This window comes from Salmo salar, chromosome 04, assembly GCF_965601325.2.
Source record: "Salmo salar chromosome 04, fSalSal1, whole genome shotgun sequence".
In the NCBI taxonomy this organism is placed as follows: domain Eukaryota; kingdom Metazoa; phylum Chordata; class Actinopteri; order Salmoniformes; family Salmonidae; genus Salmo; species Salmo salar.
Window position 1 is genome coordinate 31,419,053 of NC_138294.1, and position 71,724 is coordinate 31,490,776.

At 42.7% G+C, this 71,724-nt stretch overlaps 4 protein-coding genes and 2 non-coding genes across 6 annotated transcripts in view; 3 read left to right on the top strand and 3 right to left on the bottom strand.

The window, feature by feature from the left end:
- Positions 1-5,010: 5,010 nt before the first annotated feature.
- LOC106602772 (uncharacterized) lies at positions 5,011-9,311 on the bottom strand. Its single transcript, XM_045716767.2, has 6 exons — positions 9,117-9,311; positions 6,851-6,958; positions 6,437-6,748; positions 6,188-6,327; positions 5,976-6,082; positions 5,011-5,883 (listed from the first exon to the last, which is right to left on the bottom strand). Exons 1-6 carry the CDS (start codon positions 9,226-9,228, stop codon positions 5,715-5,717), a joined length of 948 nt encoding a protein of 315 aa, XP_045572723.2. The 5' UTR covers positions 9,229-9,311; the 3' UTR covers positions 5,011-5,714.
- A 266-nt stretch (positions 9,312-9,577) lies between these two features.
- Positions 9,578-12,091, bottom strand: LOC106602770 (uncharacterized). The gene is made up of 3 exons (XM_014195615.3): positions 12,023-12,091; positions 10,617-11,210; positions 9,578-10,291 (listed from the first exon to the last, which is right to left on the bottom strand). Exons 2-3 carry the CDS (start codon positions 11,202-11,204, stop codon positions 10,055-10,057), a joined length of 825 nt encoding a protein of 274 aa, XP_014051090.1. The 5' UTR covers positions 11,205-11,210; positions 12,023-12,091; the 3' UTR covers positions 9,578-10,054.
- Positions 12,092-12,440: 349 nt separating this feature from the next.
- LOC106602767 (protein PAT1 homolog 1) lies at positions 12,441-35,042 on the top strand. Its single transcript, XM_014195611.3, has 18 exons — positions 12,441-12,548; positions 13,770-13,872; positions 18,208-18,707; positions 20,605-20,685; positions 20,931-21,143; positions 21,741-21,848; positions 22,198-22,284; positions 24,914-25,116; positions 25,332-25,476; positions 26,375-26,492; positions 26,788-26,885; positions 29,882-29,941; positions 30,429-30,574; positions 33,078-33,237; positions 33,405-33,530; positions 33,733-33,824; positions 34,187-34,336; positions 34,735-35,042. The coding sequence occupies exons 1-18, from the start codon at positions 12,534-12,536 to the stop codon at positions 34,754-34,756; spliced, it is 2,427 nt and encodes an 808-aa protein (XP_014051086.3). The 5' UTR covers positions 12,441-12,533; the 3' UTR covers positions 34,757-35,042.
- Positions 35,043-36,216: 1,174 nt separating this feature from the next.
- On the bottom strand, positions 36,217-36,289 carry trnak-uuu (transfer RNA lysine (anticodon UUU)). The gene has a single exon. It is a non-coding gene; the product is annotated as a tRNA-Lys (tRNA).
- A 518-nt stretch (positions 36,290-36,807) lies between these two features.
- trnar-ucu (transfer RNA arginine (anticodon UCU)) lies at positions 36,808-36,899 on the top strand. Its single transcript is given in 2 exon segments — positions 36,808-36,844; positions 36,864-36,899. It is a non-coding gene; the product is annotated as a tRNA-Arg (tRNA).
- A 5,879-nt stretch (positions 36,900-42,778) lies between these two features.
- Positions 42,779-71,724, top strand: part of LOC106602769 (programmed cell death protein 4) — a 36,930-nt gene continuing 7,984 nt past the window's right edge. The window contains exons 1-8 of the mRNA XM_014195613.3: positions 42,779-43,042; positions 43,162-43,261; positions 62,423-62,716; positions 63,040-63,137; positions 67,844-67,957; positions 68,145-68,366; positions 68,614-68,711; positions 69,596-69,710. Coding sequence (XP_014051088.2) covers positions 43,216-43,261; positions 62,423-62,716; positions 63,040-63,137; positions 67,844-67,957; positions 68,145-68,366; positions 68,614-68,711; positions 69,596-69,710 — 987 coding nt within the window. The 5' untranslated portion in view covers positions 42,779-43,042; positions 43,162-43,215. The remainder of the gene's footprint in view (positions 43,043-43,161; positions 43,262-62,422; positions 62,717-63,039; positions 63,138-67,843; positions 67,958-68,144; positions 68,367-68,613; positions 68,712-69,595; positions 69,711-71,724) is intronic.

Here is a 71,724-nt window from a genome sequence, read left to right on the forward strand (position 1 = left end):
TTATAAAAACTCTGGATCAAATACAATCAGTGTCTACTCGTTGTTAATCTTTATGTGTATGCTATTTACTGTTATTAATCTAGAATTTTAGAATTATTATTCGCATGCTTCCTGACATATTATTTATATCTCACACGTATACGACTATAAGTTATACTTATTTTTCTGTCGTTCCCTGCGACTCTTGACTTTATCAATATATCTTTCGCACACGTAACTAATTATCTTTTTCCGTTATTAACCTAGAATTTGGCGTATAATTATCATGACACATTGATTCTATCTCACGCGTAGAAGAACTACTCAGTCTTTCTCGCGACTCTCGACTTTATCAATATATCCTCTATTGTAACCCCCTGGCCATAGAGAGGGGTTTTTTGTTCTTTATTTTGGTTAGGCCAGGGTGTTACATTGGGTGGGCGTTCTATGTTCCTTTTTCTATGTTTTTGTATTTCTTTGTTTTGGGCCGTGTGTGGCTCCCAATCAGGCACAGCTGAAGCTCGTTGTTGCTGATTGGGAGTCACACATAAGGAGCATGTTTTTCCTTTGGGTTTTGTGGGTAATTGTTTCTGTTAGTGTTTGCACCTGACAGGACTGTTGGCTGTCGGTTTTCTCTTTTCTTGTTTTTGTATAGTGTTCACGTTGTTCAATTAAATATTAAATGATGAACACTAACTCCGCTGTGTTTTGGTCCACTCTCTCTTCAGACAGCCCTTACATCTATGTGTATTTATCCTGACACACTGATTCTATCTCACGCGTAGAAGAACTACTCAGTCCTTCTCTCGACTTTATCAATATATCCTCTATGTGTAACAACACCCATTAATTTCCTTAATTATCAATATAGAGTTGTTTTGCTACAATGATTGATCCCCCACACCGATCTTGACATGCAATCACTCATCCCAGCATAATCACTCTATCTCTCTCAAAACTTTATCTATAGAGGGGACTCTTGATCGGACATTAGGTCGCATACATATGCAACTATAAACTATTTTCCAGGGGTCGTAAAGCCCTAGTTAACAGCCTATTTATCTGTTGCTTCATGTAACTCTTGACAATATCTGTTTCTCACTCCGCCATATTAGGTTTCTCTTCTCCCATGGATATCAGACCTAAATAAACTCTATCTTTAGGTACCGACTATCCCCCTATGGACTCTTGACCCTTTTACTACGTTATCAGGTCTCACCATAAGCCTTATTTTAGTCTTATGCAGTGGCCACAGTTGCCCAGGGTCGTTTCGAACCCTGCATCTCTTTCGAATTCGTATCCTTTTGAATTTACAACTGATTCCTGCCTTCCGTTCGCGCAGAATACTTGATTCCCTTTAAAACCGTTTTCTCCACGCGAATTTCTGAAGCCAGGTCACCAGCTATAACATTCACCAATTTCAGCATCTAACACCCAGAGTACATTAAAATCCTCTACTTGCTCTCCTGCCTTTCACTCTCACATCAATCGCTTTTGCCTTTCACTCGCATCAATCGCTTTTTCCTTTCACTCACATCAATCGCTTTTGCCTTTCACTCACATCAATGTTTCCTCATTTAATGCCAAAACCCAATTGTGTCCCTTATTCCATCATGCAATGCAGACATACAGGTGTATTCCTCATTTCATCATGTAATGCCGACTTACAGGTGCTTCACTCCTTTCATCATGCAATGCAGACACACAGGTGTATCACTCACTCCTTATTTAATGTAATCATACAGGTGCTATTCCCCAAAAGTATGAATAAAGCTTACTAACCTTGTTATTTGCAGCTGAGTTTTTCAATGTTCGTTGAATCTCGTCACCACCTCTGTCGCGTACCAGTTTGCCACCGGCCTGTAAAGAACCCACAGAAAGGGCCAGGTCTTTGATTTACGGATATTTCATCCGCCCGTGCACGGTTTCGGTGTCTCTTTGGAACGACAGCGGCAGTTTTTGAGATCCGGCTCGAAGGACCAATTGTTAAAGGAATTTTATATCTTCATGATAATAATCAATAATCAATTCGCCTTGACTAATGCCCAAGGTTTGTAAGACAATGGGTTAAATAATTAGGCAAGGACTCAGCTTTCTGCAAAAGGTTTCTGTAGCTTTATTCATGAGAACGTTCTGAGGTCAGGATAACAAAACAGTCATTTTATAGTTCTTGCTTACTTACGCACATGCATTTACACACAAACTGTTGGTGACCTGCATCCCCCATTGACTTCTCACGCTGTTTATCACATTCTAGCTCAGCCTGTTCCTTTCCCTCAAGGTTAGGAACCCTTTGAAGTTTTACTCCCTTTACCATCTGTCCCCTGCTCTCTATACTAATTGCATACACACATTTCTTTCCCTCTCCAGTGGTTCCTGGACTTTCTGGAACTAATCAGATCAATCGATCACTACATTTATTATTATATTGATTATTCATTAACCTCTCTAGGCTAGGCGGGATGAATTCGTCCCACCTACGTAACAGCCACGGCTATCCTGTGGCGCGATTTTCAAAACCTTAAAAATCCTATTACTTCAATTTCTCAAACATATGACTATTTTACAGCCATTTAAAGACAAGACTCTCGTTAATCTAACCACACTGTCCGATTTCAAAAAGGCTTTACAACGAAAGCAAAACATTAGATTATGTCAGCAGAGTACCAAGCCAGAAATAATCAGACACCCATTTTTCAAGCCAGCATATAATGTCACCAAAACCCAGAAGACAGCTAAATGCAGCACTCACCTTTGATGATCTTCATCAGATGACAACCCTAGGACATTATGTTATAGAATACATGCATGTTTTGTTCAATCAAGTTCATATTTATATCAAAAACCAGCTTTTTACATTAGCATGTGACGTTCAGAACTAGCATACCCCCCGCAAACTTCCGGGGAATTCGCTAACATTTTACTAAATTACTCACGATAAACGTTCACAAAAAGCATAACAATTATTTTAAGAATTATAGATACAGACCTCCTCTATGCACTCGATATGTCCGATTTTAAAATAGCTTTTTGGTGAAAGCACATTTTGCAATATTCTAAGTACATAGCCCAGGCATCACGGGCTCGCTATTTAGACACCCGGCAAGTTTAGCACTCACCATAATCATATTTACTATTATAAAAATGTCATTACCTTTTGTTGTCTTCGTCAGAATACACACCCAGGACAGCTACTTCAATAACAAATGTTGGTTTGGTCCAAAATAATCCATCGTTATATCCGAATAGCGGCGTTTTGTTCGTGCGTTCCAGACACTATCCGAAATAGTAAAGAAGTGTCACGTGCTTGGCGCAATTCCTGACAATAAAATTCAAAGTATTCCATTACCGTACGTCGAAGCATGTCAACCGCTGTTTAAAATCAATTTTTACGTCATTTTTCTCGTAGAAAAGCGATAATATTCCGACAGGGAATCTCCTTTTCGGCAAACAGAGGAAAAAATCCCAAAGGCGGGGGCGGTCGGGGTCACGCGCATAAGCTAGTGTCTCTTGATGGGCCACTTGAGAAAGGCGATAATGTGTTTCAGCCTGGGGCTGGAATGACGACATTCTGTTTTTTCCCGGGCTCTGAGAGCCTATGGAAGACGTGGGAAGTGTCACGTTAGAGCAGAGATCCTTAGTAAATGATAGAGATGGAAAAGAAGTTCAACAAATGGTCAGACAGGCCACTTCCTGTAAAGGAATCTCTCAGGTTTTGACCTGCCATTTGAGTTCTGTTATACTCACAGACACCATTCAAACAGTTTTAGAAAATTTAGGGTGTTTTCTATCCATATGTAATAAGTATATGCATATTCTAGTTACTGAGTAGGAGTGGTAACCAGATTAAATCGGGTATGTTTTTTATCCAGCCGTGTCAATGCTGCCCCCTAGCCCTAACAGGTTAACCATGCTGTATGACTAATAATTCATCATGGTTTATTGATTCATTTACCTTTATTAGATAATTCTCTTATCAACAACACACAGCAGGCCCAGAGAAACTGCAGCCATCCTCCAAGGCTGAGATTTCTGATTCACACGCTTCAGTCCTGCAGATGTAGAGAAACAAGTTGTTACATACACTTCCCAAACCAATGCTGTTATACCAAGAGGAACTGAGTCTTGTGGACTTCCAACAGAAATCAAATGTATTTCTGTCCTCCTCTACTATCACTTCCATCCAAATTATATATAAACATTTAAAAAATGATGCTTGAAACATTAGAAGTCCATCTAAAAATTAGGAACCTTTCCACTAATTGCCTCACTGTTTCTCATTAATGATGATAATAAACCTCTTTATATTGATGTTGTAGCCAGAGAACTTCTTTAAAGCTGCTTTGCCCCTTGGGCCCACTGAACACATCTGCTATCCCCTCAGGTCTATGACCGATGTGGGACGATTAAGCACCGTTTATACGGCAATTTGATTTCGGGGGACTCTGGAGGGTGTTTTAGTTGATCCCCAGCTGAATGGAGATGACCTTGTTGCATAACACGGGGCACCATTTATCATACTGATTTAAATGACTAGTTGGCCCATGTGGAGAATATTCTGAGGTGTCGGGATCTGGGACTTTCATCCTTATCCGGATGTATTTAAATACCTTTAGTTTGCAGTGTACTCTTATCAAAATGTACTTCTCAGTCATTATTGTCTTCAAAAACACTTACTTGTTCCAGCCTGTGGACTCTGGTGTAAAGTCTCATAACCAGCAGCCAGATCATCACAGTCTTTCACACTGACCTCCTCTACATTGACATAGATGTCCTCTTCTATCTCCATATATCAATGATGATGACAACTGGTACTGTGTGTATAGTCTCTGTTGCTCTGTCTCTGTCTTTGTACGCTGTCTGTTTCACCGATGCTCTGAATGTCCTTACAGTCCAAATTGCAATGAGGTGAAATAAATGTGTATGCACTATGTGTGTGTGTGTGTGTGTGTGTGTGTGTGTGTGTGTGTGTGTGTGTGTGTGTGTGTGTGTGTGTGTGTGTGTGTGTGTGTGTGTGTGTGTGTGTGTGTGTGTGTGTGTGTGTGTGTGTGTGTGTGTGTGTGTGTGTGTGTGTGTGTGTGTGTGTGTGTGTGTGTGTGTGTGTGTGTGTGTGTGAGAGAGAGAGGTGGGGGTGTGGGCTCTGTTCCCCAACATCCATATAAAGAAACACAACGATATTCAATGTGGAATAAAATACCATAACAGTTGTATTTTCACTTTGGTTTAAAATAATTTATAATATGTATCACATGGACAGAGAAATTATGCCTGCAATGTACAATACAATTCAAACATTTCAGTTCTGTTAGCTTTCAAAATATGTATTTAATATCATCCACTAGGAGCTCAAATGAATTAGTAAGTAGCCTATAATTATCATCCCATCTGACAAAGAAATAAACACAAATTGAAGCATGGCACTTGCCTTGTTCACAGTTCACTGTTAGATGATTAGATTAGATTTGACCCTGCATGTCAATTCACTACATTAGCTTTCAGGTTAGAGTTTCACATTCATAATACTATGGTTCTTAAAAAGCAATTCTATATTATATAAATTAAATAATTACAAACCATAACAACAATCATTACAAATCATAAGAACAATCATTACTAATCATAACTAATGATGTAATAGATTTAAATTACACTTCAACAATAATCTGTGATAATACAATTGCTAACTCAAAAGGGAATTCAGATATTATTCTCCTGTTGAGGATGGATTTGTTATGTTAGGACACTTTAGGTCTGCTCTCACATACCCATTGAGTACTCACTGAGCAAGGCTGGTCATTCCATGACTGAATAATTGCCCAGTGCCAAGACAGATCAGTAAACCTGTTGAAGACCACACAATCCTCCTCCCCGTCGGTATATTTTGGCTGTCCTCTTCTCCAGAACCTAAGAACCAGTTCAGCAGAAAATGATATCAACATGATATTAGTTCAAGAAACAATACGCTTCAAAAATAATCTACAACAAGTAAATATTACGTTGTTGTTGGTGTTGTTCCATCCACCCATTTCCAGATGCCTTCCATCTCTGAGTCAGTCAGACCAATCCAGAAATGTACATCTTTTCCCAGTTTGTTTAGAAACACCTGAAAAGAGCATAGTTGGTGTGTTTAGTCTGTGTGTCTCTCTCTCTCTGTTTCTCTCTCTCATTCGCTATTTCCCCCTTTGTTTCTGCTCCTCCGCTCTCTCACCTGTTCCTCTCTGCTGTTTATGATCACCAGGTCTGCTCCTCCTCTTATACAGTCTGCTCTGCTCTCAGTCCAAGTTTTACTCTCTGTTGAAAGGTAATAACAGCTCGATCTGAATTTCCTCCAACCGTCAGGACAGCATCCTGCAGAGAGAAAGTACAGTGATGAATATAGTCATACATACAGAAAATCATTTTCAACATGTCACAATCAACTCAAATCCACAGTTATTATCATGGAATTGATACTCACCCAGTTCTTCTGATATCTTTTTCTCCTGCTCTGAAATTTTCCTTTGTAACTGGTCTCTCTCTCTAATCATTGAGTTGTGATGCATTTGTAACTGGTCTCTCTCTCCAGTTATGGTGATATAATGAGTTTGTGATTGGTCTCTTTCTTCAGTCAAGCTTTTATAACTGATCTGTAACTGGTCTCTCTCCCTCTCCAACTGTTCTTTCTCTTTAGTCAGGTTTTCATAACTAGTCTGAAGCTCTTTCTTCTCTGTGGTGTGGTTGGCTGTTAGGAGATAATGAGTTTTGGACAGTTGATTGTAGTCATCGTCATCTGTGACGGAAGAGAGAGCTGTTATCCTTCTGTTGTTAACTTTCTTACACACGCATAACTGCACTCAACCTAAAGTCCAACATGTGAGAATGGAATACTCACAGAGCACAGAGAGACCTATGACTGTGGTTAGCAGGAGAACACACAGCAGTCCCAGAGAAACTGTAGCCAGCTTGTAAGGCTGACAGTTCTGATTCTCATGCTTCGGTCCTGCAGGTGTAGAGAAACAAGTGGTTACATACACCTGACCTCATCCTATCTATTCTATTCTACCTCACAAACCAAGGCTCCTCTGATACAATGAGGAATTGATGCTATGGTCAACAATAATTCTGTCTTCTTCATCTCAGTCCCACTTCCATATGACTGAAAATAAATTCAAACCAGAGGTACCATGCCCCCTCAGATTTGTCATGTAAAAAAAAAATATATGATTTAGATTGTACATTTGTTGTTGTTGTTTCTCTATAATACTGCTAGCCACCTAGCAATTTTATGAAGTCGGCTTTAGCTAGCCGAGATTGCTTCCCAATCTCCAAACCTCATAACTAGCTACCAAGAAGCCATTTCAGTTAGAGTAGCTAGCTTGTCTAACTAAGCTGGCATGCATGCTGGCAAGGTTGGTATACTTTAAAAAAGCAAGCAATTACCAAATGTACTGAATAAGACTCACATTCCTTTCAATCTTTTACCCAGATTTTAGCAGAGAAGCAGAAAAGCATATTTAGTTGATGAATATTTTTAAAGAGTCAGGAGAGGAGGATACAGACAGCTCAAGCGGTACACTTAGATATGCAGTGATGGGTTCGGATTGCTAAACTTTAAATATTATTAATCATTAGTTAAAATAGAGACGAGGGGTGCCATAGTCTAGGGTCTACACCAGAAGTTAATGGTAGGAGGAAGAGTTATGGTGGGTGCAATGAAGCTTAGAATGTACTGAGGTCAGGGAGAACGATCGCATGTGGCAGGCATTGATAAGGGGGAGTGCCACACCCTGATCTGTTTCACCTGTCCTTGTGATTGTCTCCACCCCCTCCAGGTGTCGATTACTATCCCTGGTGTATTTATCCCTGTGTTTCCTGTCTCTCTGTGCCTGTTCGTCTTGTTTGCCAAGTCAACCAGCGGTTTCCTTGATCCTATTCTTTCCCAGTCTCATATGGTTCTAGTCCTCCTGGTTTCGACCCTTGCCAGTCCTGAATCCGAACCTGCCTGCCTGACCACTCTGCCTCTTCTGACTTCAAGCCTACCTATCCCCTTGTACTGTTTGGACTCAGATCTGGTTACTGAACCCCTGCCTGGCCTGACCTCGAGACTGCCCTTCGTCTGGTACTGTTTTGAACTCTGACCCGGTTTATGAACTCTCGCCTGTCTCCGACCTACCTTTTGCCTACCCCTTGGATTATAATAAATATCGGAGCTCAACCATCTGCTTCCTGTGTCTGTATTTGGGTCTCGCCTTGTGTCCTTAAAGGGAGAGAGCCGTGGATAAGGGGGCCGAGGTCAGGTCAGGTCCCGTTAAGGGAAGAGAAACCGTTTATTGCCCGTATCACTTACTTTCCTGCCTAGCAATAAAGATACAATGTTTAGCGAGAAGGAGGAGACTCTACACAAAGTGGGGTATGTATACCACCACTGGTGGAACCATGTTTTTGTCGGTACAGCTGTTCGATCCTCTGGGATGAATAAACTTGGTTAAGCTTTCATATTCTCCGTCAAGTTCTTACTCTGATAATTAGAACCTAACACCAGAAAAATAAACATATTTTTTTACATAGAATTAAGCACATTGATTATGGCTCTAGATTACAGGAAAAAGCTGTTTCAGGTGTTTGAACAATGCAAAATTCTCCAGACAGCCCTGATTCAGACTATCAAATCGTTTTGATTTTCACATTGTTGTTTGTTTTGCTTCAAATGTGTAAATCAAGTAAATGTGTCCCTCCTAAAGGTTATTCATATTTTCACTGTAGTCACTTCACAAGATAGTTTCACCATTTCTACACCACATTCCACAGCATCCAGATTCCATCCACCATTCCCTCAGATCTGTCACCTACGTGTTAATCTGTCATGTCTTTGGACTCTTTAGAGCAGCTCTTACTGTAGGTCTGCTTTACACATTCTTATTTATGATCAAAAGAGTGTGTGTGTGTGTGTGTGTGTGTGTGTGTGTGTGTGTGTGTGTGTGTGTGTGTGTGTGTGTGTGTGTGTGTGTGTGTGTGTGTGTGTGTGTGTGTGTGTGTGTGTGTGTGTGTGTGTGTGTGTGTGTGTGTGTGTGTGTGTGTGTGTGTGTGTGTGTGTGTGTGTGTGTGTGTGTGAGTCAAGTCATGGTAACTCTCAGTAAGAAGCCGTAAAACACACTTACTTGTTCCAGTCTGTGGACTCTGGTGTAAAGTCTCATAACCAGCAGCCAGATCATCACAGTCTTTCACACTGATCTCCTCTACATTGACATAGATGTCCTCTTCTATCTCCATATATCAATGATGATGATGATGATAACTGGTACTGTGTGTATAGTCTGTCGATGCTGTCTGTCTCAGTGATGCTCTGACTTCAGTCCAAATGACAATGAGGTGACAAAGGTCAAGTGTTTATGTAGGTGTGTGTGTGTGTGTGTGTGTGTGTGTGTGTGTGTGTGTGTGGGTGTGTGTGTGTGTGTGTGTGTGTGTGTGTGTGTTAGTTGTACAAGACTGTGTGTGTGTGTGTGTGTGTGTGTGTGTGTGTGTGTGTGTGTGTGTGTGCGTGTGTTAGAGAGGTTCCTGTTCCCTATTTTTATAAAGAACAGAAATATATCACATGTGAAATAAAGACAATTTATACAACTTGCCTTCTTTGTATTTTATTCTAAACCATTATCTTATTGATTACAAAAAGATTAAAAAAAATATCATTACATGTCATATTTTAGTAAGTTAGCAGACACTCTTTACCAAAGCAACTCACAGTCAGTGCATTCAACTAAGGAATGTAACGACGACCACATATCACAGTCTTTGGAAGGAAAATACGTGAAAAATCAGTGCCAGTGAGAAGAGACAAGAGCAGAAAGACATACAAGAGTAATGTGTTATAAGTATTGAGTTAACATAATCATAAAACATAATAATACAACTATTTCATTTCTGATCTACGGACCTCAGGGTTAGGGTCAATTAGATTTCAATTCAGTCATTTCCCAAAGCTTTTCTATTCGGAAAATGTTTAATTTCAGTTTACTTTCTGAATTGACTTAGTTGACATGGAATTGACCCCAACCTTGATGGACCAACAGCAGCACAACGGCTACAATGACTGCTATCTCTACAACTTCCCTAAGATGACCAAAACAATCAAAGTGATGACCAGGAGAACCATTAGGATGACTACAAAGGCACTAAAGACTTTGCAAGATCTGGTGCATCGTTTTCTTAGTGATCGTCCCGTCTGGGAAGTGGTCTGGTCCTGCTCCAGATCCCAAGTGTTATGGTCCGGACCTGATTGTTCTGAGGGTTGGGAAGGTTCGGAGTCATACTCCCACGAGATGACATCCGAGTTTTTCTATAATGAAACGATAACAGAGATTACATTTTTTGCTATAATGAAACAACGAGAAGATACGTATTTCTTCTTCTTTTCTTCTTTGATTTTTACCAAAAAAATTCATAGACAGAAAGTTTCCATTCGTTTTTAAACAATCTGTTGAAAATGATAACATATTATTTGTAGCATAACAATTTGACTATTTATATAATAACATAACTATTGTATTTACTATATGACCTAACCTATAAACGCACAATGGCTAATATCAGACGTGTCTCTCTAAAGACGTGCTCAAAATAACAGAAGCGATCACCAAGAAGACACAAAAAAAGATGAAGACCTTGAAAGCTCTGAGGAGGCGGTCTCTCAGCGACAGCCCCATGTAGCCCGTCTGGTCCAGGAATGTTGCTAGCTCCAGCTCAGGGTCCCGGATGATGCGGATCAAATCCGGATTTACAAGGTGGGTGCGTTCGGAGTCAAACTCCCCCCGGCCGCCGTTCTCCTTGTGCTCGGTGACATAGGTGGCCGTCACGTCCCCCTGCTTCAGCCTGATGATGATGCGGTCCTTGTTGCATTGGCGGTAGCCCAGGGAAAGCCCGTAGTCCTGGCTCACGTAGTCCGGTAGGTCCTCGGCTTTGGAATAGGTCTCTGTGTTCAGGTTGCCCACCTCGAAGTAGCTTTCCCTGCGGTCTCGCGAAAGAACTGGGAGAATCTCCTCGAAGTTGCCAAAGTAGTGGAAGCCGAAGTCGCCTCTCTCAGGGTGGCACTGTACCAGCATGTTGCCGTGGTGATTGAACACCACACACTCGTTGGCGAACCAGAAGAGGAGTTTGAGGCCGTGTCGGGGGGGAGGACGGCCGAAGCCAGAGTCCTTCAGGTCTTGTATGGTGCTCAGCTGACTACCTTCTTCTCTGACAGACCGCACCATCGTGAACTGTAGGGATGATAAAAGATGGAATGGAGAGATAGAGAAAGAGAGAGAGAGAGAGATGGAGAGAGAAATATATATATATATATATAGAGAGAGAGAGAGAGATATAGAGATATATATAGAGAGAGATATAGAGAGAGATATATAGAGAGATATATAGAGAGATATATAGAGAGAGCGAGATATATATATATATAGAGAGATATATATATAGATATATATATATATAGAGAGAGATATAGAGAGAGATATATAGAGAGATATATATAGAGATATATATAGAGATATATATATAGAGAGAGAGATATATAGAGATATATATAGAGAGAGATATATAGAGAGAGATATATAGAGATATAGAGAGAGAGATATATAGAGATATAGAGAGAGATATATAGAGATATATATATGAGAGAGAGAGAGATATAGAGAGAGATTATTTATATATATATATATGAGAGAGAGAGAGAGAGAGAGAGAGAGAGAGAGATAGAGATATTCAGGCATCAAAGTAAAGTATTAAAACCAATATCAAAAACCGGTTTCCAAACAAGTAGGTTGCTAAAAACACCCACCAACAGATAATAATGTTCGTATCACACTGTTGCATAGATAAACTCTACGCACACGCAAGCACGGACACACACTAACATACATACACTCACACACACACACACACACACACACACACACACACACACACACACACACACACACACACACACACACACACACACACACACACACACACACACTAACATACATACATACACTCACACACAGACCCACAGACACACACACGCTAAAGTTAGTACCTTATTTACGGTGTGGCCTCCCTCTCCACTACTCTCTGAAGATGTGGTGACTAGTCTGCCACTGCTAGACTGGTTATTCAAGTAGAATTATGCAATTGACTGATAGTTGCCTAGGTAACAGAGGGAGCGACTAACATGGGTTCATCAGTGTGAGGAAACAAAACTGAAACGTTGTCATTAGAACCTTGATCTGGCCTTTGTGTGTTTTCAAGTCTGCATTTAGCTCTACTGTAAATTACTGCGAGTGCACAATAATGTTTTATGTAACTTTTAACCCAGTGTGAATTTGAAGGCAATATTAAAATGTACGTCAATGCACCTTGAATCTAGTCATAAATAATAACACATTGCATACACTAAAAAGTCATTGCAAGCCGTGCGGCGCAGCCGCTCCCTGCGTACGTACTCGTGCACATAGACTTGGCCGCGCTCACGCGAACCTGCGTAATTTGCGCGCAGCCTTCCTCAAGAGACACTTGGGAGAATTGTACCTTTCACGGACTAAAGATACATGTTCCGTTTTCAGGTGAGCAGTGTTTATATTACGTCTGGCAATTTCTGTAGGCAATTTCTGTAGACATTTTAGCTAGCGTTCCCTCAAGACGAGTTGAACTGTGGCCAATATGGCAATTTTCTGGGGGATTTTGGGTTTTGTTTATCGACTCCGTTGATAAAATTCCTCCGTGCGGCCTACCAAGCACCAGGCTTTCCCTGGCATATTGTCCCCCGCCCATCACGGGCCTGCTGTGTGTCCAGTGAACTGAATATGGTCATGGCTGTCGGGCTTTTCTTCATTTTTTTCTATCGTAAAAGTCAAACACTAAAGAAGGGTAGATTTCTTTTGAGGAAATGTGCCAAGTTCGACACTATCGACTTGGATAGCGTGTGATGTAACTAGCTAGCTAGTTTGCGCAGCCTTTCACGCTAACGTTAGCTAGCTTTTCTGTTAAGCTATATTGGCTGGGAAACATTGTCTTGATAGGGGATAAGATGTCTAGATGGATGGCTCATGTTTGACTGTACAGTAACATGTTAAGAAGTATAATAGTTATGCCACTTTGTAATGGAAATACAAGTAATTGTTGACAAGTAAGTCGATTGGTAAAGGTGACTTGGATCACTCTGCCTGTGAAATGCTGAAGTGTTCCACATCTTCTAAACTAGCATTTTCATAGCTTTAGCGTATAACTTTATAACAGTGACGTTACATCTTGGGCTACCACCTTCTAAACTAGTGGCACCAATCAATCTTGTTGTGGATCTAACTAACGTTAGCTGGCAAAATTGACCTCCCCCATCCACGTGGGTTCTCGAAATAGTCAGAATAGTATTTCTACAGGGTTCTAATAGTTCGCTATCAAATTGAGGGAAATCTGTAATATTGTGCTCAGAGCCATAACTGCGGATAATGTCAGTCTCTGCTTGAGGAGCTTGCTAAGAAATCTGAAAATCTGACCAGAATATAACTAACTGAAATCCTATTTCTGACATTTGTTTAAATAAAATATTTTTCTTGACGAAAAACAACATACTAGACTTGTTTCTTAAATCTTTCCATTTCTTGATGATCTCACCACATCCCCTCCCTTAAACAACACTCAATATCCCGTTTATCTACATCCCTTGTTGCTTCTCATATTCTCTCTGTCATCCATCCATATCTCTCTCATATCTCATTTCTCTCTCACCCGCCTTCCTCTCTCTCATCCCTAACTTCTTACTTCCTTTAATTTCTCTCTCCCTCCAGTCCCTTGATGAAGATTGTACCCTGGAGAAGGAGGAGGGGCTGGTAGAAGAAGAAGATGAGATTGACCAGTTTAATGACGACACCTTCGGAGATGGAGCCATCGGTGAGTCACAATTGCCCGTCAACCGACTAAAACGCCTAAGACTATAATAACCTTGGGCCATTGGACATCCCCTTTAGCCTTGTTAGGAAAATGCCCCCTGTCTAATCGCAAATACACCTCGCACACGATACAGTTTTGGAAACATTTGGAGAGTAACTTTCATATGAACAATAATAATACAAAAGTTTAGCAAAGTTGCACCCCAGCTCTCTTTTGAATAACACCTGGTTCTGACCAGAAATATGGAATGGTCTAATGGGAATGCGAGCGCAAGGTGAGAGGATGTGTGGTAGCTCGGCGAGAGGCTGTTTTACTGCAACTTTGCAAAACAGCGTAGAGTAAGTGTAGCTTTTGTATTTGAAAGATTATTTCTCGCCGGTACAAAAGTTAAGTTCCAACGGTTTCCAAAACCGTAAGCAAGGATTACGTTAAAACAGAGCATCGGGATTGTAGTTCACGTGGAGCATCTGAGAACCCAAAGGGGGGAACGGCTGTAAGTCCCCATGAGTTCTCGAAAACTATGTTTCTCCTAGGCTAAAGCTATGTTTGAGAAACGAGCCCATAAAGAATAGGAAGTTCACGCATTGTAAAGTTGTATGGTTTTGAAGGACTGTCTCCGACAACAACAAAAAATCATGTTCAACCTTGTCGTCTGTTCCTTCGACCAATCAATAAAATCAACTATATGTAGGCTATTGAGTTTGTCTAATGCTTTGAGCACACTGTGGGGGGGGGGACAACAGTTCCTGACCCTCTTCCTCCAGCTGCGGCTAGCCTAAGCAGATTCTGCTGTTCCGCTGCTAATAGGCTACACCAGAGGTCAGCAACCTTTTCCATTTGGGGTTTCAATTTATCTTACTTTTTCTACCGCTCTGAGTGAAAGTTATGATTTTTGTAATTTACCATAATCTTCATATCTCAGTCATTATCATGTGGTTAATCAAAATTCTAAAAGTAACTTCTATTGCCATTGCTAACTATGTAAAAAATAGCCTAGATGAAGCCAACAAAAAAAACATTGCAGGTAGAAAATATCCTGATCCAAAAGAAATCTCCTATAAATCACATTGGCTATACATGGCCTGTCTCCAACGAACTTGAAACATTGTATTAACTTGGGTTGACCTGTTGCTGGCACTTGCAACATTGAATAAAATATTCTGGACCCTCAGTTTCCTGCTCTGAACATGCATACGGAATAAGAAGTAATTGGGTAGGCTTATTTTATGACGTTTCCCCTGGATCGGAGCAGTCAATTTCTTTCCCCCTTTCATGTTGAGTGGTTATTGAAAGGGAGAGAGAGCAGGGAAGATTTTTCAAATGGGCTACTATTGTCGTTCTCAATGGATGTAAAAACAGACTTTGTTTACTTGCTATTTGAGGTTCCACTGTGGTGGTGAGGTAAGACAATCAGAAATGCTATCAGATCCCCAATTGGGCACATATTATAGGCCTACATTTAGGCACAGACCAGGTAGCCTAGGCCTACTTCACTGTATAATCAGGTACGTGTCCTTACTCAACATTGACAGGAGCGCTACAAACAAACGACCAATGAATAAAACAACTTGTTCCTCACAAGTGTTGCCTAGGTTGTGCGGTCCGCAAACAACGTGACCGCTCCAACAGTGAGAATGGTATAAGACTGTAGTAATAATAATATATTGAATGCATTCAGAAATTACTGTAACCAAACATAACCATTGTAGTTTAGAATGATGGTTATTAACGGTAAATGTACTATTGGTGATACTGGTGTGCCATCCCCGCGACCTCCGCAATGGATTAGTCCACTGAGATAGGCGTGAATCAAATAGGTGTCTCGTGCCATCATATTTTTTTCTATGCTTTAGACTGCTCAACCAAAAACATCTTGGTCGACCAACAGCCTATTGACCAAACAATCGACCAGTTGAGTAAATGGGGTGAGCCCTACTGTTTTGAGACTGTCAGAATGCAAGGCATATGCTTAGCTATGCATGTCTGTCCGTCGATTGTTTGGTGGCATGAAAGACTGAGCCAACCACAAACTCTTCTCGTTCTGAATGACAAAGGCACAGAAGACGTTATCGTTTACTGAAGCTCCGCCGCAACGTGTTCTATTCTGCAGCAGAAGCAAACTCCTTTGTCGGCGACTCTTTTGCCCGCGCCCGTGTGTGTGTGATTGGCTGGGGAAGTAGGCCATATGAATATTATTTCACACATTGATATCTCTTCATTGTCTATAAAGAAAATAATCTGAGCTGCATGCGATTGATCAAGTCAGAATATTGCGTGTAGTGTGTGTGTGTGTATATATAGCCTACCGAAATTGGTTCACTTATGCCCTAAAATAAACGTGTTCATATGGGCAGAATATTGTGTAAAATGTTTTGGTGGTTAAAGGCCAACTTTTTTTACTAGCTAGCCTATAGAAATGGAAAGGTTGTGATTTAGAGTGCGTAGAACAGCTGGCTGGGGAACTGGTTTAAACCTGCCTATGGGTCTACTATAGCTAGTCTTCTATAGCTTTTATCTAGTTTCTACAGTGTTGACAGAATAAATCCTACTGGGTTGGGCAGTTTACTTGAACAATCTAATCTGTAAACATACTAATAACAAATAAACCTAGGCTACCTGACAAATACATTTCAATAGCAAAAAACAAAGCTCTTGCAACCTTTTTTAATACCATTTTATTTCAATTTGCTCTAGAATCAAATGATCAATATAATAAAACTAGGCCTACAATATTATTTCCTTGAAACCTATACTCAAACCGCATAAGTCTATATGTTTAATAGTAAGGCGCTATGCAGATTGATTCATTTTCTGTTTTGACTATATTAGATATTCTGGACAGCGGCTTACTCGGGCCAAATCGCTTGAGGGCCTTGAACATGCTGTTTGTCAGCAACATATTGAGTATCTCTATAGATTGGAGGAGTATTATTAGGCTACTAGTGATCGGAACCAATATGGAAAGTCTATCAATTGGCCGATAAGAAGCCCATGGAAACCTGAGGCGCTATCAGCGGGACAACGTTCTGACGGCGCGCTTAACGGTTGCTGGCTGTTTTCATGTGTTTCTGTGCGTCGCCTAGTCCACTGTGTGCAATTGTGTAGGCTATTGTGCCACACCCAGCGGTATTTCCCTTTCCATTATTCAGGACATTTAGAATGACAACGAATGAGTTGTCTAGTGGGCTTATAAACAAAAATGATCTGGTAATCCGGTTATGAAATGTCAAGACAAAGTTTTTGTCCTAGATTTATTCTTGTTAGAACCAATGTGTGTCTCCTTTTGATGTCACTGAACAAATGGTGAGCAATCAAATTGTGCATGTGACTTGATTTCATTTGAATTATGTGATTAACCTGATGTTGAGAGACCAGTAACAGGTTGAATGTTGTAGTCCCCTTAAACATAGGTTATTGTTACTTTGTCTCTCTAAAATCACAATGTTTCCATTTCTATATTCATGAGTCTTTCTTTAAAAATGAAGACGTTGAAATGTCGGCCTTTTACCCCAAAAACTTCTGCTTGAACTGTTGTATTTTCACAACTGATCAAAATATGGTATGTTGTAGCCTGTATATAATATTCTGCCCAAATGAACACTTAACTTAGGCCATATAAAGAACAGCTATATATGATTTAATGAAAAGCAGCAAACAGACACATTGTTAAAATCAAAAAAATTAACAAATACACTCAGGAACAGGCAATAGGCTACAGTCCGCTTCAGTTTCCCCGCCAAATAGGACTACAAGGAAATATGTCTACAAGGGTGTACGTGGCATAGTACCTTCCACGAAAGCATCATTTACACTCTGCAACAAATATCCAAGCCTTTCGTGCATACAGTACATGCAGTATTTCCTGTATTTAATTGAACCTTTAATTGAACTTTTATTTAACTAGGCAAGTCAGTTCAGAACAAATTCTTATTTACAATGGCGGCCTACCCCGGTCAAACCCACACGACGCTGGGCCAGGTGTGCGCTGCCCTCTGGGACTCCCAATCACGGCCCGGATGTGATACAGCCTGGATTCGAACCAGGGACTGTTGCACTGAGATGCAGTGCCTTAGACCGCTGCGCCACTCGGGAGCCAAGGATATACAAGTCTGTTTCTGCTTTAGCTAGCTTCAATGCTGTGGTCATCGTAAAATCTCTGTCGTGACAAAGGAATTGCCTAAACCAGAAACACACCTGCACCCAAGGTTAGATATAAATATCGTCCTTTACCTCATCGCTAACGTTACCATTATCAGTTAAAATCCCCCATTGTCAGTCAGTCTTTATTACCTGGATGACACCTGTAATAATGGAATGACTTATTACCTCCCACAGATGATGACTGGCAGGAGGAGCACAAGCGGCTCGCAGAGCTCGAAGAGCGAAAGAACGACGGACTCGGAGGTTTAGGTCTAGGGGGACTAGGGATGGGGGGAATGGGAGGAGGAGACTCCTCCACCGTTCAACTCCCTCCTCCTGCCAGTCGCGTCCCCCACCCGTCATCCCTTCCCCTACCACATCACTCCCTCTCTTCGATGCCCCCTCCGGGCCTGGAGGAGAGGGGGGGAGGCGACCTAGCTGAGTCCCTAGCCATGTTGCTTCTTGGGGCAGACCCGGCCATCGCCAGCGTGGGTGGTCCAGCTGGGCCTGGTGACCGGTCCACTGGTCTCCCTCCTCCCCCTTCCATGCCCCAGCAGCACCACCACCCCTCCCAGCTCCCTTCCCACCACCAGCTGACCCCGTCGGGGCTGCCCCCAGGCCCACTGCATCCCTCCCTGCTTAGCTACCAGCAGCATCAGCACCTCCTACGCCGAGGGGGGGCCCCCATGCCACAGGTGAGACAATCTAGTATACTCTACTGTAGTAACGCTGTAGCTCAATGTGTCTTGTGCAGTGGTTTTCTAACCTCTCCTGGGGACCCCCAGCCGTTCCATGTATTTGATCTATGCCAGAGTTAAGCACACCGGATTCAACTTGTCAACTAAATATCAAGGTCTTGACTAGGTGAGCTGGTTACATCATCATTTTACATTTACATTTACGTCATTTAGCAGACGCTCTTATCCAGAGCGACTTACAAATTGGTGCATTAACCTTATGATATCCAGTGGAACAACCACTTTACAATAGTACATCTCTATATTTTTTTTGGGGGGGGAGTTAGAAGGATTACTTAATCCTATCCCAGGTATTCCTTAAAGAGGTGGGGTTTCAGGTGTCTCCGGAAGGTGGTGATTGACTCCGCTGTCCTGGCATCGTGAGGGAGCTTGTTCCACCATTGGGGTGCCAGAGCAGCGAACAGTTTTGACTGGGCTGAGCGGGAACTGTGCTTCCGCAGAGGTAGGGAGGCGAGCAGGCCAGAGGTGAATGAACACAGTGCCCTTCTTTGGGTGTAGGGACTGATCAGAGCCTGAAGGTACGGAGGTGCCGTTCCCCTCACAGCTCCGTAGGCAAGCACCATGGTCTTGTAGCAGATGTGAGCTTCAACTGGAAGCCAGTGTGCGGAGGAGCGGGGTGACATGAGAGAACTTGGGAAGGTTGAACACCAGACGGGCTGCGGCGTTCTGGATGAGTTGTAGGGGTTTGATGGCACAGGCAGGGAACCCCGCCAACAGCGAGTTGCAGTAAACCAGACGGGAGATGACAAGTGCCTGGATTAGGACCTGCGCCGCTTCCTGTGTGAGGCAAGGTTGTACTCTGCGAATGTTGTAGAGCATGAACCTACAGGATCTGGTCACCGCCTTGATGTTAGCGGAGAACGACAGGGTGTTGTCCAGGGTCACGCCAAGGCTCTTAGCACTCTGGGAGGAGGACACAATGGAGTTGTCAACCGTGATGGCGAGATCATGGAACGGCAGTCCTTCCCCGGGAGGAAGAGCAGCTCCGTCTTGCCGAGGTTCAGCTTGAGGTGGTGATCCGTCATCCACACTGATATGTCTGCCAGACATGCAGAGATGCGATTCGCCACCTGGTTATCAGAAGGGGGAAAGGAGAAGATGAATTGTGTGTCGTCTGCGTAGCAATGATAGGAGAGACCATGTGAGGATATGACAGCGCCAAGTGACTTGGTGTATAGCGAGAATAGGAGAGGGCCTAGAACTGAGCCCTGGGGGACACCAGTGGTGAGAGCACGTGGTGCGGAGACGGATTCTCGCCACGCCACCTGGTAGGAGCGACCTGTCAGGTAGGACGCAATCCAAGAGTGAGCCGCGCCGGAGATGCCCAACTCGGAGAGGGTGGAGAGGAGGATCTGATAGTTCACAGTATCAAAGGCAGCAGATGGGTCTAGAAGGATGAGAGCAGAGGAGAGAGAGTTAGCTTTAGCAGTGCGGAGAGCCTCCGTGACACAGAGAAGAGCAGTTGAATGACCAGTCTTGAAACCTGACTGATTTGGATCAAGAAGGTCATTCTGAGAGAGATAGCAAGAGAGCTGGCCAAGGACGGCACGCTCAAGAGTTTTGGAGAGAAAAGAAAGAAGGGATACTGGTCTGTAGTTGTTGACATCGGAGGGATCGAGTGTAGGTTTTTTGAGAAGGGGTGCAATGTCTGGGGATCCCCAAGGAGAGGTTTGGGAACCACTGATCTAGTATTCTGTAGCTCTATATGCTGCAGAACTACGTTATAGGGTTTGGAGAAAGAACGATCAGCTGATTCAATGAGGGATGAATATTATGCATCGCTATTGGAGCGGCGCCTTCTGACACTTTCTCTTCCTCTGCCTCTCTCTTTCAGATGAATTCACACAATATCTGGGAGAACAACATGGGATTTGGGCCTGTGAGCGTCACCCCTGGACTAATCACTCAAATGGAGGTAAGACACGTGTCTGTTTTGTAACAGGGATGTACTTCCTGAATTTGTCAAATAAGAACACTGCTTTTCGGTTGCAAACGGTTTAGCTACGTTGGGCCTTGCTGAATGTGACCCTGTACTGTACATGAAAAACAATATAGCTGGTACATTTGCACTCTGAATGACTTACCAGGTCTTGTTTAAAGCAATTTTATTAATAGTTGATTATAGATTTTGATCTTTAAGTTAAATTCTCTTCTTTCCAGGACAGTCCACTTATGTCCATCATCAAAGAGGTGGGGCTGCCCAATCGGCCTCCGCCAGTTATGAGCGAGGATGGGCGGGACTTGTCGGAAAGGGCCCCCCCGCCTCGCTCGTCCTCTCCCGTGATTGGAAGCCCACCAGTGAGGGCTGTGCCTATCGGGACTCCGCCCAAGCAGCCGATGAGTCATGCTATGAATCATCATCATCAGCAGCAGGTCAGTGAGAGAATGCTGCCCTTTCTCCCTCTTTTTAGTAATCATTATGGACTGTTATCATCTCTCTGTATGTGAAATACTCCCATTTATATATTAAAAATATACTCAATGTAGTTTTGTATAATATGGCATTATTCTGCAGAAGTAACTACTGTTAGAGTGTTAGGACAGTAACCGAAAGGTTGCTGGATCAAATCCCTTAGCTGACAAGGTAAAAATATGGCCTTCTGCCCCTGAACAAGGCAGTTATTATGGCAGCCCCCTGCACCACTCTGATTGAGGGGTTGGTTTAAATGCGCAAGACACATTTCCGTTGAATGTATTCAGTTGTACAACTGACTAGGTATCCCCTTTCATAATTATTAGACCAGTGGTCTCAAACTTCCAGTTCACGGGCCACATCTGGCCCCCTAGTCACACTATGGAGGCCCACGGGCATGGAGTTTGAGACCACTGTATTATACTATTAGCGCTTGCTGTTATCATCCTTTTTCTGCCTCTACTCTCATCCTATCTGTTGTAAAGCCAGAGTTAACCCTCTGTGTACAGTTACAGGCTAATTAGTTGTATTGAATCCCTATCCTGTGTGTGTTGCAGATCCACCACCCCACCACCGTTCATGTGCGAGCCCCGGTCCACCACCAACACCGCTACCCCCCTTCCTTCCCTGAGCGCATCTCCCCCAACACCCTCTTAAACATGGCTGTGAGTCCCTCTACCTCCCTCTCTCCTTTGACTAGCTCTCCAGCCCTCCCTTGCTTTATTAGGTGGGGCATGTGATGAGGAGTGTAAAGTTTTATTTTGGTTGTTTGAACTGTTGTGGTGTTTTTGACCAATTGTTGAATGAGGGTTGGCTTTTCATGGTCAGTTACTTCCGTGAGGGTGGATATATAAATAAATACAAAATATGAATTATTCCATAGCAGCTACCTTGGCTTTGGCTCAATAGCTTGGCTCAGTAGCTTGGCTCATGGATGGACTCTCTAGCTCACTGCAGATGCAGGTTCCAGGTCAGTGTTGGTTCTGAGTTGGATTCTCTCTCTGTCTGTGTTAGAACTCTCCTCTGTGTCGTCCTCCATTCCCGGCCGGCGTGGGCCCCGTTCTGTCCCAGATCCAACGTGCCCAGATGCTCAACTCTCAGGTGAGACTCAACCAGTGGTGACCCGTCGTTCAGGTCAGGTGGGGCAGAGTTTAGCGTGTTGTTTTGGCGTTAATGTGTCACATCAGTTTGCAAACAATGTTATATATATATATATATCTCTAGATCTATCGATCTAGATCTATCATTGAGTTAATAAAGCTGCATACAACCATTGTCTCTTTTTTCCTTTCTTGAGTAAGGCAGCTCCAAAATGCAGGTGTTTCTGCCTAACTTAGTGCCTTCTGTCGTGGTGGGGCAGCCAGCGGAAAATATGGAGCGTAGGGGTTGGTAATGTTCTCATTGCGCCGTGATTGGCTCAGTGTTCTGTCACTCATGGGGACACTATGTCACTGCAAATTCTATGGGGAGAGCTTGAAAATTCAAGCCCCTTGGATGCTGCCAAAGGAACATTAAGAAGTGCCCATCCAAGAAGGCTCAAGGTCATTGGCCACAGATAAAATGATGTCAATTCGCTTTATATCTACCATACCTTTGATTGGACTGATCATGTCAACATCATACTTTCAAAATCTTAGCTATCCAGCTAGCAGTCATCATGAATCAAGTCGACAACCTACTGGCAAATCCTTTTCAGTCCTTGTCATATGAAGAGTAAATATAGATAAAATGTATCGGTGCTCATCGGCCACTGGACATAAAGATTACACAACAAGTTGGAAATCGCAAAGCGATCACTAGCCTGCTATTCAGTAGAGTGGATGTGTGGTCCAAGTCTGGGTTTAAGGGTCTGTTTTCCAAGCTTCAAAGGAAAACATTCAACATTGGCCATGCTGTCAATTCAACATGACTTCTGCTGCTTTCAAAACAACTGGAAACTCGGAACGGAAATCTCAGGCTTCAGTGAGTTCAAGACAACTGGGAGCTCGGAAAAAACGAGTTCCCACTGGGCAAATACATTTTGAGCGGTCATCCAACTCGGAATTCCAAGTTGGGAACTCTGGCCTCTTTCTAGAGCTCGGCCTGATTCAACCTGTTTTTTTCCCCCGAGTTCCCAGTTGTCTTGAAAGCACCATGAATCCAGAGAATGCCAGACTTTGATGACAAAATTTGCCCACCATGGACCACCGTGCCACCTTCCTGTTCAAGTGAGCACCACAGGGTGAGTCAAATGTATTGTATGCTGCTGCATAAATTATGTAATATGCCAGGAGGATATGCATGCTTTAGCTAAGGAAGTAATACTAAGTGTATGTTGTGTAGTAAGCTGTTAGTAGACCATGTGCCTCACCCTAATAATTTGGTCCCTTTTCCCCTCATAATTTAGCCTACTGTTCTGACTTGGTGGTGCACATGTAGCCTATAGCCTGTTTTTGAGAAATGTCATCATTGAATATTGTTAGAGCTTTCAGTGTCAGCTTATATGCCCCCTTTATTTATCCTTCGGTTCTGACTTGGTGTACAGGGAGAACACTGTAAGAACGGCTCATGTTCTGAATTCTGTCGCAGTACATTTCAAAAGTGCTGAACAAATAGTTATATTGACTACGTCCATAGTCGCTCGCTCATTAATTTCTTAATCGAAATGACGGATTGCCTCTTATTCGCTCGTCGCCCCTTTATGCCATTGTTTGTACATCTCAATTGTCAGTAGAAACCACATTTGTTTAAGCAAGTCAGCCAAATCAGCTAATGAGGCTGAAGGAACTGTTTCGCTGCCAGACAAGGCTCTGCTGATAGCCAGGTGTAACAGTGGTAAGGTGTTGGGACAGCTTTATTTAGGCCCTAACAGTTTGTGGGTACTGTTTGTCACTGTTATAGTCCAATGAATGTATTATGTTGTGGCTTTGCATAAAAAAAATAAAAAAAACCTTGTTTTGTGAGTTTGCCCCACCAAGATTTACATGCTATGAGATGATTTGATTTTAAACTCTCCACTGGACCAAACACTCACCTGTGTTCTCATCTGTACACCTGAATGCACTCCCCTTGAGCCGTCTCACTCAAAAATTAGGCCACCTGGGGTGTATTCATTCATAAGTGCACACCGTAGCACTTAAAAATTGTTGCAACGGTAATTTGGTCCCTCCCTATTTGACCTTTTGCTTCCGTTTGGTGTGTAGGGAATACACCCCATTCACACTCCCTATGAGCAAAAATGATTCACATGTACAACATATCTATGAACTTATATACTGTTATGTAAAATGGGTGTTTGCATAAACACGCGTGAGGGAACATTTTGTCTGAAGAGAGAGCCTTGAATTGAAATCTCCTCTCACTCTATCTTGGTTGGTGCAGGTGTCTGTGACCACCTCAGACCAATTGCCAGTACGCCCAGAACATTGCTCTGGGAACCAAAAGGAGTTCAGTTTCAAGGTCCCCGTTAAGAGAAGGAGCCTTGTCAGTCACATGCAGGAACCAACGTTAATAATGAATCATGTAAATCATGCTTATATAACTTGTTTGTATATAAGGACTGAAAGGGAACGCCCTTTTCAGAGTTTATCAAGCTTGGATTGCGTTTGTGAACTGTTAATAAAGATTGATTCATTTACGTTGAGTTTGAGTCTTTAGTGGTGAATTGCCACAACACACATTCAATGCCAGCCTCCCTTCCTTTCCTCTATCTATTGTTTTTCATTCCTTCTCTCTCTTTTTCCCCTCTCAGGTTGCTGGCTTCCCCAGGGGCTGTCAGGGCCCCCCGTTGCTGCCTGGCGGCGGAGGCTTCAGGCCCTTCTTCGGCCAGCCCCCTCCACACAGGATGGGTCCCCACCACAACCACGTACCCTGTCCCATCATCCGGCACAACACCACGCACCTGCACCCCCAGCACCGCCGCATGCTCACCCAGAGGATGCAGAGTAGAGGAGGGTATGTAGACTGGTGTGTGTGTGTGTGTGTGTGTGTGTGTGTGTAAATAATTTGAGTTGCCCCAGCATCCGCATGTCTCCTCCATATCCATCCACAGTGCTGTTGCCATAAATTGCCTCACAAATTTCCTTGAATTGCTAATGCATTATGTTCAAGTAACCTGCAGCTGTGGAGCCTCTTTCTCACTTTGCCTCCTCTATGATCTCTCTCCCCAGTGAGCGTGGCGGGCGTGTGGGGGACTGGCGGAGCAGGGACCCCTACAGTAACTTGATGACCCAGAGGGAGAAGGAGTGGGTGGCCAAGATCCAGATGATGCAGCTGCAGAGCACTGATCCCTACCTGGATGACTACTACTACCAGGTGAGTACAGCCAAGTCAATGGAAAAAGTCAAGGTCCTGTTCATTAGGCACCAAACGGAACAAAATGGACTGAAACCGGGAGCGAGTACTTGGTCCCATAAGAAACGCCTGTTTTTGTTTTCTGGTGCGAAATCTTTTAAAACTTTGTTTTTTATTTTTTATTCTGTGTGCCCTAATGAACATGAGCGAGTGTTGTATTCACTAGGCACCAATGGAAGAAAATGGGTTGAAACGGGGAATGACTACCTAGACTTGGTCCAATTAACGCTCGTTGTCATTTTGTTGCAAACCGTTTTTCTACCTGTGTTCAGGTGGGCGTGAGGTTCTGAACAAGGCGGATAGAAATGTTAGTTATAAACCAGACACAACCTCTTGCAGAGATGCATGTCGGATCTACACAATCTGTTTCTGTCAGATCGTTCCGTCACCTTCTGTCCTACTGACCAACCTAGAATGGGATTAAATAAACATATAATTTATGGAGCTGACACCAGTCCTTACATGGACAGAAAAGCATGTTGGATCTACACATTGTATTTCTATCTGATCGCTACCAGCCTAGATAGACCTATAAGGAGGGAGCATGTCATAAACGAGATCAGAATATATGCCAGGGAAACCACTGTTCCAATCCTGTCATTCAGATCGTTTTATTAGTTCCACTTGGCTGTCTACCTCAGTCTAATCCCTGTTCACCTGCTTCTGATAGGTCCCACTGGCCTTGTTGTCAGAGTTCCACCTTTTAATTGAGTGTTAATAAATAGTTTTAGGATGGATTATCCTAATACATTTTTATTGGATTTCTATGATAAGGAAACTTTTTTTCAGTAGTTGTTCATGGCGGATTAAATGCACAAATGTGTAAATAAATGGATGCCAATTTTGTGTTGGCCTGCAGAATTACTTTGAGAAGATGGAGAAGAGGCAGGAGAGAGACAGAGACGGCGTGAGGAAGGAGCACACCACCAAACTCATCACCCCCCAGGTGGCCAAGCTGGAACACACCTACAGACCAGGTAAGGCATTAATCAAAAGAAGGATAGGAAGATCAATAACCTGGATCAAATAGTATATATTTGTTTCAGTTAAATAGTGTTTGGCACTCTACCTGGTGTACCAAATTGGCAGGGTTAGCACTTTTGGGACTATTGCATTGATTCCTTTGCACCAGGCAAGCTCAATCTAGTATTAGAAAGAAAACCAATACTCTTTTAACCAAGGTCAGATTTTTAAATGAGTAATCATCACATCACCTTTTGTGTGTTTTGAGGATGTATTTGTAACATACGTGTGTATCGTTCTCCCCCACAGTGCAGTTTGCAGGCTCACTGGGTAAGCTGACTGTGTCCAGCGTCAACAACCCCAGGAAGATGATCGACACAGTGGTGACCAGTCGCACTGATGACGAGGTACTTACTACACACGCCACAATCTCTCCAAACTCCTGTGTCTTATGAGTTCTGCCATTCTATCGCCTGCTGGTTTGTCTCTGACGTATGTTCCCTGTTCCTTATCACGCTTTGTTCTTATTATATTGTTTTTGTCTCGCTACTCCAGATGATACTGTCGGTTGTTCCTAGATTGATATGGAGACAGGACAACATTAGTTATTATGGGTACTGTAGTAGAGTGGTTCCCAAGCATTTTTTTACCCCTAAAAAAAAAACTTGCCTGAAGTACCCTCTCATGCGCGTAGGGCCGCCGTGATTCCAAGATTAGGTGTAAAATGGACTAAATTAGGTTGAATATCAATATTAGTCTGTCATTATAACTGCGAATTATGTATTACTGTAAGTAAAGTTATACAAAAACAAAGATCACATTTTATACACATTCTCCCAATACAATACATCTCCAATCAATGGGAAAGTTTACGCTGTCTCTCACTCATCTTTGTCAGTCTTGGGGGCCGTGTGGCAACGGCAGTGATCGGGCTTTTCTCCAAGTCGAGTCTGTTCTTGTATGTGGTCTTGATTAGGGTCACGGATGAAAATCTCACTTCATATAAGCATGCAGAGTCAAAGGGCAGCAGTTCATTCTGTGTACATTTCCTTCACACCAGAACAGTGTTGTCTCCGAGTACCTCATCTTCAGGCCACGGTCTGAGGACACATGCAGAAGATTTTCCTGCAGTCTGGTAGGACTGTTGTTGGTGCTGTCAGTCATGAAAGGATTACTCACCCAGTCAAGTTTAACAGACTTGTTTTCAATGTCAGGGAAGTTGGAGTGGACTCACTTAGTTTGGATAAATGTGAGCTTACAATTTGCACCATAGGAGCTCTGTCAACATCACCGGTATACATTTTTTTTTTTAAAGTAGGTGTCAAGCTGCTGGAAACAGCTTCTATCCCCATCTTCTTCACCTTTCCTCTCCCAGAGTTTGGTCTACTTTATGAATCCACACACTTTGTCATACATGTTTAGAATGCGTGTGTCTTTGCCTTGCCGAGTTCGATTGAGGTTGTTCAGTTTGCTGAACACATCAGCAAGGCGGGGTACCTGATCTGTGCCCTCCAACATGGCCACAAGGGCGAGTGCTCAGACAGAAAATCACTTTGGCCCGCAGCTCGAAAAGCCTCTGTAGCGTTTTCCCTCTGGATAGCCAACGGACGTCGGTGTGAAGCAGTAAGCTGCTGGTACTCAGTCCCGCTGTCTCCGCGGAGCCTTCCAAACAGTCGGTGATTCATGGGACTGGATAAAGTTAATCACTTTCACTGCCTTTTTTGATAGCGATTCCATTCAACGTCCGGCTTGACTTTATGCGGGCAATTAATCCTTTCACTCTCCCAGTCACTGATGCCGCGACATCCGTGCACACATGTTGTCAAAGGAATCTTATATCCTAATGATAATAATTAACAATCAATAAGCCTTGACTAATCCCCAGGGTTTGTAAGACACTGGGTTAAGAATAATTAGGCAAGGACTCATCTTTCTGCAAAAGGTCTGTTCAGTTTATTCAGAGAACGTTCTGCCCAACATACACAAAGAACTTAATTTTATCCTCTCTCTCCGTTTACGCACACACCTCCACACAAACAGTAGATTACCTACGCACACACGTACACACAAACAGTAGGTGAACAGTATCTCCCCCTTGACTTCCCACCACTGTTAATCATTATCCAGCACTGCCTGCTCCTTTCCCCAGAGATTAGGAGAACCTTGAAGGCTACTCCCGGTGTCTCACACACACATGTCTACTGCTCCCTTGGGCCCACTAAATACACACACACACATTTTTCTCCCTCTCCAGCCTCTACTAGACTTTATGGGACTAACGTTCAGTACATTGATTATTCATTATCCATGCTACATAACTACTAATTCATAATGGATTATTATGCATTTACCTTTATTAGATCATTCTCTTATCACATGTTCACAGGGTTTCTGAGAAAAAGCTGTCAATAACGTGAAACTCATCCTGTACTTCTCCCCATTAGCTTCTCACCGGATCGAAGGTGCTCATTCATTTCCTAAATGTCCCTGTATCTCACAAACACAAACACAACTGGGCTTCCCCACTGATATCCGTCCGTTCATCTAACTACAGCTCAAATTAACTGGAATTTAACTTTCCCACCACTTGATCAACAATATCAATGCCCATGTCATCGATTCTACAGCACATCGTGTTATTTGACAATGGTACTGTCTTCAGTGCATCAGCTGCTGTCTTATCGATCATAGTTTCAGTGAGGATAGCAGCAGCAGGCAAAATTAACTCCTCGGCTATAGTGAATGGCTTTTTTGACTTGGCCACAAGTAGCGACATAGCATATGAAGCCTCTCCAATGCTTTGGTCGCGTTCTTTCATTTTTCTCGACTTAACTTAAATTCTGACCACTTTGGAAAACGGAAAACTCTGGTCTTACCCACACAGGAAAGAGGCTTGGTACTGATGTGCTGTTGTAAATGGGCTGGTTTCATGCAATTATTTGAGAGCACGTCGCCGCAGAGGGTACAGGAGGTGACACCGAAGAGGACGTACTGTTTCTGAAATTGACGCTTCTTTGACTTGTCAACTTTATTTTTTCCAAGCGTTCACTTGAGCTGGCGCTAGTGCTGCTACTGCTGCTTGAAACAGTGCGTTTCAGCCATTGAGCCATAGCTAGTTTCTACTCAAAGCTAGCTGTTAGCTGAAATAGTGAGCCACTAGTGTGGCGCAGAGGGTCAACAGGCGAGCCGAGGCAATGTGCACCGAAACTTAAGTTTAAAAAGTAGGCATATAAATAAACTATAGAGATTCCACACCAGTGACCTCAGTAAATGTTTTCCTGCCTATTAATATTTGAAATAACTTCAACATAAAAAATATATATCTTTTTTGCACATTTTTGTTGGGAAACACTGCGGTAGTACATTACTCTACACCTCTAACCGCTCCCTCTGTCCCACACAGGAGAAGAGAGAGAAACAGGTGTGGAATAAGAGACGGCAGATCCTCTACACTGTGGAGAAGGTAAAGACAAGGAAGGGGAGAATGACTTGTTGTCTCTACAGCTCTGTGGTTGTATTGATGATATGTTACCTTGATTTGAACTTCCTCTGCCTGTTTTGAACCATCTGCAGGGCTCTCACTCTTAATGTATTATATCTGTAGACACTCCATTATCTCTTTGTAACCATCTTGTGTTAGTACCTTCTTGTGTAGCTAGCTAGCAGTTACTATGTGCCTAAACGTTGGTGATGCCTATAAAATTATTGGGAGCGTATATAGTGTGTATGTATGTATGTATGTATGTATGTATGTATGTATGTATGTATGTATGTATGTATATATGTTTTTTTTTTTTCAGATTTGTAACCAGTTACCACTACCTATATTCTGTATGAAGCGCTGCACTATTCTTCATGTTACCAGGTTTCCCCCTAAAACAATCTCGAGAGATTCGCTCTCTGGGGACCCTAACGCCATCTCCCTCCCCTTCTCTCTTTTTCTCCATCAGATGTACAGTCTGCTGCTGGAGGTGCAGGACTTTGAGAAGCGCTTCATGCAGACGCCGGAGGAGCAGAGAGAGGCCCTGCTGGAGCAGCACAAAACTCACACGCTGCAGCTCTACGCCTCCCTCAAGGAGAAGGAGTGGGACGACAGGTGAGACTGAGGGATGGGGTAGGTGAGGAGGGTGGACAAGACCCACACTCTACAGCTCCCTCAAGGGGAAGGAGTGGGAAGACGAGGTGAGCAAGGTCAAACATTTTGTCACTGGCCAACAATCTATTGGCCCCGGACTTGGGATAGTTAAAATGCCTTAAGATCATGCAGGGCCTATAGGTTGGCATGCTTTCTCTCTATATTCAGCTAGTAATAGGCTACATATTGTTATTATGGTGTGAGAAAGCTGTGTAATAAGATTTAGGAAATATAAGTCATTACATTGAATTAGTTGCAATAATTTTGTTTCTAAACTATGACATTTTGAGAATTCAATTTTTTTACATTTCAAAACATGCGTTGTGAGACCCCTTTAAGACTAATGCATTCCAGAAAATAGCTATCTGGCTCCAGTAGGCTGGTCAAAACGAATGCTAGGTGTTTTTTTGTGTTTTTTTGAATAATTTTTTTTGCTTTCTTTTTGCAATCTATCAGCAGCCAGCAGTAGGTTCGCTATTGAAGGTTTACTTTTGTAAATCACTTTCCTTAAAATAAATAAGAGCAGCGAGTGGATTGAAGAGCGCTTTCTTTTTTGCTCTGGACAGCCCGCGTGTGCTGTGTGAAGGCATGAACTCCTATTCTGCTCGAGCAGTTGTGACTTGCGGGAGTGTGGTGGTCCTTGAATGAACGGACAATCATTTTGCGTGTAGTTTTCGATAGTAGACTGCGACAGAGCATGTAAATGTTGAACTGGAACGCAAAAATGCGCGGAGAAGTTGACGAGATCCACTGGGCCGACACATTTTTACTGTCCCCGGGGCAGCGGGCCATCGTTAACGTCAGAGCCTGGGTGAGGAAGGATGGCTCCCTGAATTCCAAATTGACTGTAGCTGCTCCTCCCTAGACATTTGTGTAGATCTGAAGGGTTATGATAGGTGTAAGAAATATGGTGTAAATTAATATAGCTTATACCGATCCTTTCAGATCTACACTACCGTTCAAAAGTTTGGGGTCAATTAGAAACGTCCTTGTTTTTGAAAGAAAAGCACTTTTTTTGCCCATTAAATAACATCAAATTGATCAGAAATACAGTGTTAATGTTGTAAATGACTACTGTAGCTGGAAACGGCTGATTTTGAGTGGAATATCTACATAGGCGTACGGAGGCCCATTATCAGCAACCACCACGCCTGTGTTCCAATGGCACGTTGTGTTAGCTAATCCAAGTGTATAATTTTAAAGGCTAATTGATGATTAGAAAACCCTTGTGCAATTATGTTAGCACAGCTGAAAACTGTTGTTCTGATTTAAAGAAGCAATAACACTGGCATTCTTTAGACTAGTTGAGTATCTGGAGCATCTGCATTTGTGGGTTCAATTACAGGCTCAAAATGGACAGAAACAAATAACTTTCTTCTGAAACTCGTCCGTCTATTCTTGTTCTGAGAAATGAAGGCTATTCCATGTGAGAAACTGAAGTTCTCATACAATGCTGTGTACTACTCCCTTCACAGAACAGCGCAAACTGGCTCTAATCAGAATAGAAAGAGGAGTGGAGGCCCCCGGTGCACAACTGAGCAAGAGGACAAGTACATTAGTGTCTAGTTTGAGAAACAGACGCCTCACAAGTCCTCAACTGGCAGCTTCATTAAATAGTACCCGCAAAACACCAGTCTCAACGTCAACAGTGAAGAGGTGTCTCCGGGATTCTGGCCTTCGAGGCAGAGTTCCTCTGTCCAGTGTCTGTGTTCAATTGCCCATCATAATATTTTCTTTATATTGGCCAGTCTGAGAGATGGCTTTTTCTTTGCAACTCTGCCTAGAAGGCCAGCATCCCGGAGTCACCCCTTAACAAATGCTGACGCTCCAGATACTCAACTAGTCTAAAGAAGGCCAGTTTTATTGCAGTTTTCAGTTGTACTAACATAATTGCAAAAGGGTTTTCTAATCATCAATTAGCCTTTTAAAATGATAAACTTGGATTAGCTAACACCGTGTCATTGGAACACAGGAGTGAAGGTTGCTGATAATGGGCCTCTGTACGCCTATTTAGCTATTCCACTCAAAATCAGCCATTTCCAGCTACAATAGTCATTTACAACATTAACAATGTCTACACTGTATTTCTAATCAATTTTATGTTATTTTAATGGACAAAAAATCTGCTTTTCTTTCAAAAACAAGGGTATTTCTAAGTGACCCCAAACTTTTGAACGGTAGTGTACATGATCGCCTAGGGTGAAGGGGCTAGGGAATGATTTGGAATTAGGGGGAGGAGAGGAGGGGGTGACAACATGACCCCCCCATACCCTGCATCTCTACCGCTCCCTCAGCGATCCAGCAGTCACTTATGTTCACTGTTAAGTTTCAGGTGGTCAACTTTTTTCCCCCGGCACTATTTGGCAGAAACCCTAATTGTCCCGAAAAGCTTTGCTTCCCCCATCAGTAATATTCACCAGAGACTCACTCTCCTTCTCCTCCATCTGTCCCCCCCATCCTGCAGAGTGAGTGACGAGCAGTGTCTGTTGATCATGTCGGTGCGTAAGGGAAAGCGCCTGATCTCCAGGCTCATCCCTTTCCTGCCTCCGCTGCAGGCTGCCACCGTTGTCATGGGGATTGCCCGGAACCTGCCCGCCCTGGCCAAGAAAGACAAACAGGACCAGGTATAGAGGCACACATACACACACAGTTGGTTAGCGTCGGATCTTTATTGCGAAAAATGATGTTCTCAATGAGATGCTCAAGCCCACACAGAGACACACAGACTCACCTACGTAGATGTATATAATGCTCGTAAGTGGTCTATAATTGCTCCTCCCATCTCCCCCAGGCGCTGTGCTGGTTGGTGGAGCCCGTTGCCGTGGTGATCTCTTCCTTATCTAGCGCCGCCCTCACAGACTTGCTGCAGGAGCTGCAAGGCAACGAGGGTCAACTGTCCAAAGTGTTGCAAAATAAGGTACCTGCACTGACCCACTATACAATCTGCCTGCTGTTAGAATGATGCAAAATAGTGCACCTTCCTCTGTCCAGCAGTGATGATGGTTAAGGTTCAATGATGATAAATAAGGCCATGATGGCATGAAGTCAGTGCACTCACTTTGTCCCCGTCTCTCCTTTTCTACCATCTCTTTCCTTTTCTCCTCTCTCCATCCTCCCAGTTTGGTGTGACGCTGCTTTACCTGATCCTGAGTGAAGGAGAGCGAATGCAAAGCTCCGACCTTAACTGTCAACTCATGGATGACAATCGATGGTGAGCACAGCCCTCCTTTTACTAATTCAGAAACTGGTGTGTGTGTGTGTGTGTGTGTGTGTGTGTGTGTGTTTTGTGTGTGTGTTTTCATTGGCAAAATTTAGAATGGCTGTTAAATATAAAATATATCAATATTAGCTAGTATTGTTCCATCAGAAAGCTAAAAATAAGGTACCAGTAATAGCTAACGATGCATGGTCAATGTCGCCACCTAGCGACAGGGTTTGGAAACACACACAACAACTACAAACCTATACATATTTTTTTTTTATGTTCAAAACACTAAGGTTTGTTTATTGTGGTTGCATTGTACTAACTCTCTCCACCTTGTCTGTGTCCTTTCTTTCCCTCCTCTCTCACAGGACGGAGTTGGTGTTCTCTGTGACCAGGGAGCTGCTCAACGTGCCCCCCTCGTCCCTGTCCCCTCCTCTCTTCACCCCTCCCAACCTGCTCTCTCTCTTCTCGCGCTACGTAGACCGACAGAGGCTGGAACTGCTGCAGGAGAAGTTACAGTGAGTACAGTCTCACGTGTCCTTAGCCCACTTTCAATTCTCCCTGAAGTGTGCCGTTCCTCCCTCCCCATTCAATGATTTGAAAAGCATGGGGGGGGGGGGGTAAACAAGTTCACATGCACAATGCCTTGCCGCTTTTTGAGTACATTGTGTTAAGGTGCTTAGGGTTGTGAGTTTGCGCCCCAGTTGGAGGTGGAATTTCAACTCTGTCACACACACTTCAGGAAGAATGAGGGCGGCAGTTAGCCTAGCGGATAAGAGCGTCTCCTAAATGACTACAATTTTGAATGGGAGGAATTGGATTTCGGACACCACTGTCTTCTTTGACATCCTGATATTTACTTTGTAACCCTTTTCTGTTCACTACTTTCACACAAAATCCCTTCTGTCTTTCTCAGGATCTCCACATTGTCCAGGTAGAAGTGACTCCAGACATCAAGAAAACCCCAGTTGAAGCGTGTGCGTGCACTATTGTATGTGTGTGTGCAGAAGAGAGTAGGATGTCTACTAGGGTTGATGATGATTTTAATCCAGCAGAATCTCTTGTCAGTTTTTTCTTTGTCCATTAGGTGTGTATGGGGATGCGTGTATGAGTGAGCGAGAGAGCTATGAACTGAGAGAAAATAAAATCAGCTTTTTTTTTTATCTTGTTAACGTTGATGCCTGTGATAAAACATCAAATTAAAAGTATTTCTATTGTATACAACTGTTTTGTGATGGTTTGTTTCACTCATATCATTTGTGAAAGTCTAGCAGCCAACAAGGTGGAGCAACCAACGCCAGGGTCGTGGGTTCGATTCACACAAAGGCCACATGAAAATGTATGCACTCTACTATAAATAGATTTGAATAGAAGGGTATGCTGAATTGCATATATTGTGTTAGAATCATTCATTTATCATTCAATAACCTTGCCTGTCACTTACACATGCATCGATGATATTGTGTTGCAGGATTCCCAAAAATAGCAATATTGTTCATTCAGAGAAGCTGGAAATAAGATGCCTATAGACCACTTTGTGTTTGCAAACATTGCCACACTAGGGTGACTACTGCAAGTTTGGTGCAGAAGACGGGAGTTATCATAGAACTGCAGAGAAAAAAAACATTCATCTAACGTTACGTTACTTATGAGTGCATTTCACACAACTTTTGGATTGTAATTCTTGTATGAATGTCATTGCAAATCACCTGCATTATACTTAAGCACGTCAACTTCAAGTAAAATGTCTCGGGGTAACTTGCTACAGACTGTCAATGGAGCGTTAGAGTTCTAGCTAACTGCTACATCCAAAATAATTTTGCAAAGATCACCACCAAATATAACCTTAGGCTGACAATGTCGTTTTAACAGTCACTATGAGAACTCAAATGTATTTAGTTTAGAAGTAATAGAAACGTAATTCTAGGCTACGTTGAATTGGGGCCCATGGCGATGGCTTTCTTTATGTAGCCAAAAGTCGCGCGCATCTGTGTTGTGTACTGAAAAGGTGCCTTTGTCAGCCCAAAAAGACAAACAGTACATGTTCAATGTCTCCACCTAGCGGCATGTTTGGGAAATGCCCAGATGAGCCCCACATCGAGAAACGTTCAGAGTTCCCGAAAGTGATATTCCAATCAAATCCTGTAAAAGTAGACTGCTATTCTTTATTTCTTATTGACTTATTGAATTATTACATAATTACAGCTTGGAGGCCTTTCAAACTGGTAAATATAAGAAACGAACCTTATGAATACAACGAATTAGTGTAAACACAGAATACAATTTAGGCGGGGTCTTCAAGGTGCCTGTGAGTGCAAAATTCTCGTTCAGCCGCCTAGTTAGCTAACGAAATGTAGATTGTCCAGCAATATTTAGCAGGTAAAAATATTAAAAGCATCGCCCGAACAGGGACTTGAACCCTGGACCCTCAGATTAAAAGTCTGATGCTCTACCGACTGAGCTATCCGGGCTCTTGCTTCAGCGAGACACGTATGTTATTTCAACACATTTCTAAAACTCTGTTCCAACCTAGTGGTCAGCTGTTCATATTCACAATGTCAGCTAGCGCTATATATTCACTTGTTTCACTAAACAACATGTGATTCTTTCTCTATTGACAATGCGAAAGAGCTGTCCCTTTCTGTTCCATTTACTGCAAAACTCGTCCGTGTCAAGCTAAACTTAAGCTGTTTCAGATCTCGGCCAGCAGCCACCAGCAAATGTAATTTGTTACTCAATGCATACCACGGCAATATTATCTGGGCTAATGTAGATTATACTTTATTCACTTAAAAACAAGATGTCGAGTGCATTGTATTTTGTTAACTGAGTTGTTTATTGTATGTACACAAAAACAGCACTCGACATCTACACTTGTCTTCTTTCACGCGACCATTGTGACGTCGTTAGTAACTAGTGTACACACAAAAGCTATACGAAAAGCATCGTTACTGCTTTATATTAGCTAGCGCGTAACCTATCAACAGGTGGCTCCGTGGCGCAATGGATAGCGCATTGGACTTCTAGTCAAGCACTTGAGGAGTGATTCAAAGGTTGTGGGTTCGAGTCCCACCGGAGTCGCATCTTTTGCGCCTTTCAGTATTTGCATGTACAACCCACGCGATTTTTTCCTAATACTCCTCAGGGCATATCAAACATAATTTTAATGTCTATGCATTTCTCACGTCAGGTTTTTTACTTGATAAAACCATTTTTAATAGCATATATCTAAATAACATTGCAATAATAGTTAGTGTAGACCATTATAATCTAGGTAACAAATTACTTTGAAGGGTTTAAATTTGTTTGTCACGTCAATGTCCAAGGTAGGCCTATTTCAATTCATGGGGATTAATGACGAACACTACTGAGTGATGGGCATTTTTCCTTTGAGAACACTGCTTTAAACCTCCGTGAAAGGAGAGCACCACCCAGAAGGCTAATACATTATGAACAGTGTAAGCTAAAACATAACACTATAAAAAATATAAATCCATACATAAACAAGCATAAATTAGAACGTTAGCATGCTAACAGGAATGCTATGTGGCTAATTACACTAGCATGCTAATATAAACTAGGCTATGGGAGCCGCCATCTTGGAATGGTCACATGACAATAATGACAACTGGAAGCGGTAGTCGCATTGGATGCGGTACATTTTAGGCCTATATGTTTCAATGGCAAGGGTGTTATCACATATATAACATATAACATATTTGGTGTTACTAATTAGACAACAACCAAAATATAATAGGCCTACTTATTATAACTCAACCAAAAGTGTACAAAACAGGCGATGTAACATGGCATATTACATACAGGTGAAATACTAACCAAGTTATACTGGCAAACAGTTAGGTATAGTTGGCTAGTGACAATGTAATAAAGGGATTGTTACATATAGGGAACAGGAATATACAATATGTTGGAGAATATAACTTGAAGTAATGAAGGCACTCTGGCTCCACAAAGTCCACATACATGGGCAGTGACACTAAGGAGTCCAGAGGTTGTAGAACAAAAAGGTGTCCACAGGTGGAATTCCTTGGATGGGAGAAGTTCTGAGGTGAAGGGCACATTTACTGGTGGAGACAGGTCAAAGTAGCCTAATCGATACAAACCAGATAATTGGCTGCAGCTGATTGGCTAAATATGTCTGGCATCAGAATAATAGTTGCCCAGCAACATGGCAACCAATCAGAGGTCAGTTGGCCAAGGTCAGGGAGATGAGAGAGTTCAATAGCCAGACATATTGGCACCAGAAGATGGCGCGTGTTTGAGTGGGCTGCAGAAACTTCTATGTTATAGCGGAGCCCGACCTGTGCTGTGAGAAGTTATTATATGTATATGCAGCGCATATGGAGGACATTGTTTAGCGTGATGTCGTTTTATCAATGCTATATAGAGTCCATCCTATCTTTTAATATTGTTGGGTGGTTTTGTGCTCTATGGAACACTAGTCAGATTGAATAAGGTAATAGAAATCTGTGGGAAGGTCATTGGAGAAAGCCAGGAACCCATCAGGGACATCTATAAATAAAAAAAAGTGACGAAAAAGGGGGAAAAAATATCATTGGACATTACACACACACACACACACACACACACACACACACACACACACACACACACACACTCCCTCATTGTGGCCCTTCCTCCCACTTACCGCAACCAATCAATCATGTCCCGCATTAAATCAACAAATTCAAACGCCACTTATTTAGAAAAAAGTTGATTTGTCCTATATAGACGTTCCAACCTGTCTCTTGGAATCACGTTGCGCTTATGACAAGATATATATCACAAGGTGGGGTAGGCCTAATGGTGACATTTAAATAACTCTCCATTGTTGAGATCTGATATTCTGCGCAGCGCAAGACTAGAGGTAGGCCAATGTCATAGGCCTATCGTCAACCAATGACATTTCTATTTACAGCTAAACTTGGAGGACAGGTTTCTTCCTAGGTTTTTGCCTTTCTAGGGAGTTTTTCCTAGGGAGTTTTTCCTAGCCACCGTGCTTCTTTCACCTGCATTGCTTGCTGTTTGGGGTTTTAGGCTGGGTTTCTGTACAGCACTTTGAGATATCAGCTGATGTACGAAGGGCTATATAAATAGATTTGATTTGATTTGAGTTGGGACTAACTAGGTCTACTTACAAAAAGCGTGCTTCTGATGAAGCGATACAAAAGTAGGCCTAGGTAATTAGCGGTATTAGAATTAATGAAATACGGTAATTTTGTGACATTTGTGAGCCTCTCAATGCTCATTAGTTGTTAATTCAACATATTTGCTGCTACTTCACTCAATCTCGTTTTTTAAATATCCCTTCCTAACTGTTTTACATTCCGTGAGACCAACCAGAAATGTTTCTTTGGACAAATATTCCCAGATTTTCATAAAACAGTCACACATGTGGTCTCTCGTTTCTGCATGAACACATTTTGTGCGAGGCAAAAGAGTTCGTTAGGTGCGATTCAATTAGCTCATTTGGTGTAGCGGAGGGTGTAGTGCTGCTGGAGCGCACCCGAGTGTCTCTCCACCACTTACAATGGTGTGAGTAAAGTTAAATCAAAGCTGAATCAACGCCTTGGAAGATCACATAATGATTCATTAGTATTCTACATAACAGAAACAAATCTAATAATATTGTATAAAACGTTACTGTTACACCAATAACACCACCTAATTTCTTATGAGATTTTAGGATGGTTAGCTGAATAGTCACACTTTTTTTCTCATGTGGCCAAAACTCAACCGCGCGCCACTAGGCAGAATGTGATTGGATTGAAACAAAATATAGGAAGGCTTTATATTGTTCTTAAGAGAATATGTATGGGCATAGGTAGACGTTGCAATTGGAGGATGCATGTTATGCATATTATACACTGAACAACATTTTTAAATGTAAACATGAAAAGTGTTGGTCTCATGTTTCATGAGCTGAATAAAATATCCCAGAAATGTTCCATACACACAAAAAGCTTATTTCGCTCAAATTTTGTTTACATCCCTGTTAGTGAGCATTTATGCTTTGCCAAGATAACCCATCCACCTGACAGGTGTGGCATATCAAGAAGCTAATTAAACAGCATGACGATTACACAGGTGCACCTTGTGCTGGGGACAATAAAAGGCCACTCTAAAATGGGCAGTTTTGTCACACAACACCACAGTGCAATTGGCATGCTGACTGCAGGAATGTCCACCAGAGCTGTTGCCCAGAGAATGTAATGTTAATTTCTCTACCATAAGTCGCCTCCAACATCGTTTTAGAGAATTTGGCAGACCACATGTAACCACGCCAGCCCAGGACCTCCACATCTGGCTTCTTCACCTCCGGGAATGTCTGAGACCAGCCACCAAAGAATTTCTGCACAAACTGTCAGAAACCATCTCATTGAAGCTCATGAGCGTGCTCGTCGTCCTCACCAGGGTCTTGACCTGACTGGAGTTCGGCGTCGTAACCGACTTCAGTGGGCAAATGCTCACCTTCAAATGCCACTGGCACACTGGAGAAGTGTGCTCTTCGGGGATGAATCCCGGTTTCAACTGTACCGGGCAGATGGCAGACAGCGTGTATGGTGTCGTGTGGAAGAGCAGTTTGCTGATGTCAACTATGTGAACAGAGTGTCCCATGGTGGTGGTGGGGTTATGGTATGGGCAGGCATAAGCTACGGACAATGAACACAATTGCATTTTATCGATGGTAGTTTGAATGCACAGAGATACCGTGATGAGATCCTGAGGCCCATTGCCATGCCATTCATCCACTACCATCACTTCCTATGTCAGCATGATAGTGCACGACCCCATGTCATAAGGATCTTTACACAATTCCTGGAAGCTGAAAACGCCCCAGTTCTTCCATGGACTGCATACTCACTAGACATGTCACCGCACATTGAGCATGTCACCACCCATCTATGCGAAGGAGATATGTTGCGCTGCATGAGGCAAATGGTGGTCACACCAAATATGGAATGGTTTTCTGATCCACCGCCCTTTATTTTTATGGTAGCTGTGACCAACAGATGCTTATCTGTATTTCCAGTCAATTAAAATCCATAGATTAGGGCTTAATGAATTTATTTCAATTGACTGATTTCCTTATATGAACTGTAACTCAGTAAAATCCTTGAAATTGTTGCATGTTGCGTTTATATTTTTGTTCAGTGTATAATGAGATTCAATAAGCTACATCTGTCGGTGCTGCCTCCTCAAAAAATATCATGTGGGCGAGACTGTCCCGTGAATGTCCCGCAAAATCATCCTGTCGTCCTGCATTTTAATATATCAAATGTGGTCACCCTAGGCCCTTTACACAGAAAAAGAGACAACCTTTATGATTGGACAATAGATCCAATAACAGGGCTGAGCTTGCTTTATGCAGCATTGCATCATGTAGGCCTTTGCATCTGTAATTCAAAAGTTATTCATGCAGTATGTCATCTCTATTATGTTGATTGATTCATTCGTCAATAATTTGTAGGGTAACTATAGGCTCCCTTATTCAACCTAAGATATCTCTCTTACCCTCTGTTTCATTCTCTGATACTATCTTGGTTCTCTCTCTTTCTGTCTGTCTCTCTTTCACTCTAATGTCATCAAACTCTAGCTTAATCATATCCAATCATGTATTCATTTGAAATTCAATGCTCTATTGCACTCCTTCCCTGCCTTGATTTCAGTGTTTTATATATTTCAATATGTTTTATATGTTTTTGTATGTACATAGAGCAGCAGTCTAACGTGCAGGGTAGAGTGCAGTGTCTAAGGTTCAGGGCAGGGTACCGGGCGGAGGCTAGCTAGTTATTAATGTTTAACAGTCAGATGGCCTGTAGATAGAAGCTGTTTCTCAGTCTCTTGGTCCCAGCTTTGATGCACTTGTACTGCCCAATGAGGTGTTAGCTTCACCCATCTTTGTCTCTAAAGCACCAATGGCTACACGTTTTATACTTCTGTGGCTCTCCAAGTAAACAGAGTCGATAAAGCTCTGTAAGGGCCACGCAGCCAGAGCTCACTGAGTGTTTGTACCCTGGGTCCTTTCCTGTCATTGGCCCCTAGGTGCAAAACAGGGAGCAAGCTTTTACTCAGATCAGGCTGCAGAGCAGTGGGACTGTGGTCCATGACCAGGGCTAAATTGACTCCAATTCGCTTAAATCAAGCAATTGTTTATATGGATTTGATAAACATTTAGCTAGATTTTTTTGTGTTTATATAAAATATATTGGAAATGAACCAGTAACAAGGATATTCACGGGGAGCTGGTGTCATCAGTAGGTCAGAGACACAAGTCTGACTCTGACCCCAATCCAACTGTGAAGGAAGAGGAAGCCATACCTCACTCACATTTGCCACTGGAGCTATTTGTTAGAAATGAGAATGCCGCTATGCAGGCTTTGCATTTAATGTGCCTTGCTCAGTTGTACTAAAAGCAACTGCGTGTGTACATCAGAGCATATGATTATGTGTTACTACATTTGTATGCAAATTAAAGCTGCCTTGTTCATTCATACATAGGATTCATTCCTAGTTTACAAATGCAAGCAGATAATTATTTTGTGGTGTAATGTTGCTAGAACACCATAAGGTTAAAAAAAAACATACTACTCATAGCATGTTTCAACAGCATTGAAACATGCTATGAGTAGTCTGGTCAAGCTTCATGAAATGTATCGATTGTTGCTTATGATTGTAAATATATCACCTCCATTGTCCTGTCTATATTGTACTGCTGTATGATTGGTCCTTGCAATCTCGGTTCCATGGGACGACCCTACCCCATTGAAGTTGAAATAAAAAATGGTTACGGTTAGGTCCGTTATGATTAGGGTAACAGTAGGGGTTAAGTTTAGGGTTTAGGGTAGGGACGTCCCAAGGATATCGGATAACACTAACCCCAAATGATTGGCCAGAACAGATAAGGACTTGCCCATGTATTAACCACTCCCCGCTCGCGCTTTCTTCACGTGATGTTAAGACAGACGTTCCAAAGTTAAAAACAGACTTTGTTTATTTTCAGGTCGCTGCGGAAAGGTGCACGGACTAGTTCTCTTTTCTCATTCTCTTGTCAGATTTATTGTGAAAGGAGTAGGAGTTATATATTACTTTCATAAAAATAAAGTGTCGAATTTATTTGACATTAATTTTGCTACAGCATTTCATATTTTTGGGGTATTATAGCTGACGTTATATAGCGCGAGCAAGCAAACTGTCTGAGGGTGAGGATGAACGTTCTCACAATTTGTCATGCATGTGCATAACATCAGTGTATACTTTAGATGCACATTTTGTTTGTTCACGGTGTTTTGCACGTTTCTGCTATTTGTTTTCGTGACAGACCAAACGGTGGGGATTGCTATTAAACGGTAAACAACCATTTCAAGACAGCGCCATGGCGACTGAAGGGGAGACATGGACCACCGTTCAAAAGCATGATGGTGAGTTATTTGAATAGCATATGCACGAATGCATGCTTATTTCAAGGCAGTAAAATCGTTTGGCTTGAACGAGGAAATCATGTTTGCCCACTTCGCTATTGTCTCAAAGGGTTGGGTTGCAGTTCCAGCCACACTCCACCATGTGCTCTCGTGCTCTAGCACTTGTACTAGCGCGAGCCAGTTAGCAATGAAGCTAGATAGCAAGTTGGGTCGACGGCCAACACACAAATTGCTGAACGACACATTTGAGTATGTATAGTTTTTTTATGGACCCACTGTCTTGCTGAGCATATGTGAACACTCTCTCTAATATTTAACCCATTCGAAACGTGTGTTTTTGTAGTGCATTGCCTTCCTCTTTACATCTTGTTACCTAACTGGCTAGCCAGATACGTTAGCCTTTCGCCAATGGACATGCTGTAGTACACCGTTGTTGCGCAATCAATCACTAACAGTTATATACTGTCCTGTCAAATGTTTAAATTACGTTCATTTGTCTACATATTTATTTGTATTCAGGGATGTTGTGTGATTAACGTTACTGCTTTGAAGAACACGTTTCCTGTACCTCTTGTCTGGAATGTCCATAAACATTGATGCAACATTGCTTTAATTTTTGGCCAATGCTATATGTTTTTAATCAATCTCGGTAATTTGATTAAACACTAAATACCCTGACAAACCCCATTGTTTTGCATAAGCATGCGGTCAAACGACGAACTCAATGTTCATGTTGTCAAACAACACCACGCCCCCTTTCAGAAGCGCAATCCGTTCCGTGCAATACCATTTTTTATTGGGCTACTTGAAAAATACTTCAACGAACATCCAAATAACTTTTATGCATATTTAGTTAAATACAACGTGTATGACATTGCACATCATTCATTATGTTGAATGGGACGGATTTGTAAACAAGCTCTAATCATCCTTCACAACTACACAATAAACCCAAGATAAATGACATAAAGAATGATGGTTAAAAAGCTTTGGAAACTCTTTATTTATATTCTGGGAAAAAAGGCAAACTCGGCTCCATCATTCATTGAAACAGATGGCTCATTCATCACAAAACCAACAGATATTGCCACCTACTTTAATGGTTGTTTTCATTGGCAAGATTAGCAAATTTAGGCATAACATGCCAGCAACAAATGCTGACACTACACATCCAAGTATATCTGACCAAATTATGAAAGACAAGCATTGTAATTTTAAATTCTGTAAAGTTGGTGTAGAAGAGGTGGAAAAGTGATTGTTGTCTATCAACAATGACAAGCCACCGGGGTCTGACAACTTGGATGGAAAATTAGTTTAATAGCGGACGATATTGCCACTCCTATTTGCCACATCTTCAATTTAAGCCTACGAGTGTGTGTGCCCTCAAGCTTGGAGGGAAGCAAAAGTCATTCCGTTACCTAAGAATAGTAAATCCAATATACTAGCTCAAATAGCTGACCAATCAGCCTGTTACCACCCCTTAGTTAACTTTTATTTTTTTTGGACCAGATTCAATGTTATTTTTACAGTAAACAAATTGACAACCTTTCAACAGCCTTATAGAGAAGGATGGCACCACATTCAACAAGCACAGCACTTACACAAATTACTGATTGGCTGAGAGAAATGGATGATAAATAGATTGTGGGGGCTGTTTTGTTAGACTTCAGTGCGGCCTTTGACGTTATCAATCAGTCTGCTGCTGGCAACTTGTGTTATGGCTTTACACCCTCTGCTATGTTGTGGATAAAGAGTTACCTGTCTAACAGAACACAGAGGGTGTTTTTTAATGGAAGCCTGTCCAACATAATCAGGTAGAATCAGGAATTCCCCAAGGCAGCTGTCTAGGCCCATTTACTTTTTTCAATCTTTACTCATGAATTCCCACTGGCTTTGAGGAAAGCCAGAGTGTCTATGTATGCGGCTGACTCAACACTATACATGTCAGCTACTACAGCGATTGAAATGACTGCAACACTTAACAAAAAGAGTTGCAGTTAGTTTGAGTGGGTGGCAAGGAATAAGTTAGTCCTAAATATTTCTTAAACTAAAAGCATTGTATTTGGGACAAATCATTCACTAAACCCTAAACCTCAACTAAATCTTGTAATAAATAATGTGGAAATTGAGCAAGTTGGGGTGACTAAACTGCTTGGAGTTACCCTGGATTGTAAACTCATGGTCAAAACATATTGATACAACAGTAGCTAAGATGGGGAGAAGTCTGTCCATAATAAAGCGCTGCTCTGCCTTAACACTATCAACAAGGCAGGTCCTAGTTTTGTCGCACCTGGACTACTGTTCAGTTGTGTGGTCAGGTGCCACAAAAAAAAAAAAAAAAAATAGGAAAATTGCAATTGGTTCAGAACAGGGCAGCACGGACAGCCTTTGGATCTATATAGAGAGCTAATATTAATAATATGTATGTCAATCTCTCCTGGCTCAAAGTGGAGGAGAGATTGACTTCATCACTGCTTGTATTTATGAGATTGACATGTATTGACATGTTCAATGCACCGAGCTGTCTGAACTACTGGCGCACAGCTCGGACACCCATGCATACCCCACAAGACATGCCACAAGAGGTCTCTTCACAGTCCCCAAGTCCAGAACAGACTAGAGGTCGACCGATTGTGATTTTTCAACGCCGATACCGATTATTGGAGGACCAAAAAAAGCCGGTATTGATTAATCGGCAGATTATTTGTTTTATTTATTTGTAATAATGACAATTACAACAATACTGAATGAACACTTATTGTAATATAATACATTCATAAAATCTATTTAGCCTCAAATAAATATTGAAACATGTTCAATTTGGTTTAAATAATGCTAAAACAAAGTGTTGGAGAAGAAAGTAAAAGTGCAATATGTGCCATGTAAGAAAGCTAACATGTAAGTGCCTTGCTCAGAACATGGGAACATATGAAAGCTGGTGGTTCCTTTTAACATGAGTCTTCAATATTCCCAGGTAAGAAGTTTTAGGTTGTAGTTATTATAGGAATTATAGGACTATTTCTCTCTATATGATTTGTATTTCATATACCTTTGACTATTGGATGTTCTTATAGGCACTTTAGTATTGCCAGTGTAACAGTATAGCTTCCGTCCCTCTCCTCGCTCCTACCTGGGCTCGAACCAGGAACACATCGACAACAGCCACCCTCGAAGCAGCGTTACCCATGCAGAGCAAGGGGAACAACTACTCCAAGTGTCAGAGCGAGTGACGTTTGAAACGCTATTAGTGCGCACCCGCTAACTAGCTAGCCATTTCACATCGGTTACACCAGCCTAATCTTGGGAGTTGATAGGCTTGAAGGGGTGGGTATAATTTGTGGAACGTTCCAATAGGAATCTGTTCCAAAAAACGTAAAGTAAAAGGTTGCCAACCAACAACGCATACAAAGTAGCAACGCATACAAACCTAGCTAACTAGCTGCCGAATAGGCATCAACTCACCACGTAGCTTATTCTTAATGTTTGTCCATAGGCAATCAGAGTGAGGACAGACATTTTTCGGAATAAATGGGATGAGTGAAAAACGCAATGAAATAGACCACTGTTTTTTGGCAACCTTGTTATTTACGAAGTTTTTGGAATAGATTCCTGTTGGAACGTTCCACAAATTATACCCACCCGGCTTGAAGTCAAACAGCTTGAAGCACAGCGAAGAGCTGCTGGCAAAACGCACGAAAGTGCTGTTTGAATGAATGCTTACGAGCCTGCTGTTGCCTACCACCGCTCAGTCAGACTGCTCTATCAAATCATTGACTTAATTATAACATAATAACACACAGAAATACGAGCCTTAGGTCATTAATATGGTCGAATCTGGAAACTCTCGAAAACCAAACTTTTTTTTTTTCCCTCAGTGAAATACGGAACCGTTCCGTATTTTATCTAACGGGTGGCATCCCTAAGTCTAAATATTCCTGTTACATTGCACAACCTTCAATGTTATGTCATAATTACGTAAAATTCTGGCAAATTAGTTCGCATCGAGCCAGGCGCCCCAAACTGTTGCACATACCCTGACTGCGTGCAATGAACGCAAGAAACGTGACAATTTCAATGCAGGTTTAAAAATATATACTTGTGTATTGATTTTAAAGAAAGGCATTGATGTTTATGGTTAGGTACATTGGTGCAACGACAGTGCTTTTTTCACAAATGCGCTTGTTAAATCATCACCCGTTTGTCGAAGTAGGCTGTTTCGATTAAAAATTAACAGGCACCGCATTGATTATATGCAACGCAGGACACGTTAGATAAACTAGTAATATCATCAACCATGTGTAGGTAACTAGTGAGTATGTGAAGATTGATTTTATTTTTTTATAAGATAAGTTTAATGCTAGCTAGCAACTTACCTTGGCTTCTTGCTGCCCTCGTGTAACAGGTAGTCAGCCTGCCATGCAGGCTCCTCGTGGAGTGCAATGTAAGGCAGGTGGTCAGAGCATTGGACTAGTAACCGGAAGGTTGCAAAAACGAATCCCCAAATCCCCCCTGAACAAGGCAGTTAACCCCCGTTCCTAGGAAGTCATTGAAAATAATGTGTTTTTAATCTGACTTGCCTAGTTAAATAAAGGTGTTAAAAAATAAATATCGGTAAATCGGTGACCAAAAATACCGATTACTGATTTGTTATGAAAACGTGAAATCGGCCCTAATTAATCGGCCATTCCGATTAATCGGTCGACCTCTAGAACTGACTATGGAAGGCGCACGGTACTAAATAGAGCCATGACTACATGAACTCTATTCCACATCAAGTAACTCATGCAAGCAGTTAAATTTGATTAAAAAAAAACATCTTTGACTGTGAAGCAACACAAACATAGGCGCATATACACACACACACGTACACATTGATTTTTGTACTGAATATGTGGTAATGGTGGAGTAGGGGCCTGGGGGCACACAGTCTGATTGTATTGTAATGTTTTTTAAATTGTATAAACTGCCTTATTTTTGCTGGACCACGTAGCAAAATGGTCGCATGACGTCTTGCATTGACCGAAGACATGCTGTTTCATGTGGCTATGGACTTCTACATAATAATTGTCTTTCTCAGAAAAAAAAAATCGAGATTAGTAGACAGAAACACAACCCTGTGTAACCTACGACTGACTACTCATGCTGAGTTGATAACCTGTGGGAATTTACCACCATAAAGTAAGATACTCTAGATTAATAAAACAGGTTTTGGCATGGACATTGAGGGCATTACCATTTTAAAGTAGTCAACTGGGTGGAACTTCATATGGGTGAAGGAAGGATCACATGATTCCATCTGGGTCATCAGGAGGGATCCGCCAATAGATTATGCTTGTGAGGCAAATATTCCATAACTGTAGGTGTCAGTAAATCGCCATCCTTGGCTTTATACGTGGTCAAACAACTCTGGATGGCAGTATGCACCCTTTCAGTTTGTTTGCCAACTTGTAATAGTAGAAGAAAATTGACTACTTCAAAATGGAGATGGCCTCAATCACGCTGTCTGTGTGCTCACAGACGCCATAATGGGACATATACAAAGATGATATCTCTCATTCTCTATGTTTGCCCCATACAACTGGGTAAAATCTATTTGAACGGCCCTCCAACTGGTAGATACTAGTGGGGAAACTAGTCGATCATCCTTCAGCTCCAAGTGGGAGGTGGTAATTTACCATTTCAAGTCGTAAATACCAGTTGGATGCATTTGCAAGCTTTGAACTCATTGAGAAACACCCAATTTGGATAATGGCCAACAAGCTGTGGTCAACCATAAACTAAAAGTACAGATATCAGGCTTGTAAACAAATTATAGTGTTCAAAAACCGTATGAATAGATTGCATTAAAAATGTTTTGTAGTTGCATTTATCAAGGTAATTTCCTTAGGTGACGTCAGAGGTCGCCATGTGGGAGAAGTTGGAGTTCAGCGACGATAAATACGTTTCCCACAAGGAATTACCAGTTGGAGGGCCGTTCAAATGTTTTCTTTCCCCCCCAGTCTTATGTGGTAAAGACTGATGACCATCATCTTTACATGTCCCATTATGGCGTCTGAGCACAAATTTGAAGTAGTACTTTTCCTTATCTACTACTTCTATTAGTTGGCAAAAAAAACTGCAAGGGTGTGTACTGCCAGTATGTTGCCTTTTTATACCTCTTCAAACAAGGTTAGTGATTTAATGCCACCTATATTTATGGAACGTTTGCTCACGTGTATAATTCATTGGCTGATGAACTGGATGGAATCATGTGATCCGTCATTCACCGATGGGAAGGCCCACCCAGTTGGCCCACCCAGTCCACCATTTAAAATGGTGGAAGCCCTCAAGGGCAATGTCCATGCCAAATTGGGTTTTATCTATCTAGAGTCCTATCTAACTCTGTTGGGAAATTCTCACTTCCCACTTGGTTACTAATGCAGCATCAAGCCTTACAAGATTAGTAACGTGGGCATGTACAGCTCGCTATATGGACCAATAGAAATACTTGACGTAATGCATGTGCTTAATGTACTAATGTGAAATGGATGCCCTTTTTATTTATAGTATATACACATTACTATGGTTTGGAGATCGGGTTGCAATTGTCATTTGTTCAGTATTACCAAAACCAACCTACAGTTCCTACTTGAAATATCTGATAAGGATTAAAATAATGATTACAATTCAGTGAAAATATTTTATTCATGAATATTAAATCCATCAAGTGTTAAGCATAATTAAACCCAGGGTTTCATTCTAGTGTCACGTGTGAAAATACTCAAGTTATTGCCATTTGTAAAGTATATACATTGGAATTTCTCAGTGTTGCTTAGCAACACACAACCTCATTCATAGTAATTTCCATGCTTTGTCATTTTGGTTTCCAATTTTTTATTTTATTTTTTTCATTCATAATGACAAAAACATGGAAATTACTATGAAATAACAGTTTCAGTTGTGTATATTACTCTTTTTATTTAACTAGTGTTATTTTTAACAACTCAGTCATCTCATGTCTGCGCAGGCAGTAGCAATCAAACAGCCACACAACATTCTCTGTGCTCCCCATACTGTACTGTCTTTAGTCCTCCTATTTAGCTAGGCATGCTGCAGAGCGGTCTGACAATCATTTTACTAGTTCTTCAAAGTAGATCGGGCATACTTTTACGAACTGTCTTTATCCCTCTCTTGGTTGTGTTGTTCCTCTCTCATGCGGTCTGCGTGTGTCTAACATAGCAGGCATAAGTGTATTCATCTCGGTCCGAGCCGGGGGAAACGGGCGCAATGGATTATGGTCATTGTAGTTAATTACCACATTATTGTGCTGAACTAGACTGAATATTTTCTTAATGAAAACTACAACTCCCTTCAGCCCAGCGTCCCACATAGGTCTTGGCATGATTTCTCTCCTAAACTAAATGGAATTGAAGTAATTGAACCAAATTTTTGTTGTTGGGGTGAATCACTCGGATCTACTGAAAATATTTTAAGAAAACACACCAGTACAGTTGTGGCCAAAAGTTGAGAAGGACACGAATATTCATTTTCAAAGTCTGCTGCCTCAGTTTGTATGATGGCAATTTGCATATACTCCAGAATGTTATGAAGAGTGATCAGATGAATTGCAATTAATTGGAAAGTCCCTCTTTGCCATGCAAATGAACTGAATCCCCCAAGAACATTTCCACTGCATTTCAGCCCTGCCACAAAAGGACCAGCTGACATGTCAGTGATTCTCTCGTTAACACAGGTGTGAGTGTTGACAAGGCTGGAGATCACTCTGTCATGCTGATTGAGTTCGAATAACAGACTGGAAACTTCAAAAGGGGGGTGGTGCTTGGAATCATTGTTCTTCCTCTGTCAACTGTGGTTACCTGCAAGGAAACACGTGCCATCATTGCTTTGCACAGAAAGGGCTTCACAGGCAAGGATATTGCTGCCAGTAAGATTGCACCTAAATCAACCATTTATCGGATCATCAAGAACCTCAATGAGAGCGGTTCAATTGTTGTGAAGAAGGCTTCAGGGCGCCCAAGAAAGTCCAGCAAGCGCAAGGACCGTCTCCTAAAGTTGATTCAGCTGCGGGATCGGGGCACCACCAGTACAGAGCTTGCTCAGGAATGGCAGCAGGCAGGTGTGAGTGGATCTGCATGCACAGCGAGGATGGGCTGGTGTCAAGAAGGGCAGCAAAGAAGCCACTTCTCTCCAGGAAAAACACCAGGGACAGACTGATATTCTGCAAAAGGTACAGGGATTGGACTGCTGAGGACTGGGGTAAAGTCATTTTCTCTGATGAATCCCCTTTCTGATTGTTTGGGGCATCCGGAAAAAAGCTTGTTCGGAGAACACAAGGGGAGCACTACCATCAGTCCTGTGTCATGCCAACAGCAAAGCATCCTGAGACCATTCATGTGTGGGGTTAATTCTCAGCCAAAGGAGTGGGCTCACTCACAATTTTACCTAAGAATACAGCCATGAATAAAGAATGGTACCAACACATCCTCCGAGAGCAACTTCTCCCAACCATCCAGGAACAGTTTGTTGATGAACAATGCCTTTTCCAGCATGATGGAGCGCCTTGCCACAAGGCAAAAGTGATAACTAAGTGGCTCGGGGAACAAAACATCAATATTTTGGGTCCATGGCCAGGAAACTCCCCAGACCTTAATCCCATTGAGAACTTGTGGTCAATCCTCAAGAGGCAGGTGGACAAACAAAACCCCACAAATCCTGACAAACTCCAAGCATTGATTATGCAAGAATGGGCTGCCATCAGTCAGGATGTGGCCCAGAAGTTAATTGACAACATGCCAGGGTGGATTGCAGCGGTCTTGAGAAAGAAGGGTCAACACTGCAAATATTGACTCTTTGTATCAACTTCATGTAATTGTCAAAAGCCTTTGACACTTATGAAATGCTTGTAATTATACTTCAGTGTTCCATAGTAACATCTGACAAAAATATCTAAAGACACTGAAGCAGCAAACTTTGGAAATGTAATATGTGTCATTCTCAAAACTTTTGGCCACGACTGTACATAATACAACCCCCCCTCTCCCCCCTCCCATATAAGACAAGAAAGTGCAAGGAATATGCACTTTAAAGGTGCACTCCATGCTTGAGTCATAGTGGTTTCCCATAGTGGTCAATACATCTGCACATATGGGTTGTTGCTCTTCCATATGAACTCTGTTGGCCCAAGTCTACTCGAGGAAGGCCTGTCGCGCTTGATTAAACAGCTCAGCTGCTGTGGTGGTAACACTCCCTGTCAAAGACGCCTTTGTGTGGGTTGGAGTAAAAACCCTCCCGCAAACAGAGGCCTATGTGGGTCTATTGAGTTCAACACAACTGTCAGTGAAATTTTCACCCCTGAAATGATGCAACGTCCATACCACTGCTTACATATAGCCTAGCAGCAACTGCAACAAATTGCATTTGAATTATTAGTAGTATAGTTGTTTGTTGACATTCTGATAATATACTTGCTATGGCATGTCTTTATTTTATGATTGTCTGACGCGAGTGTGGAACGTAACCCAGCTTTTGAATGGAGCAGCAACCTGCCTATGGAGTATTAACGTGATAGGCTGCAGTGTTATTTTAGCAGCATTGTAGGGTACTACCTGTCAGCAGAACATTTATATAGATAGTAGTCCTGAGGTAAATATAGGCTGAACAGTAAAGCATAATGGAGCGTGCACTGCACTGAAACGGCCGCTTAATTTCAAATGAGGACCAAAAACAAACCCAGCTGGAAAAAGATATAGCCTGTCCGAAATGGCACCATATTCCCTATCACCTTATGCTATTTGGGATGCAGCTTAAGTCTAAGCAAAAGACATTGAGCCTCATTGGCTCTTTTTAGTGCCAACGATTATTTACTCTCAAACAATGTGTCATTTAAAGGAGGTCAAAACAACAATAATAGGTCTATCTTCCCATTTAAGCCCAGTCAACTCGTCTGTCTGGACAATCCTGTCTGTCCACCCCTTACTGACAGTTGAACACCGCCACCCCCCCCCCCCCCCCCCCGGACAGAACCATCAACCAACCAGACCCCTCCCTCTCCCTCCTTAACCCAATTTGCTTGTTCGTGTTCAGCAGGGCACATCGTATAAATACATTTAGCAACATAAATCAATTTGTGTTGTAGGTCTAGGTAGTAGCATCTCCCCATTTCACCTGGTTTGAAAACAAATTCTCCACACTGAACACGGCCATGTCGGACAGCAGTTTTGGACTGCATTTCATCATGTGAAGGCCCCCTCCTTTGCCTTGTCTTTAGGGTTGCAAAACTTTGGTAACTTAACCAAAATCCTCAGGTTTTCTAGAAATCCTGGTTGGAGGGTTCCTGGATTTCTTGCCTATTCCTTCCTGATTCTGTTCATCTTCCAACCAGGCGTTTTGAGAAAGTTTACAGAGTTTTTCAAACCTACTTTGCATCCATTACCCCGCTGACTCCAATCTGTTTGGCTGTGAGGGACCTTACTGAACTGCCACTATCACCTCATACAAAGCAGCCATTACGACTGGAACTGGGTCAATTCTCCCAGCTCCACTGACCCCTAAGGCCCCAGCCTCTCACCACGTCCAAGCCAGTGCCAAGCGTAAACAGTGTACACACACTAGGTATGTGACAAATTAACAATTTTACTTTTAAACATTTAAACTGCACATTTTTTGCTCTTAAAATGTGAAGTAAAAAAAATCGTAAAATCCCATGTCAATTCACAATGCAGAATAATGGTCCTGTTACGTATGTAGGACCGCTAAGGCCGGGCAATGAAGTTATATCTACCGCAGTCATATACCCTTGAATGCACCTCGGCTACGACAAGTGTACACTATGGATTTTTAACAACAACACGAAAGCTTCTCTGGAGATGCCCGTTCAGTGGTACTTCGAAACTATTTTACTTGTCTGTAAAGCAATGCCGCTTCTGAAAGGAATGCCGTCCATCACTAGGCGACCAGAACTGTCAATCAAATAATCTTGAGCTGCCTGCGTGCAGCTAGCCTGCTGCCTGCTCACCGACCACTCTTTCCTAAAAAAGTACTTTAAAGTTAGTTAAATACTGTCACTTACCAAGACATTTAGTAGAAAGATGAGTCGATTCCTAGCGGAAAAGGTTCTGAAGCCCTATTTGAGTGGCTTGTTAAGTTTCTGTTGTTGAATCTTGTGTAAATATTTGTATGAACATGTTAAGTTTGAAAGTTGACAGTGAGTACATTTATTTTTTTGCTGCGTTTATATTTTAATCTTTATTTAACTAAGCAAGTCAGTTAAGAACAAATTCTTATTTACAATGACTGGCTACCGGGGAACAGTGGGTTAACTGCCATGTAAAGGGGCAGAACAAAGTTTTTACCATGTCAGCTCGGGGATTTGATCCAGCAACCTTTAGGTTACTGCCCAACGCTCTAACCACCTAGGCTACCTGCCCTATAGGCAGGTCGGCCACCAGACAGACTGAATCAGGACCGTGTAATAGGCCTATCAGCAATCAAAAGCTGTATCTCGCAATGGAATGCTATATTTCCTGGCTTGCAATGTCTCGCAACGTCAGTAAAGCAGGGCCTATCACCAATGAGTAGGCTAGGATATTCTATACGTGACAGACTGAACACACGCTCGCAACATTAGTGTAGAGAGAGGGCAGGCGAGCCAGCAGCAATGTCATAACATTTTGTGGGGGGGGCAGTTTCAGTTAGATCCTAATTTCGTTCACACAAACAAAGGCCAACTGAATACCGTTTACAGTTATAGTGGGAGTTAATCTCACGATTACCCATGTAGCCTACAGGCTACTAACACAGGAATACAAGGGGTTGTTTTTGCCAGCAAAGTTTCCCGCTGACCTGGATCAAGCCCAAAGCTTTTAGGAGGATCTGCTGTCTGCCCTGCTGTTTAGTGTTTTATTTTTATTCTGGTTAATTTACTAAGGTTACTGTAATACTGTTAAGAGTGTTTGAGAGAAAATGAGTTTGACTGGGGGGGTAGCCTATGAGCTAGTAATATTTTTGTCTGAGTGCTGGTGGGGAAGTCTGCATTAAATATAGAGCGCAGAATGGACCCGTCTTATTTGCATCAGTCATTGCCATGCAGAAACTTGCCACACATTTAAATGCGATTTGTGGATTCAAAAAGTAATAGTTGATGGATTCAAACATTTCAAGGACATAGCTGGACACTTATGGCTACAGAAAGCACTTCTCCATACAGCTAGGCTGCCTATGATAGACACTTGTGGGTTTTTTTATGTAAAAAAACAAACCACACTGAAGTAGAGAAACTAGTTTCTAGCACGTTCAGTTCCCTATACAGTCAGTGACAACCTACATGGTCTCAGACCACAGATCACTGCATTATAAATGTCAAAATGCATGTGGCCAGTACTAGCTAATTAGAGAGGTATAACGTTACCTTTGCTTGTTAGGTAGCACATTTTTGTTTTTAGGGTTTGCAATGCTTGACTTGGCAGAACCCTATTTTCCTCTCTGCTCTGCTCCTCCTTTTCTTCCTGTTTCCAATTGGACAGGCCTGTTTTTGGCTGGTTGACATTGGTCTTTCCCTAATTTACTGCTCTGGCATGTGCCTATTTGAAGGGAGTTGGAGGAGGACGAGAGACTTGGTCAGTTGTTTACAGCTTTGCAGGCCCAGGGAGTGGTTCTGACCAATGGTAGGCCAGACCACGCTTGTGTTTAAAATCAGAGAGAGCGAGGACTCTTTGTATGTGCATACTACAGTAATCTTTTACACCCTGCAGGAATCCTCTTCACTTGTTCCATGTACAAAACACCTCACTGACCGCTAGCTCATTTGAATGATTGACGTACCCGTGGGGTTCTGGCTCATCTAGCCCTTCTAGGAGAGCAGGCACACAGGCTTTGTCCCAAAGTGCACTACTTTTAAACCGAGCCCACTGGGCTCAGAAGAAGTGCAATATCTAGGGAACAGGGTGCCATTTTGGATTTGGGCACACACAGCACTCATGGCCAGTAAAAGTAGTTTGGCTGGTGCTAGCTCCACTGCAGTCTCCAGACAGTGCTGGATCTGCTCTGTGGTTGGGCCGCCCTCCTTGTCCCTGTAATCTATAGGGCCATACCTCTTAGGGCTTTGTAGGAGGGCTCTGGGGTATTCGTTACACCCTTAGAAATTCCTGCTCCTCTTGAGGGGTCATTTGACTGGCTGTGGGCCCAACACTGCCATATGTAGTCAGACCCATGCTGAGGATTAGCGACAAGGAGGATTGAAAAAGCCCCCACGTCAGCATCCCCCCCATATGCCCGTTGCTTGCCCCCACCACTACTAGGGCTCCACTTCAACTCCATTTGTTATTGTTCCCACAAGATGCTTACTGTACACTGAGACTTGTCCTTTTCCCTGGCTCCATACACATGAGGGAATTACATTTTTTTGTTAATCCTCTAACAGTCTTAACTAGCTACTGCACCTGTGGGCTGAATGGCTGGTGAGTGCAGGAGAGTGTGTGTGGCTTGTGTGGTCCGTGTCCATAATAAACTGGGATTAGTGGGTTTCCCTGGTGTTGTAAGGGCAGAGGCCTTTGAGTCTTCTGTGTGCACAGGCTACCATGTGTCTGCTAAAAGGGTCGCCGCACAACTGTTTAATATATGGAAGTGGGCCAAGTATGCGTGGGGTAGTCCTGGTATAGTAGTAAGGCAGTGTGTCTTACTGTGATCGGCATAATGCATGTAATTCTCTGTTTCTCCTGGTCTATTATTGTAGCTCAAAGGTGTTTCGAGACTTAGGTGTAGACTATTAGGCGCGTTTTGGTTTGCATATGTTGTGTACGTGTGGACTTGCCTCTGTAAATCACCTTATTAAGCTATGTAGTGTGAGCAGCCACCAGCTGGTAATGTCCCACAGGGCCTGAGCATGCTCTGCTGTTTGAGCTGACGTGTTGTTGATGTTAGAACTGGAGAGATTGAAGCGCTATCATTGACCAAACCATTTGGCTAGTCGTTATCACTAGAATGCAAACCCTTTAAAAGCAGATAGGACTGATGGGTTATGCTTAACAGACCAATATTGATCAGAACTGACCTCTGTTCACCCCATTCTTGAGTTGACCTGATAAAATAAGGCTTTATCGTATAATAGGGCGGAGGCTCGACACTGACAGAGGAAGGTATAGGCCTAGTCTAAACCTGGACTGTTTACCATTAAGACACATTTTTATGATTCTGGCTTTATGGGTCTAAGCAGTTTGATAAGTAAAGCTCTTAAACTCTGTAGGGCCCCATTCGATCATGCAGTTGATAACATTGCATCGTTTTGGTAAAGCGGCAATCGGCAGTTTAAACAACAGAGCTCCCTGCCACTGTTGGACTAAAAAGCTGAGGGATGGGCTGGAGAAATGGAACAACTCTCAAATGTATAGACCAAGCTATCAATGCAAGGACTAGTTTTTATCATGTTTTGAGGCCATACAGTGTTTACGAACATTCGAGTAAAACAAGCGCATGTTTTGGATTCTGATGGGATAGGAGAGTTCAACTAAGCTCATGAGGCATTTATAGGTTATATTCTTCAAGATTCAATGGTTACATGTAATTCATTTAAGTCACAAAATTGATGGACTTCAGATGGACCCTTTTTTAAAGCTACAGTACAGCACACAAAAAATAGACACGGGCACGTTTTTGACATGGCAGAACCGTCTCTCATGTGAAGCACTGTGGTTGGTTTTAAAAAGGTGCAATATGCAGAAATCGCTCTGCTATTTCCATTCATGGGCGGTATAATGGGGTATTTGGAAATGACCACGGGATGGTTTTTCAATAGTTTAAACTATTTGTGTGAAGTTTTTTAAATAAACTATCATATTTGTAGCTACTTTAAACACCTGCAGTCAACTAGGAGAACAGATCACGTTCTTCATTTCACATTATGAAGCTTACTGTAGTTCCCCAGAACAGTTGAACCAGTCATGTTTGTTTGCCAATAACACGATGGGAGAAAGCGGGAGCAGGTGAGTCCAACTGTGTATTGACAGGTGAGCCAGTAACCGAAAGATCACTGCTTCAAATCGCAGAGCTGACTAGGTGAACAATCTGTGCCCTTGAGCAAGCCACTTTACCTTAATTGCTTCTGTAAGTCACTCTGGATAAGAGTGTCTGCTAAATGCCTAAAATGTCAACTTTACTGAGTTAGTTCATATGAAGAAATCATTTAATTGAAATAAATTCATTAGGGCCTTATCTATCGATTTCACATGACTTGGAATAGATATGCATCTGTTGGTCACAGATACCTTTAAAAAAAAATGGGCCTCAGGATCTCGTCAATGTATTTTTGTGCATTCAAATTGATAAAATGCTATTGTGTTTGTTGTCCATAGCTTGTCTGCAAGTACCATAACCTCACAGCCATCATGCGGCACTGTTCACAACATTGACTTCAGCAAACTGCTCGCCCACACGACACCATACACATGGCCTGTGGCTGTATGGCCATTGGCAGCTTATGGTAGAGAAATTAACATTAAATTCTCTGGCAACATTCCTGCAGTCAGCATGCCAATTGCATGCTCCCTCAACATCTGTGGCATTGTGTTTGTGATAACTGCACATTTAAGTGGCCTTTTGTCCCAGTACAATGATCATGCAGCTTCTTGATATGCCACACCTATCAGGTGGATGCATTATCTTGGCAGAGGAGAAATGCTCACTTACAGGGATGTAAACAAATGTGTGCACAAAATGAGAATATTTTCATGCATATGGAACATTTCTGGGATCTTTTATTTCAGCTCATGAAACATGGGACCAACACTTTACATGTTGCATTTATTTTGGTTCAGTGTATTAAAAGTAGCAATTTGTTTTTGTTGCTTCAATACAGTGATCAGGGGCGTGCAACTTTTTTCCTTCACAGAAAATGCATTGGTGCAACATATTCAGCAGAAAATTACTTCATTTTCATCGGATAACAGAAGTGCAATGCTATTTGGCTGGCAGCCACAATTTTTCATAGTAACCTCATATACTTGGCTTCTTTTCTAATGTTTATCCAAGAAAGAATGTAGCCAGCTACATTTCCTAATGTTTTGCTTAAATGTAGTCTACATTGAAAATTAGAGGAGAAAAGTAGCTACACAGTCTGTTTTCTCGGTGGAGAAGTGCAACTGAAGCACAAAATTAGTCTGAGACCGAGCAGAAATGACATTACCCCCCCCCCCCCCTTTTCTCCCCAATTTCGTGATATCCAAGTTGGTAGTTGATGATCTTGTCTTTTCGCTAGAGGCGGAGTCATGCGTCCTCCGAAACATGACCCGCCAAGCGCAGCTGCTTCTTAACACACTGCTCGCTTAACCCGGAAGCCAGCCACACCATTCAACTAACGAGAGGGGTCAGCTTGCAGGCGCCTGTCCTGCCACAAGGAGTTGCTAGAGTGCGACGAGTCAAGGAAATCCCCTGGCCAAACCCTCCCCTAAACCGGACGACGCTGGGACAATTGTGCGTCGCCCTATGGGGCTCCCAGTCATGGGTGGCACCTCAGCACTGCCTCTCAGGATTTTAATAAGGAAGACGGGGCATCATAGTGTTAGCTTTCTGCCGTGTTTGAGAAATCTGTACAGCTGCTGCTATCTTCCTTGCGTTTTTTTTTTTTTTTCTCCTCTCAGTTCTCTGCCCATCTGCTCCCCCACCCCTCTTCTCCGAGCGGAGTCCACACAGACACAGCGTGTACACATGCTGCTCCAGAGCCAGTACTGTTCTTCCTTCACACAAGCATGCGTCAACTTTGTTCAATGTCTCTCATTCACATTCGCTTGTAAATCTCCGAACTTACCAAAAATGACAGCCTCCTACCTATGTATACCTATTATAAGTTAGATTGCAAAGACAAGCAGTTTCTTTATTTTAGTTTGCGCTTGTTAGCATATTTAGCTAGCAGCCCCCATTGAAACTAAAACTCACATTTCTATGTGAATTTCGTCGGGTTGCCCAAAAGGTTATTGCAGCTTTAACCTTATTGCAGCTTTAACCTGAACCCCGTTCCGCCTGCGGAACCCCTAGCCAACAGCATCGCAAAATACAAAACCAACTAAAATACCACAATTCAATTTTCTCAAACAATCAACTATTTTACACCATTTTAAAGACAAGACTCTTGTTAATCTAACCACATTGTCCAATTTCAAAAAGGCTTTACAGCGAAAGCAAAACATTAGATTATGTTAGGAGAGTACATAGACACAAATAATCACAGCCATTTTCCAAGCAAGCATATATGTCACATAAACCCAAACCACAGCTAAATGCAGCACTAACCTTTGATCTTCATCAGATGACACTCCTAGGACATTATGTTATACAATACATGCATGTTTTGTTCAATCAAGTTCATATTTATATCAAAAACCAGCTTTTCACATTAACATGTGACGTTCAGAACTAGCATACCCACCGAAAACCTCCGGTGAATTTACTAATGATAAACGTTCACAAAATACAATTATTTGAAGAATTATAGATACAGAACTCCTTTATGCAATCGCTATGTCCGATTTTAAAATAGCTTTTCGGCGAAAGCACATTTTGCAATATTCTGAGTACATAGCTCGGCCATCACAGGCTAGCTAATTTGACACCCACCAAGTTTGGGGCTCACTAAACTCAGAATTACTATTACAAAAATTGGATTACCTTTGCTGTTCTTCGTCAGAATGCATTCCCAGGACTTCTTCTACTTCAACATGTTGTTTTGGTTCCAAATAATCCATAGTTGTATCCAAATACCTCCGTTTTGTTCGTGCGTTCAGGTCACTATCCGAAGGGTGACGCGCGAGCACATTTCGTTAAAAAAAAAATCAATATTCCATTACCGTACTTAGAAGCATGTCAAATGCTGTTTAAAAATCAATTTATGCTATTTTTCTCGTAAAATAGCGATAATATTCCAACCGGGCAACGTTGTATTCATTCAAAGGCTGAAAGAAAAAAATTGAGAAGTCTCGTGACCGCGCGTCTCCAGTCTCACTGTCCCCAGGCTGACCACACAAACAGAGCTGCTGTACTTTGCCCAGAGACAGCAAACACCCCATTCCACTTTCTGGCGGCTTTAGAGAGCCAATGGAAGCCTTAGAAAGTGTCACGTTACAGCACAGATGCTGTAATGGCGATAGAGATGCAACAGAAGGACAACAAATTGCCAGACAGGGCACTTCCTGTACGCCTTCCCTGTGGCTCAGTTGGTAGAGCATGGTGTTTGCAACGCCAGGGTTGTGGGTTCCATTCCCACGGGGGGCCAGTACAAAAAAAAAAATGCATGTATTTACTACTGTAAGTCGCTCTGGATAAGAGCGTCTGCTAAATGACTAAAATGTAAATGTCTGTATGGAATCTTCTCAGGTTTTGGCCTGCCAAATGAGTTCTGTTATACTCATAGACACCATTCAAACAGTTTTAGAAACTTTAGAGCGTTTTCTATCCAAATCTAATTATATGCATATTCTAGTTTCTGGGCAGGAGTAGTAACCAGATTAAATCGGGTACGTTTTTTTTATCCGGCCGTGAAAATACTGCCCCCTATCCCAAAGAAGTTAAGCTATTCTCAAAGGTTAACATGTGTCCTGTCCATTAAAAAGCCACCAGTCTCAATTTACACTAGACATTGTCCACGGTGCCAAAATAACATTGCCGGTATTAGAGAATTCGTTGTTATCTGTAAGGGAAATGAGTCTCTTTTGAACATCCAGTTTTGAATATTTTCCTTGACTGACTGGCGCTCTCTCTGTAATCCTTTGGTTATTATCTCATGACTGACTGGATACGTTTCTCATACTTGGGGATTCTGCTTGTGTAATTTGTAGTAGAAGTGCTGGCAGTTGACATTCAAATAGTTGTCATGTTTCCACAGACCTCTAAACCTTTTGAATATCCATCTCCATAATTTGCAACACTGAATGGAGGATACACAACCAAATGTATACCTCCTGTTGTCAAAGGTGCATTCTGCTGTCTTTGTTCCCCTGTGGCCACTGGAAGAACTGCACAAAAATGGTTTAATAAAAAGTGTATATAATATGCAGACATGTATTTAAGCCAACCAGGGTGCAGTCCTGCCGGTTCAATGTTATTAATATTTACATGTAATTGATTAAACTCCATACTGCACCTTTTGAACTCACTGCCTGTCCTTGTATCCAATTGCAGGGGTGTTATCCTTCGACGACGATGTGGACCATCCCTATGGCGATGAGGACGAGGCTGCGCTCGAGGCGGAGGTGAACGGCAACTGGACGCCACAGGAGAAGGCGCTCCACGAGGCGCGGCTCAAGGCCAAGGCCAAGCGGCGTGTGCGCAAATCGTCATCCCGCAGTGAGTCACTCTCTGAGTCGCTGTCGGGTGAGCTGGCCGACGGCGACTCCTACAGCCCCAAGGGCAAGGGGCCCGTCCCCAACGACCGCAAGTCCAGGACAGGCAAGGGCCGTGGCCTGCCCAAGAAAGGTATGTGCTAATGTGAGGCTAACAGCTAATAATGCTAACTATGCTAATAACCTTTGAGATGGAAGACTAAAAATGGGGCCTGCCTAAGAAAGGTCTGTGCTAGGCTAATAATGCTAACTATGCTTGAGATAGATGGAAGTAATCTACTCCAAGCCCTGGTGGTCTAGTGCTAGTTTTGGTCTGGGGCCATAAGTTTTTGTTTAGGATTGAAGTCTGGTAAACTGATCATAGAGCAGTATTCTCCCAGGGTTCACAAAACCCATTCTAAAACGTGTCTATAGTGCTAACTGACTAGCGCTGATGTTGTGGTCCTTACACTACAGGTGGTGCAGGGGGTAAAGGTGTGTGGGGAGCAGCAGGGATGGTGTACGAGGTAGAGGAACCAGATGTCAAGGACCCCAACTACGACGAGGTTGCACAGGTGAGGTGTACGTGTGTACATGAGCGCTCTCCTACCCCAACCTATACAATAGAGCCTCTGCACGCACCCCTCTTCTCCTGTACACCCGTGTCCCACGTTGTTACTACAAAGACAACAGTTTCTTAGATGAGGGGTCTACTATGGGCCAGGTTCTTTCTGTAGTTGTTTTGGTCTGAGGGTTGTTGCTTGTAATTTTTTTTTACTTTAAACACTATCAGTTAAAAGGTCCCGTGTGGCTCAGTTGGTAGAGCATGGTGTTTGCAACGCCAGAGTTGTGGGTTCGATTCCCACGGGGGACCAGTACCGAGAGGGAAAATAAATGAATAAAAAAATGTATGAAATGTATGCATTCACTACTGTAAGTCGCTCTGGATAAGAGCGTCTGATAAATGACAAATGTAATGTAAACGTAAAAGTGGATGTCGCAGGCTTTGTTTGCTATCCTGTGTAGTGAGGTCGCTGTGACTGAACCATGTAGTGGGAAAGTGCCTCCAAGGCTATCGTTTAAGAGATAAAAACCTAGAAAAATAATGGTGCAAATTGCCGTTTGTCCTTGAGTGCCGCTGTTTCAGAAACAGTACTGGAGCAGTTGTCCTGTGGCAGCAGATAACTAGGACAGAGTTGGTGACACTGGCGCACAGCTCTACTGACCTCTAAAAGCATATAGCCCTATGAGCTTGGCTCTGGTCAAAAGTAGTGCACTATATAGGGAATAGAAAGCCATTTGGATGTACCATTCTCTTGACACACACAGGCCTGCTCTCCAGTAAATCCCAGAAGTAGTGTGTCTGGGATCCCCACTAGCTAGGTGGTTTGTCGTAAGGGAGTGGTTAGGGTCACATGGATCCTGTTTGACCCATGGGTCCTCCTCCCTTCCTGGAAGTAATCACTCATCAATCACGGCTGGTTCTGTGGAAGTTAAATGGTGTAATCAAATTCATTCAAGTAAGATCAATGGTTACCTTAAGGAAGGGAGTTGCAGAATATTTTAAAGTATTCCAACAATACCAGAACAGGTCATTGGTGCAGTCTGAACATTTGTGGTTATTCTTAAACCAGGAGGGGAAAACAGGAAAGTGAGTCAGTGCATTGGGTAATGGCTGAAACCCTCCCTCCCTCTAGTGATATTTTCCCCTCTTTTCAACGCAGGTCAAAACAATAGAGGTCACTCTCCGCTCTAGTTTCCTGAAGCCCTGCTCACTGAGGAAGTTTGCCTTCTCTTGTTTCTCTGGAATCAGCCAAAGGCACTCATCTGCTCGTGTTGTTTAGAAAAACCTTTCACCAGAGCGACTGGGGTGTTAACCTCTCTAGGGTAGGTGGGACGAAATCGTCCCAACTACGTAACAGCCAGTGGAATCCTGTGGCGCGTTATTCAAATACCTTAGAAATGCTATTACTTCAATTTCTCAAACATATGACTATTTTACACCATTTTAAAGACAAGACTCTCGTTAATCTAACCACACTGTCCGATTTCAAAAAGGCTTTACAACGAAAGCAAAACATTAGATTATGTCAGCAGAGTACCCAGCCAGAAATAATCAGACACCCATTTTTCAAGCTAGCATATAATGTCACATAAACCCAAACCACAGCTAAATGCAGCACTAACCTTTGATCTTCATCAGATGACACTTCTAGGACATTATGTTATACAATACATGCATGTTTTGTACAATCAAGTTCATATTTATATCAAAAACCAGCTTTTTACATTAGCATGTGACGTTCAGAACTAGCATACCCCCCGCAAACTTCCGGTGAATTTACTAAATTACTCACGATAAACGTTCACAAAAAAACATAAATTATTTTAAGAATTATAGATACAGAACTCCTCTATGCACTCGCTATGTCCGATTTTAAAATAGCTTTTCGGTGAAAGCACATTTTGCAATATTCTCAGTAGATAGCCCGGCATCACAGGGCTAGCTATTTAGACACCCACCAAGTTTAGCCCTCAAAGTCAGATTTACTATAAGAAAAATGTTATTACCTTTGCTGTTCTTCGTCAGAATGCACTCCCAGGACTTCTACTTAAATAACAAATGATGGTTTGGTTCAAGATAATCCATAGTTATATCCAAACAGCGGCGTTTTGTTCGTGCGTTCAAGACACTATCCGAAAGGGTAAAGAAGGGTGATGCGCCCGACGCGTTTCGTGACAAATTCTAAATATTCTATTACCGTACTTCGAAGCATGTCAACCGCTGTTTAAAATCAATTTTTATGCCATTTTTCTCATAAAAAAGCGATAATATTCCGACCGGGAAACCGTGTTTTAGTACAAAGAGAGAGAAAATAAAAACATGGTGTCGCCTCGTGCACGCGCCTCAGTCTCATAGTACTCTGACCGACCACTATCCAAACGCGCTAATGTTTTTCAGCCAGGGCCTGCAAAGCCACCATTCAGCTTTTTCCCGGTTTCTGAGAGCCTATGGGAGCCGTAGGAAGTGTCACGTTACAGCAAAGATCCTCAGTTTTCAATAAAGAGAGCCAAGAAGCCCAAGGAATGGTCAGAGAGGGCACTTCCTGTACAGATTCTTCTCAGGTTTTTGCCTGCAATATGAGTTCTGTTATACTCAGACACCATTCAAACAGTTTTAGAAACTTTAGGGTGTTTTCTATCCAAAGCCAATAATTATATGCATATTCTAGTTTCTGGGCAGTAGTAATAACCAGAATAAATCGGGTACGTTTTTTTATCCGGCCGTGTAAATACTGCCCCCTAGCCCTAACAGGTTAATATTCAAAGTTTTAGAAGTACACTGTGTATGTCGGCAGCACTTGGCACAGAATTGCTGTCTGCTGTTACATTTGCCATATCCCGGCCATTCAGCCTAAATATGATGGCAGTTATTGACCCCTGCACTATACCTTAAAGGCCCAGTGCAGTCAGTGATTTTCCTGTGTTTTACATACATTTTGACCTAAGGTTGGAATAATACTGTGAAATTGTACAAATTATGAATATGCCCTTTTTTAGTTTAAAAATTGTTTGAAAAGACCACCTGACATTTCTGCCTGTTTTGGTGGGAGTTTTGGCCTTCCATGGTGACGTCACTATGTAGTAAATTAGTTTTCCCCTCACCACTCAGACCTAGCAGAATTCTTGCTTGAAAAATTGCTCTTTGCTAAGAAGCCATTTATTTTTGACCATTGTTTTCAATTAATCACAGTAAGGTACTTCATTCCCCTCTCAATGTGTCAAATCGGATGGCCTGTTGTCCAGGCCTCTGGTAGTCTCTATGGGGGTGCCACAGGGTTCAATTCTTGGGCCAACTCTTTTCTCTGTATACATCAATGATGTCGCTCTTGCTGCTGGTGAGTCTCTGATCCACCTCTATGCAGACGACACCATTCTGTATACTTCTGGCCCTTCTTTGGACACTGTTAACAACCCTCCAGACGAGCTTCAATGCCATACTACTCTCCTTCAGTGGCCTCCAACTGCTCTTAAATACAAGTAAAACTAAATGCATGCTCTTCAACCGATCGCTGCCTGCACCTGCCCGCCCGTCCGTCCAGCATCACTACTCTGGACGGTTCTGACTTAGAATATGTGGACAACTACAAATACCTAGGTGTCTGGTTAGACTGTAAGCTCTCCTTCCAGACTCACATCAAACATCACCAATCCAAAGTTAAATCTAGAATTGGCTTCCTATTTCACAACAAAACATCCTTCACTCATGCTGCCAAACATACCCTCGTAAAACTGATCATCCTACCGATCCTCGACTATGGCAATGTCATTTACAAAATAGCCTCCAATACCCTACTCAATAAACTGGATGCAGTCTATCACAGTGCCATCCGTTTTGTCACCAAAGCCCCATATACTACCCACCACTGCGACCTGTACGCTCTCGTTGGCTGGCCCTCGCTTCACTCGTCGCCAAACCCACTGGCTCCAGGTCATCTACAAGACCCTGCTAGGTAAAGTTCCCCCCTACCTCCGCTCACTGGTCACCATAGCAGCACCCACCAGTAGCACGCGCTCCAGCAGGTATATCTCTCTGGTCACACCCAAAGCCAATTCCTCCTTTGGCCGTCTCTCCTTCCCACTCTCTGCTGCCAATGACTGGAACGAACTACAAAAATCTCTGAAGCTGGAAACACTTCTCCCTCACTAGCTTTAAGCACCAGCTGTCAGAGCTGCTCACAGATCACTGTACATAGCCCATCTATAATTTTGCCCAAACAACTACCTCTTCCCCTACTGCATTTTATTTATTTATTTTGCTCCTTTGCACCCCATTATTTCTATTTCTACTTTGCAATTTCTTCCACTACAAATCTACCATTCCAGTGTTTTACTTGCTATATTGTATTTACTTTGCCACCCTGGCCTTTTTTGCTTTTACCTCCCTTCTCACCTCATTTGCTCACATTGTTTATAGACTTATTTTTCTACTGTATTATTGACTGTTTGTTTTACTCCATGTGTAACTCTGTTGTATGTGTCAAACTGCTTTGCTTTATCTTGGCCAGGTCGCAATTGTAAATGAGAACTTGTTCTCAACTTGCCTACCTGGTTAAAAAAATTGTTACCCAGAAATGGTTTGATATTGAAATAAAACAGCTACATTGGACTTAACAAATGCACCAGTAGCATTAAAGATTACAGGCTAATCCTGCCTAATGAGCGGGCCGGCCGTGTTATTAGATGGCTATTCCTGACCTATGTCTGTTTCATTTTGAAGGGAGACACAGTTTACGCAACAGTTGTTCCAGAGCTGGACGAGAGGGAACTGGAGAAGACCGTCAACCCCATCGTACAGGAGTACTTTGAGCACGGGGACACAAAAGAGGTCCAAGTAAGTGTTTGATGTTGTACTAAAGAGAGGAAGAGGTTGGTTATGAGGCAGCCTTTAGGTGGTGCATCCATTTTCTTTTACTGTTTTGTCTCAACCACGCAGGGTTCCGACATATTTTACTTCACGTTAACTCTGTGTGCGTGTTTCTCTTTCTGTCTGTGTACCCTGCCCCCTCTTCCACTCCCAGATGCTGCTGAAGGAGCTGAACCTGGGCCACCACAAGTACGAGTTCTCCAGCCTGGCTGTGTCCCTGTCTCTGGAGGGGAAGGCCAGCCACCGGGAGCTCACCTCCAGGCTGCTCCGTGACCTGGTCGGCAAGGTGCTCTCGGAGTCCGACATGGCCCGCGCCTTTGACAAAATCCTCAAAGAGCTGCCCGATCTTATGCTGGACACGCCAGAGGCTCCACAGGTACTTGATTGGGGGAAAATACATTGGCTGCATCACAAATGACACTTTATTCCCTATATGGGTCTCTGGTCTGAAGTAGTGCACTATATAAGGAATAAATAGGGTGCCATTTGTTATGTAGTCTTTGTACATTTTCAGACAAATGATAATTTGTCATGCTGCTTTACACCCAACCCCATTTTTAATTTACTTACAATAACCGATCATATACCGTAGGTTTAACCTTTAACTCTCTCCAACTCTACAGATGCTGGGACAGTTTATTGCCCGAGCCATCGCAGACCACGCTCTACCTATGGCATTCCTGGACCGCTACAAAGGCAAGGTGGACTGCGACCACGCTAGGTGAGCAGGGGTTAGAGGTCAAGGAGTGAGGGGGATAATAAAATAAAAAGATGTGCATTGATTGGTGGAGGGGGGATTTTAATTTCAAACAACTTCTTGTGTCCTTAGAATTCTATTTAGGGTTAAAGCGGTGCTTAAGACAAACAACAAATTGGCACAGAGACAATATATGGACAACCACATTAGAGACAATGATATGAATCATGTGCTAAATAAAGGCAGGGAGGATTAGTTAATGTTGGGCATTTAGGGTGAGGAGCATTCAGATGAAATTGCCCCTAAGGTCATTTTGCTCACAATCAGGTTTCTCTAAGGATTAAGGAAGACACTGATCTTAGATCTGTGGGCAACAAGGAACATGGTGGAAAAGCCCACTCCACATCAAAGCGGTGGTTATCTACCTCTGTCGCTGATGTCGTCAGTTAATCACTTAAGAACCGCCTGATAAGGGGCCAGGGTAAATGTTTGCGTCTTCTCACCATGAAAGCGTAGTCATTCTCCAAGCAACTGAATGACCCCCCTCCAGAACTGATTGTAGCCACATGTCATGCCTAGGATGACCATTTTTGGTTTTACCTAATGTTTGGAATCTCCCATTTTTCTGTTAGATGCACTACTCCAACCTGAGAATGGAAATTCCAATGCAAATTATACTGTTATTTATTCTGATGAGTTGGGAAAGTCAATTTTGTAGTTAACCTGCTGTTACCTGACACTTATGTTTTACACATTCCCTGGGCAATTTTATTCAAAGTAATTTTGTTCTGAATTCATGTGACCATGTTCAATATCTAGCTGTGACTTGACACGTTCCCCATTTTCTCATTGCGTCTCCGTGGTTATGGTCACGATGATGACTGTTGTGGTTATTCCCCTCACCACAGAGCTGCGTTGGACCGCGCGGCGGTGCTCCTCTCCATGAAGAGGGAGATGGTGCGGCTAGACAACGTGTGGGGCGTGGGTGGTGGCCTCAGACCTGTCAAACACCTCGTCAAAGAGGTAAGAGGCCCTCGCTGCCAAGTATGCGGGACCTGGCGCCCCGCCCGCCAATCACGTGCCAGTGTTGTATCATCTTGTGACTCATAACAAAACATTCCAGTTAGACAAGCAACCTCCCATTCCGGATGTTGTCTCTGCATGCATGAAATGTGATAGGAGAAACCTAATGAGAATCAAATATGGGTAAATGGCAACACACCTGGGTTCTGTTAATATTATTTGAAGTGCAATATATTCAGCTAACACCCATCTATCAGAGCTAGAAACATGCAAAACCAATCAATGGAGAGCTTTGTTATATTTCTCTGCAGCTTTCCATTGTGGGTCAGCTGTATTTACACACAGTGGAGATTACCTTTTTTGTTCTCTCCACCTGTACTGATACTCTCGGTGCAGAGAGTCCCAAATGGCACCCTATTTACTATATAATGTAGTGCACTAAATATGGAATGGGGTGCCATTTGGGACATATCCTGCCTGGTGTTCTGGATCTGCACTCGTCTGTTATGTAAACACAAGGCGGAGAGAGAACTGCATGCTGGGAAAAGAGCCACGGGAAGCCCTGCTAGGCTGGTGTCAGCACAACGCTGTCCCTCAGAGCTTGGATCTGACTGCAAAGCCTGGAACAAAAGAGGCCGATGCTCACACTCACAGGGACACACGCATGTACGCACGTAAACTGATGCACAGGGACACACACCTGAGTACAGGTTTTCAAGTCATGAGGGGTGTGTGCGTGCATTTGTATAGTCTAGAGTGGTCAAAGGGATCTTTGCTCCCTGAACTAAATGGATAATTTGGCACCCGTGTGTGTGAATGTGCACGGCTGCACACACGCTTGTGATGTGTCAGGAATGAGTATGCAGAGCAAGAGTATTGTGTAACTCATTATACGTTAGTCTCTGTAGGCTGCAGACTCCAGACCAGGTTTGATTTCCTGCCTGTCCTTGTTGAGCCTCAGGCCCTGATCGAGTGGGTCTTCACTGGGCTACAGAGGGCACACAGCCTGCCAGAACAGGAGCTACTAGTGTCTGTGCCAAATGGCACCTTATCGCCTGTATACTGCACTACTGACCAGAGCCCTATGGGTTCTGGCCAAAAGTAGTGCACTACGTGGGGGATAGGGTTATTAGGGAATCAGATTTTGCCCCTTTCCTCTGGGTTTCATCAAATCGCTCTGCCACAGACTACATTGAAGTCAAGAGTATGGGTATTAAGAGATTTGAATAGCAGTATCCCCCTGGGGCGTTTTCACACGGATTTGGTACTGTGGTGAGGTTCCCTGGAGCTTTCTTTCATGACCTGGAAATAACCGTTTCAGGGTGTGATTTGACAACACGCTCCAAGAACCGGATGATACAGGGATGTGTTTGTAAAGAGTCAGACAAGTGCCCTTATTCCCCTGGGTGTGTGTAAAGTATATTTGTAAACAAAACTGCCTGTGACTACTGCACAAACATTTAAGCCAGGGTTGATTGAATACTGTACCATTGAATACACAAACCAAATAGGACTGCTAAGTCAGTGCTGTGAGTGACTAGGAGTCTTCTAGAGCATCTTTTGTGTCCCAAATGGCACCCGATATCCTTTAGTGTACTACTTTTAACCAGAGCCCATAAGTAGTGCACTTTAAAGGGAATTGGGTCAGGGTGCCATTTGGGACAACTCTGTCTAGCTTCTCTTAATCTGGGCTTTTATCCCCCCGGCCATGCCTTTATGCCCTTATTCTCACCACTTAAACACCGTCTGCCAGAGGACCGGATTGGTATTGTTTGACAGTACCGTGCTCACAGCTCAGGGGTGAAGCCTTGGTCACGCGAGGGTCATCACACATTCGTCAGCGAGATTGAACACCAGTTAAACCCCCAGCGGCAGCAACCGCTGGAACCCTACCCCTATTTCACTGCTTCACTATGGAGAGGGGTAGTCGGCAGAGTGCCTGCTCCAGCTGAGGGATGTTTGGAGAGGGTGTGTGTTTGGGGGGGCTAGGTGTTCTCTCCGGCAAGCGCATTCC

Bases quoted from the DNA above. Each gene is read 5' to 3' on its own strand.
- LOC106602770 (XM_014195615.3), bottom strand. From the start codon at position 11,204: ATGGTGCGGTCTGTCAGAGAAGAAGGTAGTCAGCTGAGCACCATACAA. The intron at 10,292-10,616 runs GTCTTCATCTTT...GTTTCATTATAG, and splicing joins GCCTCCTCAGAGCTTTCAAG to AAAAACTCGGATGTCATCTC.
- LOC106602772 (XM_045716767.2), bottom strand. From the start codon at position 9,228: ATGGAGATAGAAGAGGACATCTATGTCAATGTAGAGGAGATCAGTGTG. The intron at 6,749-6,850 runs GTGAGTATTCCA...CTTCCGTCACAG, and splicing joins CATAGGTCTCTCTGTGCTCT to ATGACGATGACTACAATCAA. The intron at 6,328-6,436 runs GTGAGTATCAAT...TTCTCTCTGCAG, and splicing joins AAAGATATCAGAAGAACTGG to GATGCTGTCCTGACGGTTGG.
- LOC106602767 (XM_014195611.3), top strand. The intron at 21,144-21,740 runs GTCAGTGAGAGA...TGTGTGTTGCAG, and splicing joins ATCATCATCATCAGCAGCAG to ATCCACCACCCCACCACCGT. The intron at 25,117-25,331 runs GTATGTAGACTG...CTCTCTCCCCAG, and splicing joins AGGATGCAGAGTAGAGGAGG to TGAGCGTGGCGGGCGTGTGG.